The sequence below is a fragment of the Haemaphysalis longicornis genome, unplaced genomic scaffold, assembly GCF_048455015.1.
Source record: "Haemaphysalis longicornis isolate Haplotype H1 unplaced genomic scaffold, Haemaphysalis longicornis Haplotype H1 scaffold_5, whole genome shotgun sequence".
Classification (NCBI taxonomy): domain Eukaryota; kingdom Metazoa; phylum Arthropoda; class Arachnida; order Ixodida; family Ixodidae; genus Haemaphysalis; species Haemaphysalis longicornis.
The window spans coordinates 115,166,114-115,238,202 of record NW_027526385.1 but is presented as its reverse complement, the minus strand read 5'-3'; positions in this window follow the sequence as shown (position 1 = coordinate 115,238,202).

The window sequence follows — 72,089 nt, the reverse complement described above, 5'->3', positions numbered from 1 at the left end:
ATTTAGAAACAAGAAATACCGATTGAGAAGAAACCGGCTTCGATTTGTCCACAGATTCCATGATCAAAAAACGAGGGTAGTTATCTTGCTTTGGGAGCGAGATAGAAGGCAAAGAAGGAAAAGATACTTCGGTGCGGCCCCTTTTAGGGGGCCGATCACGTCTGGGGGGGGGGGGTTTGATTTATCCATATAGCATAGGAAAAAGCAGGGAGACGGGGTACTTTCTTCCTTGACCTTAGCCTGGTAGTCAAAGAGGTCCCGGAGCTTCCTGCCTGGTGAACAGACAGGGAGCCCATCCGCCGGAGCTTGACCTGGGCTCCGACGGCCACCGTTCGTGGTTTCTAACCCTCCACCTATAAACACATCGCCACGGTTGGATCCAGCTTATGTTTGGGGGCTCGGGGTCCGCGGTATCGCCAGTACCGTCACCAAGATTGCTCAAGGTGCCCCGTGCGGGGAATTATATACAAGAAAAACTTGAGCCTGGGTTGTTTTTATAAAAAACAGTAATTGTACCGACAAAATAAATTACGTCATTTAAGGCAATTTCAGGGTCTACGGTGGAAATACAGCTGTCGTAGTGTTGCGGGCCCCGTAATTTTACGATTTGTTGTGAGGTCGCAACCACTTGCAGCGTATTTTCCGCGCTTTCGCGCGTCCACATCGTCCCGCGTTGACGGCGTCGGCAAAATGCACGGGGACGTCAGCTGACGCGGAAGCTACGCCGATGTCTATGGTCGCCAGATATCAGTGTCGACGCAGCGTCAAAAGAATCCGAAAGCAGGCTACATCGTCCGGATTCTATGTCCATCTCCTGGTTTGTGGTCATTACTTTCGCGCAAAACAATCAATTTCTTTTTAACCTGCGGTAATTGGGTGCCTTGAGGAAAATTACCAGCTATTCATGTTCGAAAGTGCGCATTCCTTTGTGGCTAGCTTGGCTTTCATCGGGGAGATCGGGGGTTTGGGATAGCTTCATGTCAGTTAAATACGGGAGCTCTGGTTACATCGCTTGTAGTGTCCGTATGATGGGCTTGTCTGCCAGTTTGGTGCGCAACGAGCAAAGTTTATGAACCCCAGAAATCTAGCGGCGCATTCAGTTTCATTCGCAACTAGCGTAGCTTGAATGGGGGGGAACGATGAAGCGAGAAAGCTTTTCTTGGGTTAAATAAGGGAGCTTTGGTTACATCACTTGCAGTATTAGCATAATTGGCCTCGCATCCAAGATCGGTGCGGAAGAAACAAGCGTTGTGACTGCCGAAATTTGTCAAATACCACCAAAACGAACCTCTCGACAATATTTGTTGGCAACCTTTGTCACGGTACCAAATTCTTGGGTCCACGCAAGCCAACGGACGAAACAATCTGGCCGGCCACACATGGAGAGCTTTCAGGAGCAAGTTAAATCTGTGTCAGGTGCAGCAGCCGGGTGTCCGACTATCGGAGAGAGAAAGAAACAAAAATCACTTTATTTTGCGAGCAAGTTGAGTAGGAATGCGTGGTGGCTGCCGGCCGAATGCAGGCGGCGGCAGTGGCGGCTCGGTGAACCAGAAGTAGCTGCGCCCCCGGCTGCGAGCAGCCAAGCGCGTCCCCCCACTGCTCGACGCTGGAGATGGGGTGGAATAGGCTAAGAAGACAGGCCCACATACCATGGCTCATTGCGTCCAGGGAGCCACAGATGGGAGAGTTGGGTGCAGGGAACTCAGAAGAGTAAGTCGTGTGGAGGAGGGATCGACGGGCGAGGGAGTTGTTCTGAAGGAGTCGCTATAGGCGCTTCTGAGCGTTGGTGAGGGATGGGTGGGTAGTGGGAAAACGGCGGCGGAAGAGGCGATAATGCTCCGTGGCTTCTTCATACGAGAGCAGACAATCGCGTGCCGACCGAGCACTATGTTAGACAGCAGGAGCGATCCCAGCACGGCTGTTTAGTTCTGGTGCTTCTTTCTGGGCCGCCTCGTTGCCTCCCACCCCAGAGGGGCCGGGGTCCAGACGATGTTGAGTGGTTGAGTATGGGGATTTTGGAGAATCTTGAGTGCTGTAGCCGAAACGCTACCACAAAGAAGGTTTCAGTGGCCCTCTTTGAATAAGTGATTATATTGTGTGGTGGCAGCCAGGTGATGCCGGCCAGGGGTAGTGCCGCCTCTTCCGCCATTGCGGGGTATGATATCCGTACGGTGAGAAAAGTGACCGAGGGAGTGCCTGCCCGCTCTCCTGTTCCTCCAGCCTTTCACCATCGGTACAGGCTGGGGAAATTCGTTTGTTATCATATGTGGCCTAACAGTGTCGCCAGTGATTTGCCAGGTCAGCATTTGTATTTTCATTACGAAGGTATCAAGGTATCATTACGGTATCATTAAGGTATCATTACGAAGGTATCATTATCAAGTAAAATGTTGGTTTCACTGAATAAAAACTCATATGTGCATCAATTTTTGTTCAGGCATATGTTAGGGTAATTTATTTATTAAGTCCTCCGCGTTTTATTTTCGTAAAAGCAATATTGGTAGTTTACAATATTTTCAGAAAACCCCTCGGTACAATACCCATACAAAACACATACAAAACCCCTCGGTAACTTCAAAACAGTACGCCTGCGGAGTGTTTGAAAATAAATACTAGCAGATATTGCTGAAATTACTGTAGCTGCGATAGACATGTACTAAGTGAAAACGGACCTACCAGCAACATCTGAACAACGTCAGCAAAATATGTCTAAAAAGCATCCACAAATAAAGCAGCACCAACATCGAGAGTACGTCTGCAGCATAGTTGAATGAACGTCCGACATTTAGGTAGCACCAACGTTATCTCAACATGCAAAAATTTTCATAAAAATATTGCACGTTGTACGGATGTCTAATAGAGAGATACTGCTGGGACATAGACGTTCGGATCTTTTTGGGATATCGCAGAGATACTAGTGGTTTGCTGGGTCCATTCATTCGATTTTCGATTCCTCTAACTTTTCCTGTTTGTTCATGGGAGATGTCTGTTAACACCAACGGTAACGACAGAACCGTAGGGGGGGGGGGGTTAAAATGTTTATCGCAAATTCCTCCCGCTTCACTTTAAAAGTTGTATCATAAGCTCGCACCGTTGTTATGAGCATTAAATTCCGCGAAGCTACGCACTGGGAAACAGAGGCTGCCTGACATGCTTTGTATTGTGATTAGCTATAAGAAACCGGAAGCGGATAACGAGCACACTGTCACCACATCCCCCTTCGCTGGCTTCGCCTGCGGCAAATAAGTCAGCCAAATAAAGCTGCGGTCGGCTTTGACTCATCCACTTTGTGTCGTCGTACTGCAACCAACACATGATACATGGTGTCAGAAGTGCAGCCGCCAGTACAACAAGCCGCGAGGAATAAATGCCATAAAACCACCGGGACCACCGCAACTGCCTGGACGTCTCAGCCGACACTGCGAGCTCTTTAATCAAAGACTCGGCCTATTCCTGATGGTGACTTCGGGGGAGAAAAACAGCACAGAAGCGGTCAAGGCAGCGATCCTTCTCAGCACGGCTGGCGAATAAGCACTGGAGTACTTCTACAAATGTACCTTCATGGAAGATGAGAGAAAGCACGACTACCCAACTCTGGAGCAGAAATTCGATTAGCATTCTCTTGAGCACGTAAACGAGGCTTACGAGCTGCATGTGCTCTGCCTGTAGCTGCGAGATTACGCAGAGCCTTTCGAACAATTTTCGGGGGACTTAAGGATGCAAACCAAGCTTACGGAGAAGTTGGCTAAACTTGCAAGTGGCAGAATCATTTTGCGTCCTGCTGCACGAACGCGCAAATAAAGGATATTCACAGGGACGTGGACGATCATTTCGACGAGCTTGACGTTAGCAATATTGCGGCACCAGAAAGAACGCAAGAAAAGATTGGAAGTACATGGTAGGGCGCCAAGCGACTCTTGGTCTGAGCACTTGCGGGGAGTACGGCATTATCCCGGCAACCGTCGATGCTAGAGAACGAAGCGGAGCAAAGGCGCCCGAGACAGATTTGGCGCACCATTTTTGATGCACGGATTGAGTCAAAAGAAAACACAAGATGATTCTGTGGCCAGATGCTGTTCCAGTCATGTAAGCAGCGAGGGGAGTTCCTTGGGCTTTGAAGAAGCCAATACGTGAGGAATTCGCTCGCATGAAAAAACCGCCCATCATCGTGAACATAGAAGAAGGAACTCAATGAGTGAGTTCATAGGTCCGTGTTCGCGAAAAGGACGGGTCACTCCGAGTATGTATGGGCCCACGAGAAGTGAACAAAAATATACTGCGTAAGCGCTACCCCACGCCCATCTGCACATCGAGAGTGAGTTGGCACGGGCCAAGTCCTTTCGCGTCTAGATGCTAATTCCGGGTTTCATGAGATTTCACTTCATGAAGCTACATCGCGGATCTGCCTGTTCAGAACACCGTTCAGGCGCTATCATATTTAAGGGGTTGTTTTTAGGGTGTTGTTGTTTCTCTCCTACGGGGAAGAAAAGTGGGAAGTGCTATTCCGCTTCGGAGGCCGACAGACGGCCTCTCTCGCGGTGTATGCTTTAGGACCGTCATCTACGCTGCTGTCGGAACCACCAGCCATCTGTCAACGAGGCGACGGCCATCCGTCAAGATGTAGGCCCGACAAGTTGTTGCAACGCTAGAACAAGAAGCCGGTGGGCATGACAAGTGAACGGTTTGTCCGTGGCGCGCAACCCGGGCAGCGAGGCCTCGCTAGTGCGCAGGCCTAAGGTCTTCCCTCTTGCTGCTAGCCCTCGGCCACCATCACGTCCATGTCCACCGAGACACCTTTTCAATGACTGCCGCGACCTGATCCATTGCCAGACACTACTTTCTACTACTAGACTCCAAAGAAGTGCGTCTTCGAGTCCCCTCTTCAACACCGTCTCGTCTCGAAGTGTTTAGATCGTTTTGTGCTGAAGGGCCCACTCCGATTTGTACCTATTCAGTTATTATGCTTGGTGTGTGTGTGTGTGTATGTTTGAAAACATAGCCTTCGCTCGTGACTGTCTAGATGGTCTGGCCCAGTAACCATTAAAAAGTGGCAATCCGCCAGGATCCACATTTTATCATCGGTTGAGCCTACCGTTCTCTTCCCACTTCGACGTGCACCGAAATGTACATAGCTGGACTGGAAAGAAAAATTAAAATCGCACAGGTGTGAAGATTGACCTGGGAAGAACTTGGGAAATATTTGCGGCACTGAGAGAGCAAAGCTTAAATCTTTGCTGGCTCAGAAAAGTAAGTCCAGGCGACTTGGTGTTGATGCAGCAATACTAATACAGGACGATGTGGACGCCGAAATGATCATGCGTCAAGTCAGCAGGAGAAAGACGACAAGAAAAGGAAGGCTATCAGGAAATAGGAGATGCAAAAAAACTAGCAGGAAAAAAAAATCCGTGCACTCGAAAAATACCTTGCTGCTTTGAGTTAATTACACGTCGCCCTACACCCAATGTCATATTCGAAAAAGACGAAAAGGGGAATTTCTCTACACCGTGACAGCTTGCTTATAATATAAATTTCGCCGAAAGGTAACCTCAGAAGATCTGACCGGTGCACCAAGAGGAAGCAGTGTGCCTCGAAGCACAAATTTTCTAGGAAGCCAAAGGGTCACCTCAAAATAAGCACAGGCTGCAGCTTTAAGAGGCGAGTCGGCACCCTCTTATAAGCTCTCAAAAATGGTGGGAACATCCTTTTGACAGAAATAGAGTGCAAGACAGAGAGTTTAAAACACGTATGCCGAAGAAAAGGAGTGTTTACTTCAAGATAAATAATACACGAAGTGTGAGAGTCGTAAAGACAGCACGAGGGGTTTTGAGGCTGAAGTTGTGAGGATGTGGGTCCAGGCACACAAACGTGTTTGCGGAGCCCCACAAAGTCGGCTGTGGTGATGGCTTTAGTGGAGTGCATGCTTTTGCGAGCAATACAGAAAGGTAAATGATGGTGACCACGGCAGCATCCTTAATGCGGCTGTACGTCTAAGAGTACCATTGAAGAATTCGCGTAAGCGGAACAACTTTGGGAAAAAACTTATTGGAAACAATTAAAAGTGTAAAAAAACATGTTTTTAACTTTTGCGAGAAAGGTAATCATCTAATTAGCTTGACACAAAAACGAAACGGCTATTTTAAAAGGCGCAGGAACCGATATCCTAGTGTTTTCGGCAGCAGGGGCGTATTCTGCGAAAGGAGACAGAGGCGCCGAATTTTTCCACGAGTAACAAATGGCTTCCACGCAACACTCGTCCGTATACCTAAAACTTGAGAAACTGTCAAATTGGATGAACTGTTTTGTGAACATTTCGAATTTATTGAAGTATTTTTGCGGTGCATTTTGGAGGCTTATATTGTTGCACTCTGTTTTGAGCTATGCACCCATATCCTCTTAGAACCTGTGACGTACACAATCTAGCTTGCTGGCGAGGGCATTTAAAAAAGTTCCTGAGAGAACCGTCTTGAGACAGGGTAGTGTGATGTGGAGACGCTGCTCTATGAAATCGACAGCTGTCCATCCTCCGAAAGCAATGCGGGTAACCTACAAGGAGAAGAGGGGGAGGTGTTATAGGGCTACCCTCGCGGTCCTCCGTTGAGGTGTATGCCCGACGAGTGTCTCCAACGCTACTGTGAGAAGCCGGTATGGCCGACAAGTGAGCGGCGTGCCGTTGGCGCAGAGAGTGGGCAGCAAGGATTCAGCGTGGCACAGACCTGAGCTCTTATCTCTCGCCTCTAACCATAGACCTCCATTACATTCTTGTCCAGTGAGACACTTCTTCAACAACTGCACCGACACGCTCCGTTACCAGATACTACTTTCTAGTAGACTAAAGAGAAGTACGTCTCCGATTCGTCACTTCCATGCCATCTCGTCTCCGCGATTGTCGTCCATGAGCGTATGACTCTTCTCAATTTGTCGGCAATGATCAGCTCCCACGTGCTTATTCTGTTTGTGTTCTGAAGTGCCCAGTCCATGTTGTTCGTCTGTTGAGTAAATACATTTCATTGTGTGTGTGTGTGTGTGTGCGCGTGTGTGCGTGTGCGTGTGCGTGTGCGTGTGCGTGTGCGCGTGCGTGCGTGCGTGTATGCGTGTGCGCGTGCGTGTGTGCGTGAGTGTGTGCGTGTGTGTGTGCGTGCGTGCGTGTGCGCGTGTGTGCGTGTGTGTGTGTGCGTGTGTGCGTGTGTGCGTGCGTGCGTGTGTGCGTGCGTGTGTGCGTGTGTTTGTGTGTGTGTGTGTATGTGTGCGTGCATGCGTGTGCGTGTGCGCGTGTGTGCGTGTGCGCTTGCGTGTGTGCGTGTGTGCGTGCGTGTGTGGGTGCGTGCGTGCGTGTGCGCGTGTGTGCGTGTGTGTGTGAGTGTGCGTGCGTGTGTGCGTGTGTGCGTGCGTGCGTCTGTGTGTGTGTGCGTGTGTGTGTGTGTGTGTGTGTGTGTGCGCGGGCGCGGGGGAACATTGTCTTTACTCGTGGCTGTCTACTCATTCGCGCACAACCATCATTACAGTAGCATTCCTCATGCGCCTTATTGAAACGGCTGCCATAGATTAGACTCTGGCGATGACGAAAGAAGTGTTCGAGGTCATAAGCGTTCTGTGCTGCCTCACAGAAGTTAGGGCGCGGCGAATTGCCCTTTCGTATGGAAGAGATCGCGTTGTGCAACTCCACACTAGCCGGGCGAGAAATGTTAGGCCGCACGCCTCACGGCAATTAGGTGTCATGGACACGCACGCTGCCATTGTAGTAGCGAGGCTGCCGGTGTCGTAACGGCGCATCTTGGGTAATTTGTCATACAGTTTCCATCACGTACGTAGACCGGTTCAAGTTAACGGTTGATACAGCAAAGCATTACCGTAACAAAAACTTTGATGTTATCTGGTGCAATAGTGTCACTCCTTGAAAGGTGCCAAAATTTTGGATTCCCAGGTGTGAGTCCAACATTTCACGGTTTATCAGAAGGTTATCGGCGCCTTCGTCAACTCCTGTCACAAACATGCAACAATATATTCCGCAGCCATTCACGGTTCCCTGATTCCAGAAAGATTTACCACATTTTGTGCATATGTTATGCACGTTTCGCCGGGAACTTGCACCCGTTTGAGGAGCGCCCGTTTTGTTCTCTTCATCTTTGCTACAGAGTCATCAATGAAACTCAACATATCAACCAAAGAACAGGGCCGGGTCGTGAAAGTGTCCTAATGGTGTGTAGAACAAATTAGTGCAGTACAGCTAAATAGAATACGATGTTCGCGAGCGCAGCAGCGGCATTCTAATGGTTGGAGAGGCTTATCATTTGGTAAGCCACCAAGCTCTTGTCGATGTTTCATCAGCGGTCCCAGTGAATTTAGGGAGTTCTCGTTGTCAATTCTAGCCAGTTGTTGGCGCTTTCAGGGTAGTTAATTATGAAGTATCAGAGAAGAAGGGCTGGCAGATTTATCAACCGTCCGCTGAGAAGAAAATCTCGGAGGTCTATCAAGGCGTACAAAGCGCGTGCCCCAAATTGTTACGGGAAGGCAGATGACTGAAGAAGGTCGTGCGTTACATGAATTATCAACGCGATTCAAAGGTGGCGTTGGTCCAGCTGGAGCATTACCTCCTTTTCTTTTTCCTCCGTTCACCTCTGTAGATAATACATGCTTGTGGTGGTAATTAATGGCGAGACATTTTGGGTGAACTAAAATACCGGGGATTTTCACGCGGATAAAATTGGTATTGCATGTTTGAATGCAATATCAAATACACTACATAAAAATACCTGCATTTACGATGACCTACTAGTAACTAACACTAACCCGACATAACCTTATGAAGGAGAATTGCAAGAGACGACAGAATAGGTAAGAATGCCTCCCTGAATAGACCACCAAACGTAAACACGCTTGAGAAATTTTTCGGGGATTTTCTGAGAACTCCAAAAACCGACTAGCATAGCAACACGTAACATTTTTATCACCCACAAGACAGCTAAAGTCAAAATGTTGAAGAACTGATGATTCGTTACATAAATGGTCTTTCAATTACAGTCTTTTTGACAAAGGTATTCCCTGCCAGATTCGATGCACGGGCTCTCCTTTCTTCTACTATTGCCTCGTCGTCTTCGTGGTCGGAGAAGGCAGCGGGTCGAGAGGTCGAACATACTCCGGGCTCTGGCAAAGGTGTTAAGTAGCGGCAAGTTCAAATGAGAAGAGTCCCTGAATAGCTTTCGTGGTGACAAGACCGTCCTGCACTTTGATTTTTCACGAGCGGATACGGCCGTCCACGCTTCTGTAGACTTCTAGTATCCGAGCCCGCTTCCACATTTATCGAGGGTTTCTCTCAGCATAGACGAGCGCGGTGAATTCTGTTGCCATACTTCGAGCTGTGAAATGGCCTGATCGCAACCGAAGGAGATACTCTTTTTGCCATCTTGTGCAGGTGTTTTCCTTGAGTCACTTCCTATACTCTTGCCTTCAGAGATCGTCTGTGCGCGTTGAAGTGGTGGCGACATTCGATGCCCCAAACGGTAGAGCGGTGAACCTTCGTCCGATCAGGAGGTCGGCGTGCGTTAACGCACATGGTTCACCTATGTCCGACTCGATGAATGTAATTGGTCTAGAATTGACCACAGCTTCGACTTCGGAAAGAACTGTTGCTAGTTCTTCGAAGGTGTGAAAAGCTTTTCCCAGAATGTTTCGCAATGTGGTCTTAACAGTTCTCACGAGACGTTCACACCACCCGCCCCACCAAGGGGCGTCAGGTACGATGAACCTCCAAGCAACTTAGCCGCTGCTGATGTGTCTAGCGACGCCGTCTTGTAGGAACATCCCATGAAGTCGCTTGACGTCCGATGATGTTTTTCTGAATGTCTTAGCATTATCTGAATAAATGACTCTAGGTAGGCTCCTTAGTGACACGAAACGCCGGAAACACATCAGCAATGATTCTGATGTCATCAAACTGACTAGTTCCAGATGCACTGCTCGTGATGATGTAGCACATGTGACAAAAGATATGAAGGTCGTGAGGTTGTTTGAGGACCACATGTGGAGTGGCCCTGCGAAGTCTATCCCCACAGCTTTAAAAGGATTAGTCGATGACAAGCTGCGATCAGGAAGAGGGGCAGCGGGAGCACTGTCTGGACGTGTTCGGAACCGCTTGCACAGGTAGCAGCCATGGATGACTCGTGTGACTAGGGATGGAGCTCTATGAATCCAGTAACGTTGTTTTAGCTGAGTTAACGTGTCCCTCAAGCCACCGTGCATAACTTCAAGGTGGGATCTTACCACAATCAGTTCCGACAAACGGTGGTATGGTGATAGAATGATTGGGTGTTTCACTTCTTCTGGAACTGGTAGTCGCGACAGACGACCTCCAACTCGAAGTAGACCACCGGAATGCAGAAAAGGAAGGAGTTCAGTGAATAATGATGAGCCCTCTAGAGCGGTGTCGTTTGAAAGGCACTCGATCTCAGTTTTATATGCTTGAGATTGAACAAGCTTGACCCACTACTGTTCGGTTCGTATCATTTCTTCAGCTGTCACTGGGCCCGAGGGGATTTCGAGCCATCGCTAGTGGTCTATGAAGCGGAAGACCCTCTTCGTGACTCTAAGCAGCAAAGAAATTTTGCGGTATCGAGCAATATAAAGCAGTGGTTTCAATTCTTTATATTCGGTGACGGGTGCGATTTAGACGATTACCGCTTCCGCTTCAAAGGGTACCATTCAGCGGTACAGTCGACAGCTTGCGACGGCCACATATCTTTATCCCTTTATCCGTTAACCATGCAGGGCCATGCCACTAAGCTTCGGTGGATATTATTTTTTCAAAAGATGCAACACGAGTTAACAGGTCTGCAGGATTGTCTTTTCTAGGACAATACCTCAACTTGGTTGAGTCTGTCTTTGCGTTGATTTCTCTAACCCTGTTCGCGACTAATGGCTTCTACTTGACCGACACACTATTTATCCAAGTCAAGGTGATCGTAGAGTATGTCCTGAACCTGTGGTCCATTTTTAATCTCGCAAGAGCCTTGGCCACGTATGTAAGAAGCCTTGCTCCAACCAATGCTGCTAAAAGCTCTAGTCGAGAGAGGGTACTTTCGTGTTCGGAGCTACGCGTTATTTTGAAATAAGCAAATGTACTTTTCTTGGGTGGTTTGGCACGATGTAGACAACAGCTCCGCATGCTAACAGGCTTGCGTCGTAAAATACATGTGTCTCTGATTCTTCTGGTAAGGCGAATGTTCCACCAACACACCTAGGAACGGTGGCAATGTTGAGTTTCAGTAATTGTCGCACCCATTCGTCCCATTGACATCGCAGGTCTCGCGCAAGGAGGTTGTATAGAACTTCTGGAGTGGAGATGGTGCTCGAAAACTGACGCCGACGGCCGCCATCTTGCCGTGGGTAGAAAACTCGTTCCGCGGTAGCAGACGCATTGCATTCGTCGCATAATGTACTTGTTTTTGCGGCGGGTTACGTTATATTTTTGCTTCCGTTCTTTTTTTTTGTTTTCTTTTGTTTTGTTTTGCAAGTTGATTCTCTCATGCGGCTACCTTCAAGCGCACCGAGCTTTTCTTGCGCGCGTTCATTTCGCCGCATGTGGATTCGGTTATGCTCCCCTCTCCGTGTTTCTAGTTAAGCGCTTCGCAAGTCGCCCGTGCGTGCGCCGGGGGCGCACACATCTGGTAATTATTTACATTCTTGAGCGCAAACAACTAAAATAAACAGTAGACACAATCACATTTTTTTCTTCCCCATGTGTCGTTCTTCCGAGTTCTCTCTTGCCAAAGAGCAGAACTCGTGTTCGTTCGATCCTCGTTCGCGGATGGATGCTCCAAAAGTATAGAAAGCAGAAATGGTCTGCTCGGATTGGTTATGGAGCTATTAACCATGGTTTTAGAGAGGGCGTGGTTTGCTGAGCTTGAGCCACATCTCCTGCATTGCGACCCACTCGACAATCACATATACAAGCTTTCGAAGATGGTTGCAGAGTACTACTTGATGATTCGGCTTCACCACATCAGCAAGGAAACCAACCTGGCGAACTGCAAAGGGAAGGTGCGGACAATGCTGTCCCGACTCATCATTTTCAAAAATCAGTGAGGAATGTTCAGTACAGCAAGGTTCCGATGAACACCCAGTGGGTACACCAAGTGTGTGCTCAGTTTCATACTTGGGTTTTGTAAATTTCTGCCCTACATTTCCCCTTAGTTTTGCTGTGTTTTGTGTTTCCTAAAATTGTATTGCTTAGAGTTCCGTGTATATTTTTGAGTGCATTGTGATTTTTTAATGTTTTCATATCTTTGCGGCATTTTATAATTCCTAAACCTTGTTGTAAATACCTCCTGCACATTTCCTCTTAGTTTTGCGGTGTTTTGTGTTTATTGAAATTGTATTGCTCAGAGTTCCGTGTATATTTTTTAGTGCATTGTGATTTTTTAATTTTTTCATATCCTTGCCGCATTTCATAATTCCTAAACCTTGTTGTAAATACCTCCTGCACATTTCCTCTTAGTTTTGCGGTGTTTTGTGTTTATTGAAACAGTATTGCTCAGAGTTCCATTTATATTTGTGAGTGCATTGTGATTTTTCACTTTTAATATTCTTGCGGCATTTCATAATTCCTGAGATTTGTTGTAAATGCTTTGTTTTGTGTTTCCTTAAATTGTATTCCTTAGAGTAACAGGTATATCTTTGAGTGTCATGTGATTTTTTTGCTTTGTTCTCACGCATTAATTAATTCCTTAATTTTGTCCCATGCCTTCTGTAAAGTGCACGCGGAATAAAAAAAAACCTGCTTTAATGAGCTTCAGTGTATGCCAAATCCATTTCGCAAAATACGATTGAAAAGCTGGAAATAGACCCGCCGCGTTGGCTCAGTGGCTAATGCACTGTGCGGCTCATCCCTAGAACGCGGGTTCGATTCCCTGCCGCGGCGGCCGCTTTTCTGCTGAAGGCGAAAAGCGAAAACTACTGTGTGAACAAGATTTCGGTGCACGTTAAAGATTCCCCAGGTGGTCAACATTAATCCGGAGCCCTCCACTACGGCGCGCCTCATCTCCTGAGTTGTGTGAGCGCGTTAAACCCCACAATGAATCAATCAATCAACCAATCAATCAATCAAAAGCTCGTGCTTAATTTGGTGTTCCTCGGCAAGGGCAAAACTGGGCATGTTGTTTAAACCAGAAAACGTGCATTTGCACTACATATAAAGATTGCAATATCCTGATGGATATGAATCTTGCAGTACTGCTTAAAAACCATTCGAACCGCTACTGCGTTATTATTTATTATACATTAATGAATAAGCATTCATTAATCCTAGCAACACCGCTAAAAGAAACAAGCGTCAAATAATCGCGCTTTCGCGTGTCCCGCACTTCCAGCGTGAAATCACGGCTAATAGTAACCTTATAACGCGGAATCTCTTGCCATGGCGCGCAACATGAGGTAATTTTAATGTTAAGGGGGCGGTCTATAGCCTTAGCTATACCGAATAAACGTTTATTGAAATAAAATCAGGGGTGGTGCCTTTAGCATAGCGCTGCGCGTTTTCCCGCATCGACAGCTCTGTTGACCACCGTAATATATACACACGCGAACTCGCTGCTTGAACCATATCTTACGTCAAAACCTTACGCTTAAGGCAAAATTCAGTCTGCCCTCAAATATCGTAATCGATATACTAGCTTACCATCGTTTTCTCCCTTGTAAAGCCAAAAAAAAACGCGACCGCACTTCAGCGTCCCTGCCGGCGCAGCGCCTTTTCTACCCACGGCAATATGGCCGCCGACCGGTTCGCCCGGCTTCACCTCCCCGCGTTGCCCGCTATGGGCGGCCTCCACTCCAGAAGTTTTATACAACCTCCTTGGTCTCGCGGTAAGTTTTCGTCCCAAGCGATGCCCCGCGACCAAAGCTTCTGAAAGGGTATCCTTGCCGCTATGGTCAAAGGGCCAACAAATCCGAGTGGGTCAAAAAGACGCGAAGCCGTCTGCAGGACAAAGGGTTTTGTGTTCGTTCTTGATTTCAAGAAGTCCCTTAGGTTACTCAGAAGAAAACGGAACGTATTTTTCGCGAGATCCCAAGTGATTCCTAGCAGCTTTACCGTGGATTCTTGAAGGACCACCATTTTCTTGCTCGTCGCCCTTTGTTCTTGCTGCAGAAACTCCCTGACTTGGTCCGACTTTGTCGTCCACTTCCTCAGCGTCATTTCTTCCGCCTCCATTAATTCTTGCGCTTCAATGCAAACCTTGACGACCTCCTGTTCCGTGGCCGCACTAGTGACCTGGTCATCGACGTAGAATGATGCGCTCAGCAATTTGGCCGTTTCAGCTCTTCCTCTAGCTGTATTCTTTAAGTGGTGAGGGATTATTGAGGTAAGCAGTAATGGGTTACATGTTGCTCCGAACGGACCTCTCGTCATTCGCCATTCCTGGAGCTCATCTCCAACGTACTATACGCTACTTCTTTCTTCAAACCAGAGAAATCAAAATGCATTTCTGTCATCTTCTTTTATAGGTATCTGAAGTAAGGCTTTTTCTATGTCACCCATAATGGCGATGGGGTAAGTCTGGAACCGGAGGAGAATTGTTCCCATTTCTTGGTCCAAGTTGTCTCCTTCCTCAAGGCATTCATTGAGTGACTTACACCCTCTGGCGTGTGACGCCGCGTCGAACACAATCCTCACTTTTGTGGTAAGGGCGCGCTCTCTAATCATTTCTCTGTGAGGCATGTAGTAGAGCTTCTCTGGGTTTGACGGAGGAGTTTCTACTACTTCAGCGTGTCCTGATTTTAGGTACTCTCTGATCATCTTGTCATCCATTTTCATCAGTACATCCTTTTTGAACAGCCGGCATAAGAGTCGTCGCAGTCTTGTGGTGGCAACCTGCTTGTTGTCAGAAAGCTCGAAGCCGTCCTTCCAGGGTAGAGCAACCTCGAACCGGCTTATTAGGAAACGAATGTTCTTTTCGAAGCGCTGAATGGTTGTGTTTTGCTGGAGGCGTTCTTTGATTGATTCCGATATACCCATTCTCTCAAGCTCCCAAAATTAGCGGACAATCTCGTCTGACTCTACTGCATGTATTCTTAGCACGCAAACCATCATGCGTGAGGTTTTGCTGGTTGTTCCTAACCGGTTGTGGTGCCCTTTAAGGTCCATCCGAACTTGAAAGTAATTCCGATTAGGCTTTTGTTTTCTTCAAATCTTGAGACTTCTCTGGTTAGCACTGTCCACATCTTGTCTGAACCTATCAGCACGCTTATGCAACCTGTAGTTACAAGGGTCGGCTGCATCAGTTCATTGGAGATGTTTCTCCTGGACTTTTCATAGGTCTCTAGAAAAGATGACTCCATGCACGTCACCTCAATGTCGTGGCCGACATGGGGTATCACAAATGCTCGCAACACAACTTCCCTGTCCGTGAAGAGGCTACGTAGCCAGATTTCTACGAAGTGACGTTTTGTAGGTGGTTGGGTCCTCACGTTGGCGAACGTATCCAGCACAATTATAGCGAAACCAATGCGCCTTGGCCGAAGATGTGCACATAGTTCCTCCGTCTCTAAGGTGAGTGGCTTTCGCCGTAGAAAACTTCTCTGACATATCTGCAGGCATCGTCACTAACTGCCCAGGCCCGAAAGGTTTGAAGGAGGACAGAGCTATTGTGTTCATCGACCACTCGTTTGCCCCCTTGAAAGAACGCGCACACCATCGTACTTGCATCGGGTCTCCGGGTATTTCGTCGTGCTTGTGAACGGCTTCTGTCGGGATCACACATATTTGAAGCATGGCGACCGCCGCACCTGCCACATGACACTTGCCGACGACAATCTCTGCCTCGGTTCCCTTTCTCTGTGAAGCGGAAACATTTCATTCCCTTGACCAGAAGTTCCTTCTTTTGCTGCAAAGAAATATCTGCCCTGCAGATTATGGCCAAGTGTGGCACAGCTCTCGGAAGCACAGCACTCGGCCGTCTTGTTGGAGTGGTTGTGCAATACGGACGATGTCAATTTCTGGTCACGGAAATGGAAGCCCTTGCCTTCAATATTTATTTATTATTTTTTTATTTACAGAATACTGTCACTCCCCCAAGGAGAGTATTACAGGGGTGGGCAACATGTCATCGCTCATCAACGTCCTATATATATCTATACAAAAAAATTACACAAAGAGAGCGCGTAATGTAAACAATAGAAGCATAGCATTAGTATATTCTTACATAATACATAAAAGAACGCCAATGTACGTCAACCATCAGGAGATCTCAAGATAAGAAAAATACACGGTGTACAAACCATCAAGTTGGACTCAAAACACAGAGAAAAAAAAAGTCTAGGAAAATGCTTTCCAGGGACAAACGGAACCGGCAGGATTGCATGGAAAAAAAGAATTTAATTACTGGTAATCATATCTCATTCTAGGCTAATACACCACCTGGTATATGCTCCTGGCCCTTGGTGTTCTTCAAATTGCTCTTCTCGAGGTTTTCCAGCTCTATGCCAAGAAACGTGAACAGGCGGTCCAGGTCAGTCTCTTCTTGAGAGGCGCCTGTACGTTGGGTAGATGCTTGAGTGGCAGACATGCGGTGGTACTGGATGACAGTGTCTTGGGGTAGAGCCCAAAAAAGATGTCGCAGAGCATCGACGACAACGGTGACTTCTTTGCATCCAGAGTGTCGATGCCTCGTATATTGACTTGCACATAATCGTAGAGATTGTGAAGCCCCACTGTGTCGCTGGAGGTCCTGACGGGGTTCAGCATGCGCAGTCTGGCGAAGTACTCTTTCTCAAGACGCGTCTTGGCAACAAAGCCAACAAAGCGTTTTTTTAGTATTCCGATAGCATCCTTGTAGCAAGCTTCGGTCGTTGGTAAACCGCTGACAGCTGAGGCAGCCTGTCCTTTCAAAAAGAGTCGAAGATAATTGAATTTCTGGGAGGCAGTAAAACCGCTGTTTTTGTTGATCATCTCATCAATCTGCTCCCTGAATTTGTTCCACTAGCACAAATCCCCGTAGAAGGTAGCGATGGCCAGTTTGGGAAGGCTTGCTCCTTTTCTCTGTGGAGCGACGACTTCTGGATTCGGGTTTTCAGCGGTCAATTAAATGACTGTCGCAGACTGTGACAAGCGAGCGCTCCTGTGTTTCAGTTTGGTAAAGATGCGTGTAGCGTGGTCTTAATACTTAATCACGCTGTTGTACTCAGCCTGGAACACGTCGTCCACGATATAGCTTTCGAGCTCATCGCTGGTCTTATCAAGTTAGTCATTGTTCGTTCTAAGCCTTTCGTATAACGACGTCAGTTGGTCTACTGAAGCGCAACTGTCCACTAGAATGCCACTTGCCTCGTTCATGAGCTTGGTATTCTGCGCCTGCCTCGATGCTCGCTTGCAGTTGAGTTTCTCTATGATGCTCAGTCTCCTCGTAGCCCTCAGCAGGTCCCGGCTATAGTCCCGGGTCGTCGGCACCAAACAATGTTGAGCCACAAGTGCCGAAACGCGAAACTCAAGGCGTATAAAACGGTTTATTGGCGATGCGGCTAGCTTCCGAACCGTTCCCTGCCAGATTTGATGCACGAGCTCTCCTTCATTTTACTACTGCATCGTCGTATTCGTGGTCGGAGAAGGCAGCGGGTGGAGAGATCGAACAAACTCACTGAACATATGCCCGTCTACTGCAATGCTTAACACGTCCATGTCATTACTAAAAAATAACAAAAACTCATACGGAGCTGTTTACATGGACCTAAAAATGTGTTCAAAATATAGACAACTTTGCTGTTTTGGGAACACCGAGCGAAATGAGAACTGGCTGGAAAATGTTTTAGGAACGTATGAAAAAAACACCTTTCACGGGAACATTGAACAGTTCTGGACTCCTTTGGGAGAGAGACAAGAATACACTACATCACTTAAATTGCTGACACTGCGTACCACGTGAGTAATAGAGAATTTTTCAGAGTTTATTGTGTATACGAATAAAAACCACGAAAAGAAACAATGGAAACTTTCTTGTTTATTCAAAAAAGAAATGCGACTGAAGGAACGATTCACTAGGTGCACGTACCAAGCTGAACTGTAGGGCTTAAGATCAGTATCAAGAAATTAAAATTATTGTGAACTTACGCCGGTAAAGAAGAAATTTTGTTTATATTAAGTGATGCTTTAAGATCTCTAAAAATATCCTCCCCTTATTGAAGTTTCACCGCCGGTTCAAACCACGATAGCAAGTGTGGCGAAGAAACCGAGTAAGCTGGTAGGCATTCAGCAAGCCCTCAAAATTCGTAAACTGAAGTTTGACTTTCCAATGAAACGGCAACTATATAGGCAATACACGCTACGTTAATAATATACGCCCCATACTAAGCAGCTTCAGGTAAATGTCATGGCGTGCAGGGAGCACTTGATTAAAATCAAGAGTATTGCTTCGGGGGGTAAAACTGAACGGTAGAAAACACCTCTTACGCAGAAGATGCCAGAGTCCAACTTAGGACAAAGGGGTAAAGTAGAACCGCAAATTTCTTGTGGGGAGCTCACAACCAGCGGACCACAAGGATACCTTACTTGTTCCCTGTCATTCTTAAGCGTTTTTGAGGCACGAGGAAACAATGATCAGAAGCATTTAGGAAGCCCATTGTTAAAGTTTGAACTTGTCTATAACAAGCAGGGCATGCTTTTATGTTATGAGGTGCCTTGGTCCTGCGGTAAAGAAAATTGGGGCAATCATTGGGACGAGCACGCTGGTAAAATATTAAAAACCCGTTTTTTACCAATTGTTTTACTTTACAAACGCGCATGCAGGATACACACTCCCACACTCCCATTAAACCAAACACCCAGATCAACTCGGATTTTACATTTTTTTTTCGAACCCAAGTTCAAACGTTCCTTCTTAATCTTATGAGGAATACGAGACTTGATACATAATTATATAGATATGCATATATGCTACAAATACTGCCTTTCCGTCTAACGCATTTTGGCATCACGTAAAGCTAGTTATTCTTTTTCCTCTATGCGAGCGTACCGCACTTTGGGGCAGCTGACGCTGTTAGGATACATTCAGGACTTTTTTAAACGGGGGATTTAGTTCGTCCGGCGGTATGCATTTCTCAGTGGCCAAGCCTTCTCCGTGGCAAAGTGACAATTGTTTCTCTACAAATGATGTTCTAGTAGCATGACTGCTGACCTGAACCTCGCCTGTGAATTTTGTCCCAGAAGGGCCACAACCTCTCCTCGAAGTGTCCAATATACGGGTTGCGGTCTCCGAATACCAGCGAAACAAAACAAATCGAACACCATCCCAGCATTTAAAAACCGTTCTTGTGAATGCATGACTGATGTTGCGAATCTATACACGCCATCACGGTGCGAAAGATCACCATCTTGTGAGACAGGTTAGCCTTCCCCGCACTGGGGAAGGTGCGTTCCGGCCTTCCTACACCTCAAAAAGACAAAGAATTGAAAATTTATGCACGTCTTTTATAGGCCTACAAGCAAGTCCTAGGCATTCCGACCATCGATACGACCGAAACTTTCGAGAAACTCGTGCTTCATCATCCGCTTATAGAGGACTTACAGCTGGCTGAATACGAGCGGCGTGCCCATAGCAAGAATGGTAATCATACACTCGAATACCTGGGGATCAGCCATTCTCTAAATGGGACACATCCGGTTCACTCGCTCCATAAGTCAAAATCACTTCTGAAAACAAGCACTTGGTCCACGATCTTGAACGTAGTCTGGCAAGGGCGAAAACCCTGCACATACGCTGCGGAAAGTTTGATGGCAGGGTACACGTGTATGCGGCCGATTATCTCGGTAGCAATGCTAAGGCCTTTGCGACAGTCCATAAACAGGAGGAGTCCATCAGCTCCGGATCAGTCCTCCCGGGAAAACCGGATGTCTGCGATATGAGGCCATTGCCTCTGCAATGACTGCCTCCACAAAGATCAAGCAGGCGGTAACCGACTAAAAGTAATAAATAATATGATATGAATCGCGCAAATGGGTGCCATTCCTAGGGGGCATCGGTAATTCTGAGGAACGCACTTAAAAACATTGAGCGGTCCGGCTAGCAATATCTAATCTTAGAACGTGCACGGTCCGGCCAGCCAGAAATGAATATGAGCACGACCATGCTAAAGGATTTCCCCACCGAGCTGGTGGGTCCCACAGGGCTCATGCATTGCGCCGCTCCGGCAGGTATCAACTTGTGTTCTTCTGTGACATCACTCGTTGATACAGCAGAGGGTAGAACAGCTTCCCACCCAGCTCAACCCTCTTCAATAGTAGGCAACCTCTGGCTTGCTGTATGGTGCAAACGAGCTTGTACGCCAACTCGTTTGCTTCCAGTCACTGAAACCCGAGGCGATATTCTGAGAATCTCCAATGGGGTAAACACACGGCAGACATGGCTTATATGCTATAGGCCTGTCCATATGCCATTACGTTCGATTGAAACATTGCCAGAATACTTCAACGTAGATCGTCTTGTCCATAGAGGGTTCGAAGACTCTGATAGGAGAGGATACCGTCTACTGCTAATTATCGTGAGGCTGCGCTAAATTTGATGAACTGAGAAACAATGGCCGCCCTTCCACCCTGCGAAAGTGGATGTCCAGCAAAGCTGTTGTGGACAATTCCACATGCAAATGGGGGAGGCCATGAAATATTCCCAGTCGTCTCCTTGGGCTTGCCGCCTGGGATTGCCCTGTCTGATGGCAAAACCTAACACAAGCGCTCGCCCTCCAATAACGCCAACTGCCTTTTCGAGAGCCGTTCCAAACTCATTCACCATATACACACGGCAGATTTTTATCGTTCACAGGCCCCTTACCGTCCATCATGCTGTTTGAATGCTTGGTTTCGTGGATTTTTTAAAACACTCAGCTCTATGCTGTATGGCTGATTGCAAAGAAAACTTGCATTGGCCTATTCCAGCAGCCAATGCTAGTTATTGCCTAGCATGAAGCATGGGCTTCGCGTCTTAGGCGGAAGCTGTTGTGCCCTGCCTAGGTTTTTTGCTTAGAACAACAAGACATTATACGACCAACGAGAAGCTAGCAGCTTCGGTGTAAAACTGCGCAAACGGTTACTTGCAGGCCACGACGGCGGTGCGCGAGGCTTTACCTGCATTCGACGACGTTTTTTTACGACGGCATGTACCGGTCAGTAGAGTGGTTTATTACATATTTCGCCTACTTCCATCTACAAAAGTCTCCAGCAGACCACCCGCGTCTCGCCTTCCAGCTCTGTCTATTCCCCATGAATCGTTTTTCCGCCCCGGTCATTACTTCTTCAGGCCTTTTCTCACCTCAAGGGTAGGGAACAACTGGGCAGCCGTTGCCACGTAGAACGCTACACCATAGCCATCACGCAGGTCCTTGCCACCAGTTGTGCCTTGGCACCGTGAACGTTTTCCTTAAGGACCTTAACGTACAGGTGGGGATATATTATTGCAGACCACGCGAGCGCGTGCAAAAGCCCCCGATGTGCACTCTGGAGGACAGGCGCGTGTTGTCGAGCCCGGCGCCGCACGCATTCGCGTCCTGATTTAAACGCAGACACGCAGATTTTCTCGCTTCCTGCAGCGATGCTGAGCCGGTCACTGAACCACCGCAGAACGATGCCTTCGTAGCATTCCTTTCATTCTGATGGCACGTTTCGAGCGCAATCTGACGATTGCTCCGGCCTTAGCGCAAGTGCTCCTTGCGTGTTGATAAACGCTTGCTTGGAATGTTTTGCTTGTTTGTGTTGTGTTTTATAGGTTAAAGATGATGAGACTAGCGGCTTGCAAATGGCGTCACCGAATAAATCGCGTAGGAAGCACCATCAAAGGGTGCCACGCTAGGGCAAAACAAAATGGCAGTGATAATAATCGCGAATCTTCATCCATCTTGTTTATTTTGTAAACTATTTGGCCATTGAACCTATCTTTCAGCTCGCTTTTCGCTTCCGATAAATAGGCGATTTGCAAGTTTTATAAAAGAAATAATTTCACTTTGTTTGTCTACTTCATTACTTAAAAATGATAGAAACGTACGCAGTATATCCATATCAATAGTGTGTTTGCTCTGCGCGTCGGCATTCGTAAAAATTATATCTCGGGTTCCCCTTGAAGAACCCCCTATGATTATTCGCTAGTTTTTAAATTCATTCCTCAAAGAGACATTTGCCGGCTTACTAATAGGAAAAGAGATGCTGTTACCAAGCAATGCATGCCCTACGGGTATAAAAAACGCCGGCTTGCATTGATTGATTACGAGGTTTTAACGCGTGGTCTCTACACAGGCGCTGAGGCACGCCGTACTGGAGGGCTCCGGATTAATGTTTGACAACCTGGGGATTTTTAACATGCACCGCAATCTAGCACACACTTGAGCGTTTTCTTTTCGCCTCCTCAGAAAAGGGCTGGCTTGCAGATGACTGCCGGAGCAGAAGGAAAAGGTCATCAACAAAAGATAACATGTTGATAGTTTTGCAGTGGTGGAACACCCGTTCCTTAGAGACAAAAAACTTCGGAAGGCCCTAAGTAACGATTAATAATACGGCGAAAAGTAGCGAATAATTTACGGCGTTGTTCGATGGGAACCCAAGGTGCCATTTTTACGAATAACTGCGCGCAGAACGAACAGACAATTTACATGGGCATGCCTTGCTATCCTTTTTAAGTGAGGAAGTATACATTATAAAAGAAGATAATTTCTTTTATGGAACTTGCAAATCGCCTACTTTGTCGGCAGTGGAGAGCGGGCTGAAAGATAAATCGAGTAGCCAAATAGTTTACCAGACAAACACGGTGAACGAAGGTTCGCGATTCATATCACTGGCATTTCGTTGTCCGCAGCGCGGATTTCCTTGATTGTGCTTCGTACACGCTTCATTCGGTAAATCAAAGTAACCGAGTCGAATGATCAAGCACGAAACAAACAACCGATAAATCACAAAACAAACAAACAAAACATTTCGAGCAAGTGTTTATCAAGACGCCAGGATCCATTGCCCCAAAGCCAGCGCAATCATCAAATTATGACCCAAATGTGCAATCGGAATGACAAGAATGCTACAAAGGCGTCGCTCTGTGGTGCTTCAGTGACCATTTCAGCACCACTACAGGAAGCAATAAAATCTGTGTGCCTGCGAGTAAAACAGGACGCGCATGCACGCCGCGCAGGTCTCGACAGCAGGCGCCGGGCCTCCAGAATGCGCATCGGTGGCTTTTGCCACGCGCTCGTGTGGTCTGCAATATTAAGTCCCCACCTCTACATCATAGGGCACCTTGCCTCCTCTTGACCGACAATGGCCTGAATTTTTTTCTAAACGTATTGTCGACATTCTTCATTTTTGCTCTGCTCAACATAACTACGACCTCACATCTAAAAACAAATGGTCTTACTGTAAGGCTCGAACCCACGGTTTCCAAGTGCGTTCGGCAGGGAACCGTGATTTGGCAGCTACGTTGCCATGCGTTACCTTCCCACATGATTCCGCTCACCTATAAAGAGACGGCGAATAGCACTTCTACATTTTATTACCACTAGCACCCGTTTGGCCATTACGTAAGCTTGTTCTAACTGCCGCCGCCATACAAACATGGTGCGACAGTGGTGCCATCGCGAGTGCTGTCCTACGCTTTTGATCTCTGTAGTACACTTTACATGCTTACATTCCTACCAGAAGTCAATATATGAATGACATCATCCCAACGCTCTGTTTCTACCATGCAATTTCGTGCTACAGTGGTAATCCATGCGTCAAGCAGGCCTCTCTATCAAATAAACTCCGAGCCGCTACACTTCCGTATGTTGAGGAAAGTCACCTACATCCCCTTCGATAACTCCGCCCTCGTCCCTATCTACACAGCCTCGCATGAAAATAGTTGACATGGGCCGGCCTACGCCGTAATATACCAATGTTTCACCATGTTGTTAAGAGCTGGAGGTACAATGTCTTGCCTAAAGGGGGGTTGTGTCTCGAGAAAATGGTCGGGAGACTCAAAGGGAAGAAAGACGCAGGCTATGGCTACGCACCGCGGGGCTACCGCTCGTGAAGAACACGACGAACGTTTCTGCATAAGTATATTACAGGATTCTGAAGTCCTCACCTCTGATTCTAAACATTGCATATCTATGTAATCTTTTTGTTTCGGCCACGCGGCAATGTTTCACAGATCTGCTCTGGCGGAGCTATTCTGGGCCGTTCAGCTGACCGAAGACGTTGCTCCAGCCTACGCCGACGTCCATTTTACTGTTTTATCCCCCAATGCAATTGTATCACTGCCTGTCTCCGAAAAAAAAAATTGAATCGTAAATATTCCATGCCATGTACACGACCTACAATTACCTGTGCTCATTTGCCTTAATAGTGATTTCGTGAGTTTTTTGAGACACAATTTGGTTCTTTCATAATATTCAGGCAGAATATTACAAGAAAGCGTACAAATATTCACTTAGTCACTAATGTTTTGACATGAATGTTCCTCTTGACAAATGGTGATCCCAAAATCCTAATACCCACATTGTAAATAGCTAAGCTTCCTAGTGTAAAGTGAAAGCAGATTTTCAGGAATTAATAGAATGTTACTTCGTGCTACCGTCACAAATTTGAAGTAAATGTTGTCGGTAACGTACAATTTTATATGAAGTAACATTTGGCAAATATTTGCAAGTGCGATTTCAGTTTATTAATGAGTAAGCTATTCCTACGAAATAACGGCACTTTCTGAACTGTTTACCTCTATTGTTCTACCGAAACTGAAACTGATTTTTATTGGCAGCTGTATGCCAAAAAGGGGTACAAAAAGGGGCTAGGCTCATATATTTATGGATATATAAAACAGGAGAATTTCGAGGCAAGACATAGCCTCGAGAAATGCTGGATGTGGGCGAGTGGAGGCCAATGAAAGATGACAGTGCTATTTTAAATGCTATGTTGATGGTGGTCGTGATTATGAATAATTTTTCAGCAGTTTACCACACTTTGTTACATTGATTGTAACATTATTCAGCGTTCACATTACAAGAAAGCAATCATTTTCCATTCAAAACCAAGGTCAATTTTATATACTGGGTATGACCATATGGTTAGCGAAAGCAATAAGCCTTTTCAGTTTATCATTGCTGGTTATTGTGCATGCTGCTTTATCTGCACGAAAGTACGTAGAGGTTATGAAAATAAATACATGCAGAAGGTCTTCTGAGTTGCAGGACATGGCCCGGAATGTTTGTGTTGCATAATGTAGGCGTTAATGTTATTTTAGTTGGTCACTTCACGCTGCCTTTCCTGTATGGAAACATATAGTGTTCAGAACAAATAAATATATTCGAGAACAGCTACCAACAGCTCCGCGATAAAGAGAGAGGGAGGGTGAGTGACAAAACTTTTATTGTAGCGTTAAATTAAGGATGGCGCACTTTTCGGTGGTGCCCTCCATCTAGACCCCCAGTGTCCTCCATCTCTGCGATGCAACCGCGGAACAAAAAGCAATTTTTCAGCGGTGAGGATAAATGCACTATATATGTAATTATTTCAATTGATCAAAACATAACGCTCTCCTTCTTGGTCATTTTATTTTGGCATTTTTACAAATTATTTGAACAGTGTCATTTTAAGTGGCTGGGTATATAAAGGATGGCAGAGTAATATTTTGTTCAGAATTTATATCACACTACATGGCAACACAATCTGTAACCGTGTGAGTTTTATATGATTAGTCGTGAAACAAAGATGATGACATTTATTTATAGTTTAGCGCAATGTAGTTCAGCGAATTAGGGGATAATAATTGTACATGTTTTTGATTCTAGCACTGGGTGAAGACGAGGTACCGAATTTTTATTTGCAGTAACCTATGAAGCAAAAAAGGGTAAACGAAGAGAATATTTTGAAGAAGCGCTATTCCAGTGCTTCTGCTTTTGATTTCGTACTAAATATAACATCCGCATGCACCGATTGTTACAGCTGTTGAAAAACCAACGCCGCGTCAGAGCCAATCTATTTCCAAACAAAGCCGAAATGATAACGGTAACGCACGTTCGTTTCTGATAATATTTAACACGGCTGTAGAAGACACAATATAATGCTCAAATAATAGGGCACCAGCTCAGAGTTGGCACATAGGAAGGGTACCTACGGACGAATATATTCGTTGCCCAAGCCACACACGTTACCAGTAAAATGTTAAAAGCTATAAAAGAAAACGGTTCTCTTTAAGTGGCTGTTATTTGCAATAAAGCACCTGCGCAGGCTGTATCACTAGATTTTAAAATATTTGTACTGTGTTTTTTCAAGCAACTAAGTGGGATCTTTGTACGTGTAGTTATTAACGGCAAGAACGACTATTTCAGCTTTTCTTGTACTCCTAAATAAAACAGATGCCTGTGGTGTCACAATTCTAAAGCGCCCTGAGGTACGTAATAATTCTTTCGTTTCGCCAGAAATATTTCAAATCTAAATTTTGTTTCAAACCAGAAGCGTCATCTACTGGATAAAAAAATCCGATTCAACTCTTAGAGAAAGTGGTTTGGACCTTTCAAAACGACGTAAAAAATGGCTAACTTGAATTTTGGACCTATAGCTTCAATGCTAGGAATTATTCATTTTTTTTCTATCATAGCGAGAAAGGGAAGCTATGCATGGTGTGCCAATAAAACGACGGACATCAAACAAATAAACTATAAAACACTTTGAACTTACAAAATGGATGTAAAACCAAAATTTACGCTCTCCCTCAAAAAGTATTGTTTATTTAAAGGTTTCGCTAAGTTTGTACTCGTGGGTTAGCATTACATATTTGAGAAAGCACAGGCTTGAAAACTGAAATGGTGTGCAATACAAGCGAGACTTTCCTAAGGAATAATTCAGCCCTCTTTTGCGAAACTGTATACACAACCCCTTTTAGCTTAACCGTGTACGGCTACCGCAGGGTTGGACTTAAACTTAATAAACTTCCCGGCAAACCTAAACTTTCTCGCAAAGCATCTTCAATTCCCATATACCCGATGTTTTACTAAAACATAATTGTAACTGGTATTCAGAACAAATCTGTCATTAAATCATGTTCTGTTTAGTTGTGGTGAGTAGTTCACCGGAGAATGGAAGACATTTGTTTACGGGTTGAGTCATTGCTGTCATGGGCCATTATTCGGCAATAGCGAACTGTGTAGTTGTAAACAAATGTCATTGCATGCGCAGCTGCCGTAATATGGGCGTGTACTTGAAACGTATGATTGAAGCAGGTGCAAGTAACTCTTGTTTCAATAGAATCATGTCCAACCCGAAACTTTAGGAAGCTCGCACCAGCCAGTTAGACTTCAACATGACTATCACGACGATTTCAGTCCGAGATTGCAGCTAATTTGCTTCTTATTCACTGCCACAATGACCTATACTCCGTCATTATTGTATTCTGTGAGCTTCGTTTGTTCTGAGTTAGTTTTACCAGAAGTACGGCTAACGATAAAATTTCTTTAGGCAATTCTGTCCAATCCTCCTAGGTTGGTATGATTGGCTGGACAAGCGTCTACTGGGGACGCTGGGTGGTCGCATTAAGGCACGCACACACAAGCGGACGGCATTTTTTTGTTTTGTAACTGTTGGGGGGTCACCGCAATTTTGGTCATTCTCCCTAAGAGAACAACATTTGCTTGACAATGGTGTGCCGGGGACGCTGGGCGGTCGCACGAAGACGCGCCCGCACAAGCGGTCGCATTTTCTAGGTTCTTGTTTAGCTGATTCGCGTCCCCGCAATCTTGGCCAATCCGCGTAACTGGGCATGCTTGTTTTGAAGAACGTCCGCCGGGCCGCTGGCCGGTTGGCGAGAGACACGCACACAGAAGCGCTCGGGATTTCCTTGTACTTTTAACCTCCGACCCCCCACACTAACGATTTGCTCAACAGCTTCACTGTTAATATTATTGCTGGATGACTCCAACAATGGTATTACCACGGGGATTTTTTCCTACGAAGGTGTGTTAGCATTTCATAAAGAGAAGCTTCATAACAAATTCCGCGGGACCGCTGCTCGTAAGCCACACTTGCAACCTGACAAGACCACCAAGATATGACGGTCTGATTTTTCTGTGGTTGGATAAATTGTATCATTGTGATTTCTATTGCGAAATAATGTCAAAAGGCATTTCAGCGTACATAACCCATTTTACTGCACGTAGAACTAAGAGCCGGGAACATATCTTCAGGATAAACACGTTTTTTGCGGGTATATTTTGCAGACCAATGCATGACTGGAATACTTTTCCTGGGATAATTGCGCCCACTTCCACGTCAGCGTGTGCAAAAGTTATGAAAAAAATTCTCTTCATCTTACTACCGTGAATCCTGAGGAGTGTCCATAAATCCCGTCTATAACTGTATTCCTGGCACCCTCGCGTTGTTGCCAAAGGATCTGAAACCGTAACGTGAACCCCGAAGAGTGGCAAAGCATGTAGTGTTTAAGTGAATTCTTACAGCCCTGGAATTTTTTAGCACAGAGATGAAATTATTGGGGGTAGAGTTATGCATCTTTGCTGTTCGTCTCGTGCTTTTCACGCCCGAAGAGTTCTAGCGAGAGGCGTCGGAGAACTAGTTTCCAGGGGTGTTCCTTTAGTACGCGTTTCTCCCACGGAAATAAAACCATCTTGTGCATCGCGTTGGAAAACGGGTATCTCTGTGTGGTCTTTAGTATGCAGTAAATTCTAGCGCGAGGATGGAAAAAAAACTGTCCCTGTGTTTAATACCATGACCACATGATACTACGACGACGTGAGATGACTACGACATGAGACGACGACAGCCCGAGCCCCTATGGGTCTTTGCCCCTAAAATACATGCTAAAGTAATTGCATGTCGCGTTTACGACCGGTTGCACTTATTGTAACTTTGCTATCGTTCTTTCCTGCATATTGCTTTCCTGTACCCAATACAGTAATCCCGCGTTAACACGAAATCGTAAAATCGGCAGAGAGCGTCCAGATAAGCGGAATTTCGTGGGAAGCGTAATGCCGAAACTTTGTGACCAGGACACTCAAATAAGAGCTGGTGCTCATACGAACCTTCCACTCTGCGGGGGAGCTTGTGTGATGTAGAATATTTTCCTGGTAAAACAAGGTTTTTTTCTTCCCGAAGAAACAAGTCCATAATGCTCGCTTGTTCTGCGTTCGCATCTGGCCCCAGAAAATTGTTCTCAAGCTGCTCAGTGCATTGAATAATGTTGGATGCAGCATGTTTTTTGTTTCTTCGGTTGTAGGTATTTCTCGAGTCTCCTCGTCGCCCAAATGCTCAGCTGCGTCATCCACAGCTATCTCAGCCATGTAGGCATGGAACCGCACTCCGGTAAAGGGGACCTCGGCCTCGTACGGTGCATAGTCATCATTTCCATCACCAGCCTACTTACGCCCACTGCAGGGCAAAGGCCTCTTCAATTATTCTGCAATTATCCAAGTCCTGTGCTTTTTCCTCTGGAGACTGAGGGCGGTGGGTAATTGGCGTATTCATTGGAGGTTGTGGCCATTACTACACCAGGGTGGCCTGTCCTGCTCTGGTGAGGGAGTGCATTCCCGGACACGGTCGAAGGTGTCAGGCCGCGCCGAAAAGCCTCATTCTGCAATTCCATCAACGACCGGATTTTTTAAACAGTCTGGTGGGAATTGTCTGGCACCGGGATTCAAACCATGGTCCTTCTGCACGTGAGGCAGATGCTCTAGCTCTACCCCACCGCTGCATACTCAACATGAATTGGCCGTTCACGACCGCATGTGGCGCGTAGTGGCAGCTAAGTGTTCGAACCTATCAGCTGCCATTAGCGGAATTCGTCTTGATTCTTCTCTGGAAACACTACAAAATATGCGTCGTCCGTCTGAAACAACGTTTAGAGTAAATTCAGGAAAAACAAGTTGTGCCTATTGGAGCTAAATTCACGGCGAGAAGACGCCTCATCTTAACCGTTGGTTCGTGATTTAGAGATCGAGTTAACGAGGCACAGCGGTAATTTTATATTTTAAACTACTTTATCTAAACCTATCTGTAATTCCATTGTTTTGATCTCTCAGTTTCAAAGAAACGGAACCCCTTTGACACTGAATTTTTGAATTTATATCGCTCGTGACTTTCCCTGCCCCCAACATAACGCCCGTAAGAACAATGAGCCTCTTCGATTATCACTACTGGATCGTCCGCGGGCTGCCCGACACGCGATCCGACACTCCATTTCCACATGTATTTCTATGGCACTTGTGGTCCAAACGCAGTCGCCGGACTTTCTCGCACCGAACAGGACTGGTAAATAGAGCAAGGCCATTGTAGGTAACACAAAAAAAAACCCCGCCATCCTTGTTCATTTATTCTTCCTCTCTCTCTCCACATTTTTACTTCACTTCGACAAGTTTTCCTTCTTTGCTAGTAAAGATGCAACTACTTGTTCCTGTAATATACGTACAAAAAATTATAATAAAAAAAACCACTGTAGTATGTTTCTTGCAAGCGTTCAGGCTGAGGCCGGTCAATTTTGGTTCATGTAGCAGAATCCTGTGACTTCGCTTCAAAGCACGAACACACCATATTTCGCTCTAGTCTAAATACATTAGTCTATGTTTGTATCACTGGCGCGAAATATGACTAGCATTATTCACGACCAAAGACAAGTAGGATTGAAATTTACATGTCCCAAACAAGGAAAATCCCGTTAAAAAACCAGCAGCTTCACGCGCTCTCCCAGCAGATGGTCTATCAAGGAGAACGCGCGATCAATAAATTGAAACAAAGCACAACTGCACTCTTTTATAGAGTTACAGTTACGGAAAAGAAAAGTTCGGGCAGTTTGAAATTGGAGCAGAAAAGATAGCTACGAGTCCAAATAGGCTAAATATTCGTCTTTTGAGTACATTTTTCGCAAAGTAGGCACGGCACATGCGGGCGACATTTTTTTCTAAATTTGCAACAGTGTTAGAAGTAAAATTTATGTTGGGTCTTCGCCGTACTAAGGTTGTTCTCAGGAAGTAACAAGTATGTAGAATGAGCAATGTGAACTAAGTTGGTATCACAGAAATGTAATTTCATAGAATTTCTGACACGATTTAAATATTTCACAAAAAAATGTTCCAAAACTTGTCTTGAAACACTCCTGTTGATTATACTCTTTAAGCAAAAAGCAGTTGAATACGCCAAACAAGCTAAATTCTTACACATACTGCAGTATTTAACCTAATTTACAATAACTCTAACTTAAAGGGGCACTGACACAAAAATTTTGCATCTTGTTTTTTTTGTTGCGATAAGTAGCTAGTAACCTACTTATAACCTGTAGAAACCTCATTTGCTCCAGTGTGCGACGGTTGTTTAATTAGAGGCATTTTCAATGCGGCCAGTCGCAGTTTCGGTTTCAGCGAGTGCCGCGAAACGATGGATTTTGTGGATTTTGTGTGAACAAAGCTGACCACGTGACCGTCAGAGGGATATCACAGAGCAGAGCCGCCGTAGCACTGTCGAATCCGCATCGACGGCAGTTTCTGCGAATGCCCCCACGTACTGATCTCGTGAGGCGCTTAATTAAAAAGCGACCGTGGATGTGACGCAGTCGCTGCGAGTGCAAATGCTACAGCGGCTAAAGGACGACGCGCGACGCTCGAGACGGTGGGTGGCAAGACGCGCGCTGGGAGCAGTCGGCCGGTCTGCCTACAGGTCCGCCTACAGACGTGTTCGGCTTAGCACTGCGGCGGATATTCGAGTGCCGCTCTCGTAAGCGGTGCAGATGACAATTTTTAATGCAACCCGCCATCGCATCATTAACTCCTTTCTCATGTAAGCCACCATGGTCGGGACTTGGGGACAATTTCGTGCAGCGGTAACAAGCTATCACTCGAGCTACTTGCGCCGGCCTGGGCCACTTCGCGGCCGTGGCCGCCGCCTGCACAGCGACCGTGCGGCTAGCTCAGTGGGCTTTTCGTGCCTCCGCCGCGTTTTCGCATCCAATGGTAATAAACAGTAATAGAAACAGAGTGCCTGGAATCACTGTAGAACTTTGGTCGCGGCCAGCTGCCCGATGAGCTGACGAAATCACGGCGCCTCCGCCGCCAACGATCGGGTCGTTCGTTCTCGAGAGCAGAAGCTCCGCCCTCCGGCCCTCCGATTGGAGCGGCGAGCCGGGCGAGCCGGCGGAAAACGCCGGCAGTGCGGAAGCGGCAAACACAAACTCGTGACGTGTTTGGACGTTGTTTATTTACACAATATCCTCGGGATGTCGATTGCGCGTGGTCCTCTGCTGGCTGCTCGGTTGCGTTTCGCACACTTTAAAATCGATTTTAAATATGTTCTAGGCTGTATTCGCCGCTGATATTTTGCAGATGATGTATATGTGTTCCCACCAATCTATCTCCGAAGTTATCTCGCCTTCAAAATTTTGTGTCAGTGCCCCTTTAAACCTAACTAGGGCGGTTTGAGGCACTAACATAAAATCATTTTAATCGTTTGTATAGCAAACCAGTACACCCAAACAGAAGTTCGATATCCCAAAAGCCTTGCGATGTCCTAAAAATAACAAATACTTTTTCATTTCTGTTCTGTCTGGGGTACATAATTAAAATTCATGGTAAAATACGCTACAGCTGTATAGATTTGCAAAGAAGAAATTTGAAGCTGTTAGGGTGAGCACTTTGGATGATCGTTAACACCTTTAACAACTGTTGGGGCTGTAATTTGGAGAACATTCTTTCTCCCAGATAACAGTGTCATACAGCCCATCCCTTAAGACTGTTTTGCAGATGTTTATGAGCAGCATTTCTTATTCAAAACCAATTTGGTACATAAATAGGGCGATAACCAAGACCAGTATTGCTCCCAATAGAAGATCTCTGTATCTAGAATTATGGCGCATGAATTTTGTTAGGTCGAACCAGTGAAACTACATTTTAAGGATTTGTATGGCTGCCATATGTCACCAAAACCAGTTTAAGGTCTGAAATGACGAGGTAGATATCAACTAAGTTAGGCAAAACATTCTGGTAATGTACCTGCCTAAAGATTTATCTTCAAAAAATAATCCTTAGTGACTCTACGCCATGGTAGCAATGTTCTCCTGCAATGTCGTCGCTAGGTCTACCGGTTTTGCCTTCGCGCTGCTGACTCATTCAGTCAGTGGGAAAATGGGTAGGTTGGTAGGTCGGTAGGTCAGTTTTGAAGATTATCATCATCTGAGTCGAACAAGGAAAAAGGGGAAGTAATGAAGGAGAAGACGCTGCCGTTATCGGGGTGCTCTGTAATTGCTACGTTTTTATGTTCTGTTGTTTCATTATTCCTAGCTTGTTGAAATGGTCCGCCGGACTCTCCTCTTACTAAAGTCCGTCGGTGATCAGTTGGCCGAGAATTATTCTTCAGAGGTGTGAAAAAGGAATTTCCTTGCTTGAAGACATTCACCTCCTGCTCAAAAATAAAGTGTGGGCCGGCGATGTTGGCTGCTTTATGATGCCTGCTAGGGATCGTGAAACATACAGTCCCTGCTAGGCAATGTTATTTCAGGTTAAAATTTTTTTCCCTGGAAACAGAACCCAAAACGAAACAACATCAAGAACATCTCAGTGCAGGACCAACAAACGTAACGTTATAGGAGCAATCGTGTTCACGCCTAGTTTTAACTGGAACCTAGAGAGAGAAGCATTGCAATGGAACTAACCAAAACAGTTGTCGAGATTTTAAGTTGTGCCTTTCTTGCTAGATGACCAGTATCATACATTGAACGCGGGCCCCACAACGCCTCCACGCCTTTTACTTTCTTCTATAATATTCTGATGCCATCACAGGAACACTAAGAAAAATTAAGGGGGTTGCTGTGCTACTGCAGTGGCTGACGTCGAGTTCCAAGGTACACCGACTTTACTTGCGAAACACAGTAGTATCACAGAAGATGAACGCTGACGCATGCGACAATCACGAGGGCAAATCCATCCATCTCAAATTGAAGACATGGTCGGTACCATCACCATAAAGTCCTTTAAAAGCCCCTTGGTGGCCTCAGGTGTGTTTTCTAAACAAACCGACTAAACAAATTCAACAAAAGCGCTTTTTACCCATACCACAAAACGACGACGCTCTCGACCACCTATGCCGCGCAAAGCACTTATCCTCGAGGGATCTGAAGACCGGCTACTGCGAAATTGAACTGATCCAGAAAGACCGAGACAAGACTGTTTTAAACGCGGATAACCTACAAGAGTTTAAGGTGACGCTGTTTGGTCTGTCCGCGGCACCAGCAACGCTTCCAGAGTTAAGGACACTCTGTTAGCCGGTTAAAGTGTCACGTCAGCCTCCTATACCTGGAAGATGTGGCATTCGCCCGGAATTTCGACAAATACCTTGCGAGGTTATAATTCGTACTCGAGACCGTCTGTCCGTCGGGGTTAACGCTGAAGCACGAATATGGCCATTTGCTTTTTTTACGACGCGTTTTCAACGCGGACGGATTCCTGTCTGACCCTGCGTGAACATCAGGAATGACCAACTTCGGCAGAATAATACCCAAGACAGGCGTGCGAAGATTCCTGATAATTTTGGCGCATTACTGCCGCTTCATCTAACACCGCCAGAATTTCTGAAGTCCTAACGCGGCTTACCAAATACAGCGTTCTGGACTGCTGAGGGCCCCCGCAGCTGGGAGCTTTCTGGGAGATTCAGATCCCCATAGGGCGACCACACCGGCTTGCCCGTATCGACGACTGGGGCGGAACAGAAATGCACACAGCTTGAGGCTGTCGTCGTAAAAAAAGAAAATCGAACGCAAAAAAAAGACCCTCGCGTAAGCCAGCCATGGTCTCTAAAATATGACAGAAAATGTTCCGCCTGTGAAAAACAGTTCGTTTTCATGATATGGCCAGTTACTGGGTTTCTTTACGTTTGCGGCGGCCCGTTTAAAGTGGTAACTGATCAAGACGCGCTGTGTTGGCTCGCAAACTCCGAGCACCCGCCTGGCTGTTTAAGTTGACGGATGTTGCGCCTGCACGAATCCGACGTATGATAGTCGGTAAATCCGGGAGAAAATATTCGCACACCGACAGCTATCAAGTGCCCCGGTGTTCCCGTCGCCACAGAACTCCAATAAAGGCGTCGCGTTTTTAAAGACGATAGTCTTTCTCGGGCTACTTAAACCCAGAAATTTTGGTCTGTCTGTATGTCTGTGTGTCTGTATGTCTGTCCGTCTGTCTGTCTGTGACTCGATTCAGCCACCCGGCCAAAGCAAAAGAATGGCTGCGCAATAGTCTTATATAGTCATAGCTAAATCTACCCGTCTTGGTCCGGTGTAATGTTCAGACTTGTCAACATTGTTGAAGAAGAACAAGACATTACGCAAATATGAGACAACAAATCAATACAGAAGTGATATTTGCAGTGTTCCTTTACAAAAATTCAAACTTGCTTGACTTTTGCGAAATTAAATACTTAATGAACTGCAGAAAAAGAATTCACTCCGCCGTCGCCTGCTGTCGCCAGCGCCACTATAGCTTCTGGCGCCATTTTAAGAAATCAACCGGCAACAGTTACGCAAGGTTCCACTAGATAGTTTCCACGTTCTGCTTGCAACGCACGTGAAGTAGGGAAACGCGGTTCTATAAACGGTGAAGTAGGGTGCCTCGATTAACGCGCGTCTTCGCCGTACGGCAGCGTTCGCATCGAGACACCCGGTTTGGAGCAGTGGAACGCGGGAAATGTAAAATGATTTAAGCAAACCTTTGGTGTCTTTACCTTGGGAGGAACGCGACGCAATAGGAACAACATGAGGGGTGAGCGGTAAAGCGAAGGGAGGCATTTACTTGACAAAAGTCTATAAAGACTATCGTCTTTTGACGACATTTGCAACGAAAGAAGCAGATACGCGGCCAATTTTTTGGCATTCTGACCTACAGTAACGTATCCGCCCAGCGGCGTGCGGACCGCGATCTGCGTGTCATGATCGACCACCTCGAATTACACTGTCCTCGTAAAAGAAAAACTTCTCTTTCGAGAAAACAGAGTATCTCCATCGTCATGGCCGCCAACATCCATAGGAAATGTATGGAAACATGCTACGACGACCCTTCTTCTGGACGCCTGGGTGCTGCTCGTACACGTCAAAAAAAAATGAAAGCACAATACTGCGGGCTCTGTCTAACATACCAAGTTATCATTCCGACGGAAATAATGTAAATGCCACTGGCCTTTAACGCCAGTACCTAAACCCACCGGGGTTTTCTTCTCTTCCTTCCTTCTAACAAATCGTAGAATTCCAACAAATAAAACTGAAACCTCTTGGCTCATTCCCCACATGACAAGCTGGGAAGCACTGTAACTTATCTACCCACTCACGAAATCTTGCGCTACGCAGAGACGGCCGCTGTTCTAAAGCGGACAGTGCTAGAGTAGTCACATTTTTTTACCCACAAAGAAGCGCTGTGACAAGGAGTCCCTGATGGCCTACTTACGGACCACGTAATGGCATTTACAGCAAAGACTACAATGCTAGACCAACACGGATCACAGAAAAGCCGCAGAGTGCAAAACTCTGCAAAACAGAGTGCAAAACAAAAACTCATAGCCCATCCACCTATAAAAAAACAAATTCTAGAAGAGCAGCCAAGTCCAATTCCAATTATAGACTCATATTTCTAGCTTGTTTTTACGGTAACGCTTTTGATGAATTTACCGGCAAAACTTCGATCATAAGACGGCGTTTTGCTCAATGTCTTGCATTAAATTTATACGATAGTATAAGATTTCATTTTACTGCAAAGCAGTATATGTCTTTCTCCCAATGGGTTTAGCCCACGTGGATTCGGTCCACATTGGAGAGGTGCGATATTAGGTGAAAACCTTAGGCAGAATAGTAAGGCAAGAGCAGCAAAAATAAAGAAATAGTGAAGGTCTACTCAAATCAGCGTCATCACCCGATTATCTGGAAATAAAAAAGTAACATTGATAAAAATTGAGAAAAAGGGAACAAAATCTAACATGGCTCGTGCGATAAGCTAAGCCCACAGAAAACTAACAAGATGCTTGTTTGGATTGGCGACTTCCTCCGGGCCACCAAGAAAATGTAGGGTTGGTGAATCGAAGGAGGGGCGCAAACGTGTTGGCGCATTGTAGAGCATTCCACGAAATACTGCATTGTTTACTTCAGCATGAATAACAAAGAACACATTTTGATTGTATGGGCAATCGCCCTGTTTTCTTAGGTTACGAGTTTTAATAGGGCGAGACGACCTATGACGACTTGACCTACTTGACAAATTCACCTAAGAAAAGTTGGCTGTGACGGGTTCCCTTGGGACGTTATCTCCTAGACTCCACCACCTCTGTTAAGGCCTCACTTTCACTGTCGTAACCCCGCCTGTTTTATTAATATAACACTTATTTTTCCGAAGATCTTGGCACAATATTTCTCGAGATGTAGACAAAGTGACCACATGGTCCGAGTAGAACTCGCATGCAAATCACGTGACAGAAAAATTGGGAGAGGACAAGACTTTGGATCACGTAACGATGAGCCATGGCGCAAGGGATATATTTAGCAACACCAAATGAAATACCCCCATGCACATCTAAGGAATACTGCGCATGGGGTTAGGGTTGCTACTATAGTGCGAAATTCTCTATTACAAACCACAGGGACATACATGCTTGACTATATTCAATAAAGGCGCAAAAATAAAAAGTATAATAAAGGTTTGTGCGCCTGCCAGTTAACCAAATAAACCCCGAAAATTATAATAAAAGCCGCAACACAACAATTTCGATAAAACGGCGTTCGATAAACGGGCATTTTTTTGATAAAACGGTTTTTGATAATTTTTCAAAGACATCAAACTTTTTCAGCAAAGCTGTCTACCTCTACCACCAAATGATTCCATCTCCGTGGGAAAAAACTCAAAGGCGGCAAGAATACACTTATACAATGCATGCTTCGCCTCTCCCCAGGTTTCGCATTAGTCAATAGAGATGGTCCGGTATTTTTTTTTCTTCTTTCAAAAACACTGTTCGCAATCGTATTTAAACTTAGTGCGTTGGTTTCTGTAACTACTCTGTTCTAGCATCTAGCGAATTTGAATTTTTCAACCATTGACAAGTACATATTATCGGAAACATTATATTGTTTATATTCTAAATCTATCGAAACTTAAGGTTTATGTAGTGTCATCCATGTTGTATTGGATCCTGGGCCTCAGTCAGGCTATCTCTGGAGCTTTTCGGCTAGGAGTCCATCTGGGTCTTTTAGAAAATAGGTAGGTAGATCGGTTAACTGCTTTATTCAGAGGAGGGGCTGGAAGCCAGTAAACCTAACTACTCCATTCAACTGAATGAAAGGCCATATACCCGGCTAAAGAAATTACAACTACACGAAAAAGTCGACAAGGTTTCCGAAGTCTAGTTGGTCCATCTGGGTTCGTATTTAGGGATTCGCAATGAAGTGCTTACACATGCGCTACTATTTTTAAGGTACACCTGTTGAGTTAAAGAATGTATTTAAGGCACGGGCAACCTTATTTTTACGACCAGCGTCAGGCAATATACCTAATAATTTCTGGACCCACTTTATTATGAGTAGCTACTGCTATAGTTTTTGGTACATTTCCCTTTTTAGCCAGGAGTATATGGCAATCTAATAACACGCTACATACATCTTCCTTGTACTCTCCGCATGTGGAGGATGGTAAATTTTCAGTCATTTTGACAGCAGAGCTGATTAGGCCGAGCTTTCTCCGCCAGTCATGCCAAAAAACCTCGAATCCTGAGAAATAATTGTGGTTAGGGAGGTCTCAAGAATCGAACCCCGGCCCTTAACGCCGTGAAACTACCACCATAACTGTGCCGCCACAAAGACCCGAGGGGTGCGGCGGCAGCGGCGGCAGTGAACAGCACAATAAAAATTATTGCAAAAGAAAAAAACGCTGCCTGTGGATTTAATCGAACCTTTGTTAACGTTATGGATACCGATTGAGCTCCATTCGCATTCCAGCTGCACACCATTTCCTTTGTGTTTGTAGCGTGTGTGTTGACATTAGACTCGGCCGCCAGTTCTAGTGTGTGCTAACGCGGTCCACATTGGGAAAGAGGTGAAAGCATGTGGACGAAACGATCCGGGCCTTCCAGTCTTAGAGAGCTTTCCGCAGCAGGTGCTGAAATAATTGTGAGTGCAACAGCCTGGTCTCCGATGAAGGGAGCGGGCCGCCAGCTGTGTTTTTTCTCTTGCTTTGCCCCACTAGTACAAAATGCGCCATTTTTTTTTAATTATGTAGAAAACGCCGAGTAGCCTGAGATGGAATCGGAACTGTAAGGCTGGAAAATATTGGAATAGAATTTAAAAAAAAACTGTGGTGAGCTGAGACCTAAAAAAGATTCGTAAGTTGGTTTCAAGGCAATAGCTTATGATTAAAAGTATTTATAATAATAATACTATCATTATTCAAACCTTGATTTTTAAAAGGAAACAGAAGTAATTTTGAGTTTCACGCCCGCCAACCTGCTGCTTTTTTTATTTTTGGTGGTTCTTCAGAAGTGCATTTTCCTTGTGTATGAATAATTTTACCAAATGTCGGCGCTTGCTTTTGCCGCCTGCGTTTCGACAATCCTACGTAGTGAAATATTTAAAGCCGGTACATTTTTGTTCCGGGCGCAAATTATCATTTAGCGTTCTAAAAAACTGTGCCGCTCTGTCACTGTGCTGTTTTCACGCTGTCCTGTTTTGACGCTGTGCTGTTTGGCGATGTGCCCTTCTGTCGCGTGCACTTCTGACGCCGTGCTCTTCAACGCGTGCTGTTTTGTCGCGTGCCCTTTTGACGACGTGTTGTTATGTCGGTGCTGTTTTTACGCATGCCCTTTCGTCGTGGGCTGTTTTGACGCCGCCCCCACTTTAACACCTGCAGAAGCCCTTTCGAAAGTGGGTGAAAAACGAGCGAAAGACAGCCTCAGCCTGTCTTTTGCTCGTCTTTTTTAGACGCTACCGTTTCTCGTCTCCGTCAAGAAGATGCAAGGCATAATCAAGGGGCTACCAAGTGAGACGAGCGGAAACATACCAGCTCGCTCAACCCGTGATGGGCGGCGCTTGGTTCCATGCCACCCGCTTGCTCTGAGATTACGCCCCTACGCCTCACCACACAGTAGAGATGGTGAAGGGCTGCACAGGCCATTTTCACAATATGTGCACAAGTACAGGCTTTAGTTGTCTTTGTCAAACAGTAGTGTTTCCAACGAGTGGGTTGAAATGGGGAAGCGTCTGCTTCGTACTTAAATTGGGATTACCCTTGTACCTCTCTAATGCACACAGTAAGGCCTGCAGTTCACGTAACTTCTTAGGTTGCTCTGGATGGTATTGAAACGCCACGGCGTCCCGCTGCGTTCTTTTTTATGCTCGCAGCCGCCCCCTGTAATGCATATGGACTTCGGTGGCATCCATTAAGGTGGGGTTGTTCTTGAAGTCACCACCATGGTCAATGATCCTCTTTTGTAAGTCAGCGTGTGACCGGCTTTCTGAGAAGAACTTGGGCTACTACACCGGGTTTGACTGCATAATGCACTTATTTCTTTCTACCCACTTGTTTCCACCAAGTTCCAGGAGCAACACGCCCAAGAGCGTATAGAAAGAGCGGTGATCATGTCGCTTCTTGCGTTTGCGTTGATATGTCTGAGCAGAGGGCAGCGAGAGTAGTGGCGGAACTCTTCTATCTGGGCGTGGCGCCTTAGGCCAGCTATGATCCGAAAACATGCCCGTTGCTGCCTTCAAGCATGTTGTATTGCCCACTTGTTATGTAAAAGGACGCAGCTCGGTAGCAAGCTTTGATTGTCACGAATGTAAATGTAAGGTGTCCAACTGTGCGTGGGCCGGATCAAGCCTTCATGTTATTTCTCTTGTTAAATGAACGGCGATTTAAGCTTGAGCTTGGTCCGTTGGCGCTACCAAAAAAAAAATTCGCAGCAAAAAAGTACCCTGGGCAAGACACCTGGCATGACCAAGGCGCAGTATGTTTAGCAAAAGAAATACCGAACGCAGCGAAGCACGCACCTCATGAGTAGCTCACGCATTCGCACTTGCTTGCACGTGTGCTTGCGCCCTATAAAGACCTCCCGCCTTTGTCGTTGTCGTCGTCACCATGGGCCCGCTGAGCCCAAGACGAGGACGACAAATATGTCAAGCCATCACTTTACAATCCATACGTGAAGACGGCAACCGGACAAGCTGATAAAGTGCAACTGTACCGAGTCGAAGACGGGTAAGACGAGGATTTTCCCAACGTAGCAGCGCTCTGGGAAAAAAAAAGACGAAAGGAATGATGAAGATTGAAACTGAATAAAACGCTATACATAATTTATTGGCTTTCGTTTTAAATTGACGTCCAACACGGCTATGCACTGCTAGGTTCTGGCTGGTTTTTCTCTGCTGTGATCCGCTGTCAGTGTAGACACAAGATACGTAGACCCCAAGCTCTGCTGTTTCTCTATAGTCTTGGAGCACTAGGACAAGTTGCGCCAATCGTTTATGAGCACACTGTTAATCACAGAATATTTTTTTACACAATTAAGTCCATCAAGTCTTCATGAAAAAAGCACAGCTGGTAAAACGAATTAAAGGAATTATTTGAGGTGAAGACAGCATAGGTCTCTGCCTAAAAACTTATATTTTGAAGTGGTAACTGAAATAGCTTAAACGACTTCAAATATATTTAACGGATATTGCAATTATTGTGTGAACGTATTTGGACGCGGAAGCTATCATATCCTATTATATATGGGTTAAAAAGTGTGTACACGCTGTATCCTCTGCAACGCAGCTATACGATCCTGATGAAATCGCCGTTATTCTTCCGGTGGTAAGTATTTTTCTGGATTCCTGTTGCACCTGAAAATTCCGACGATAATTCAGGGCTCCCATGTAAAAATACGACTGCATAAATGCTTTACTATTGATATAATGACACACTTATGAACACACATTTATTTTTGTTGTCTACTTACGACAGGGTAGAAGACCCGTACCCTGCTGCTTGTTTTACACCGGCATTGGATGCACCAACATATATGAGGATGGGACTCATTGCATAGTAGGTTTTTTTGCTTTGGGTGACCTTTATGTGTCATATAGTGAAAGTAAGAGAGAGAAAAACCGACAAAAACTTAATTTGATAAGTGTCAAACTGCGCAGAGTCTTCGCGCTTCTGTCTATGGGTGCAGCACATCACACAGAGCCAATGAGGTGTCCTCCAGTAGGTGACACAGTTTATGTAGGCAGCGGTCTTCGTCAGAAAGGCATGCATCACATGAAGTAGTAACGTCACAACAATAATAGGGTGCAGGCGCTTGCTTTCCGATGAAATTAATCCGCATGACAATAAGATGCGTTGAAGTGTGGTAGCTGGAATCACGCAGTATATGCAAGCACGACGTAGATTTCGGGGTGCGTATATCTAGGTAATCTTAGAGGGAGAATAACAGACTTAAGTTGTGGTTGAGGTCTGCGGTATGTGGTGTCTTGTGGGCGTGTGAGTGAGATATGTGGTGGTCGTAAACCTTGTCTTAAGCATTTATGATTGTCAAGAATGTCCGAACAGGTGAAGCTAATGTCTCTGTTGGATGTTCGAAAAAATGGCAAGGCGAATGAGATTCAACATTTTGTTTACGGTGGACTGAACCTTAGCCCTGCTAAAGTGCTTTCGCGTTGGCGGGGAGTTAGGTGTGATGGCGTCCCCTTTTGATGGTAACGTTTTTTTTTCTGAGAGAGGTAGGTCTTGCCTTAAGTAGCAGCTGAACACCGTGTGAACACACGGTGCCGTAGCGGGAGTACCGTATCGCCGTTTTTTAGACACTTAGCACGCTGAGGATAGGGTACAAAGGGGGGGAGAGTGCCACGAGTGTGAGCCCCTTATGACCCTCTATGACACAGTGAGAAGCTACGTCCGAAGGTCGCCCTCATGAAGCTCCTCGGTGCTTTCCAGGACGTGCGCGGTTTATTTGAAGTCGCTCAGAGGTGAGCGTGGCGTTGCTGTAATTATCATTATGAATAATGGGTGGCGCAATTTATCACTGTTCGGGAGAAGCTTACCTAGCAAGTCGCACCATAAGGTACAACTTACCTCTTGATTCTCAGTGGTACACACCGCCACTTTTCGAAGCACATGTTGGGTGCAGTCTTGGATTAGTACCACCGTAAATGATTACGTGCCCTTTCATATGGCTGAAAACGTAGGCGGACTAGTCCCCTTAGCACGAACAGAGGCTTTGAAAAGCAAAAATTTTTCTTTGGTGGGAAACGAATATGGGTGACTTGTGTCTAACCTGTATTGGATTGGTCCACACGGGACTGTATTATTCACTTGCAAAACCTTCGGAGGCATATTTGCATTTCACCACTGCCGCGGTCGCTGCCGCTGATAGGCCCCACTGGGCGCACTGACACAGGGTTAAGTTGAAATTGCTCAGAATCACAGTTAAATTGCGGCACACAAGTATTGCTGTTTCCCCTATCACTGATAGCACGGTCAGCTTCTTAGAATAAATGTTTAGAGGACATGTCTCAAATAAAACCAACTGCAGTGAATTAATGTAACCTAAGGCTACAGATTATAATGTATTATTGTACATCATCAATGTTATCAAGGTGAAGAAGGAATAAAAATCTCGCGCAATGTTCTTCACCAAAATGTGTGCACAGCATTTTTTGTTACACGATGCTTCGCAACAGTATGTAGAAGTTTATCACATTTGTCCTCTGCAGTATTGACACATTCCTCGATTAACACAAGACTACAGCTGCATATTCAAACTTTAGAATTTAGCTAAATAAAGATATTGCAAGCCACCGATACAATACCTCCGCGCTATTGCAAACTGTGAGACTGCAGGGAATAAAGCCGAAGCCCAAAACAATTTTTCCTGCTCACAAATTTGATGAATTGCTTAAAAGAGTACTGACACGAAATTTCTCGCTTTCAGTTTTTATGCTGTAAAGAATACCTATTGGCCAAGTAATTACAAAACTCGAACCGAAAGCCGTCAGCCACCAACACAGAATTAATTATAGCACGTTTATTGCAACCAATTTCAAATTTCGTCGCCGAGCGGGAAAATGGTCGTTCGAAGGCCAGCCTGCAAGCGGGCCAGCCTTAGGTCACGGCTCACCCGTGACGTCAGGGACGTTTTTCTTTCCTCCATGCGTTCGCCGCATCGTCTGCGACGATCGCCCATGGTCCTCACTTGCCCGCGCAGTCGACATGTCGTCTGAATTGAGACTCGGATGAGTCGCTGCCAACCGACATAAGGACACAAAGCTAAAGGGCTATAATATAAAATAAAAGCCCAACCCGTACCACATACGTATCACGGGTGACGCCAATTAAAAATAAACAAACTGGACCGAGGTCAACTAGAGTTTTGAAGAGAAGAAAATACCCACCGAAGTGGAAAAGAAAAGGGAAAAAATGCTACACGGCAACACCCCAGCCAGGAGAGCGGGCCCGGTGAGACTCCCCTGATCTCCCATGGGACGGTAGCAGGAAAGGTTGGGATGAGGGATGCGGATGGTGTTAATAAGGAATGGGTTATGGGAAAGTGGGTGGGACTGGGGACAGCGAGGTGTTTGTTCTAATCCTTAGATGTCTGACTCCTAAAATAGGCCTGAAAACTCAAGATGGGCGTCAGATGGTTCCAATTGGAATTCAGCGGACCCCACTATAGGTTCCAACCATCTGAGCTCCGACATAGAAGAACAGGGAGAACCTGCGACGGAGTGACGACACCTAGTCTCCGGACCCCTTTCACAACCAGCCCCCCGGCTAACACCCACCAGGTCCCCCGAACCGACATGAGTAAATGGAGCTTTCAATAGCTTCCCGGTACCACACGAAGTACAACCGGTTATACCCAATTGCAACAGTACAAAAATAGGGCCAACCGGCGAAGAGAATTTTGTCCACACGAAGGTGGAGAGAAATTAACGGGAAAGACTTTCTTGCGACCCACCGCCAGGGGGACGAGCCCGGGGGGACCCCTCCTGTCCCCCCTAGGAAAAAGCCGGATATGGTGGGTTGCTGGGAACGGGAACTTGGACATCGGGATGGGTTATGGGAAAAAGGGTGAGAATGAGGGAAGCAATTTTGCTCCAATCCTTTTGTCTAACTCTCTTCCAAGACTGATTACTTTATTTGGCCATGCGATTAGGCCGGCTATGTCTTCGCCGTCGTCCGTTTACTTATATCACTGCGGCTCGAACCGCTGCAGACCATGATATCAACAGCTTCTCGCCACTCTTATAAACAATCTGATCGCGAAAAAGAAGGTCCACATGCGAGAAAGTAGATGTTAGTGGGCTGAAAAATTGTGCGAGGGGTTGTTATCAGCGCTGAATTTAAAAGTGGCGTTCAGATATTTGCCGCGATGGTAAGCCTAGGCTGACCGGCAGTGGAGGTTCGGCGCTCCGACCCAGCACTGCCGGCACCGCGGTGCGGCGAGCGACCGAAAGATGGCGCCACCTGCGCGCTAGAATCAAAACTGGCTGCGGCAGAAGTCTTGGTCACCGATCGCTGAAACGGAAATTATTGGCAAAATAAATCTCCATATGCGAAAAAGGGGACGAGAGTGTGGTGAAAGGTTGTGTAAGGGATGGTAATTCGCAGTCGTACAGATACCAGCGATCAAATAGTGGCCACGATACAGAGCCTAAAGTTCCCAACACCCAAGGTGACCCGAGCAACGCCCAGCCCGCTGGCTTGGGTGACAGCTCTTGCGGCTGCCGCCGCCGCGCACGAACTCAGTCCACGTTTAGCGCTGCATGTCGTCACGTGGAAAATAATGCATCTTAGCGTCGTCGTCGATTTGTTCGGACAGGCTTCTACGAGCAGTACTTCGCATACCGCGAGCTTGGCATAGCACAACTTGGGCGAGCTCGGCAACGCGCACCGCCGCGTCGCCGCGGTGCCCGTCGACATCGCGCACCGCGCGTTGCCGGCACCGCGCAGTTTTCGGCACCTGTGCAAGGGAACACCATGCGCCGGCCACGAACTGAACAGCAAAGACGTCGAACGCGCAACGTTTACAAGCATTGCTCACACAGCTACGCCCACGTCTCCTGCCCAAACGAATACAACCGACAACAGCAGGGCAGGATATCGTTTCCGGTTCCGAAAACGACTATATGACGTCACCCTGAACCGGCCAGACGCGCAGGCCGATGTTTCGTCATGCCGAAAGCGATTTCGCTAGTGCTACCGATTCGTGGAAGCTCGCGGCCTGGACAATCAAAATCGATTTTAGATGTGATTCCGGCCTCGGATTGCATGAAAAATTTCTGTGAGGCATTTGTACAAACATGGAAGCCAATTATATCATTTTTAGACGCCAAAATTTGGTGTCAGTACTCCTTTAAAGTGCGATCCAAAACACACAACAACGAATTCATACGGGCATATTTTTTTATATTTTCGAGTCCCCAGATTACGCACAGGTCAGCATGAAGGAAAAGCAATTTTTAGTTCTATATGAATTTATGGCGCTTCTGAGTTAGGAGACAGAAATATTTGTATATTTTTTGTGACGATGCTGGCTTGGAGTCTTTATGGAGGCTGCTTGTTTGCTGCAGATGACGCACAGTACAGTTCGTACGTCATCCTCCTCGTAGCGCCTTTTTGACGCCCTTGGCCCGATTACAATACTTTGTCACTCCTAATGTAAACTGTACAATTTGGCATGAGTGCTACAAATCAGATAATTGTGTTCGGAATTTCATTTTTGTGTGCTCCAAGGAGCATCTGTCGGTGTGTGAAGAACAGCGGGTAGGAACAGGGGTTGATGGATGTATCCAGGTCTGAGGAAGGATATGCAAGCTTCTGGTCAATATTAGCCACTTTCAGAGGGAGGAGGAAGCAGTTAGTGCCTATCTACATAGTGGTTGTTGCGTATTGAAGCGCGGGAAGAACATTGTTATAAAACACACTATACATTGGAAGTTAAGAAAGTTGCAGAATTACAAAGCCAAGGTAAGGAGGCTGCCTAATGTGCGAAGAGCTAGGAGTACATTGGCACTGCGCCACATTCTCAATAAGAATGCGGACCTTGAGGAGCTTAGGCCTCCCTCCACCCCTCTTCCCTGCCCAGCCAAAGAAAGGCCCGTCAGAAAGGCGGGCCCTTCAGAAATCGATTTGCGCATTGCCTAGCGGACACTGCTGCCCGCTTACATATAAAAGGGGAAACAGCACAAACTCAGACAAGACACAAGAAGAAGGAGGTGACAAACACGAGCGCTGACTTACAACTGAGGTTTATTCCTTGGCTTTTCACATATATATGCCAATAGTCAAAAGCACAAGAAAAACCAAAGATTTCACGATAGAAGGAGATACGAAGCCGCTCGTCACGCTTCACCGACGCCATGTGCCACAAACACTAGCTGTACTATTGAGGGACAGATAATTAATCTCTTTCTGCGAGAGGGACAAGGAAGGAACGCTAACACATTTTTCTTTTCTGCGCAATATTTCTGCGGCTTCAATTATTTCTCTTGTTATTTTATCTTTGTGTCGTGAAATGACCTGCGTTTTTTTGAAATATTGGGGCGCAGTCCCGGCAATCCCGACAGTGGACACCTAAGTGGCCACTAATCGCCGTATGTACGTTATAGTTATGTTCTTTTAATCTTTCATTTAGGCATCGTCCAGTTTGGCCTACGTACGTTTTCCCACAAGACAGCAGAACGGTATAGACGACGCCTTTAACACATTCAACAAACCGGTTTTCGTGCTTTACGGAGCAAGACTGCACTGTTTTTTTGGTTTTGTTTACTCTAGAACACATGAAGGAAAGCTTGTTGGGAGCGCAAAACACAACATTTACGCTAGCTCTTTTTCCTATCTTTTTCAAATTGTGCGCTATCCGGTGCATGTAAGGAATAACTGTAAGTTTGTCACGTTTGTTAGTTTCTACATCTGCTTTACTGTCTCGTCCCTCTCTTTTTAACCTCTGCATCATTGATTCTGCTATCGAGGCCAATAGCTGCTGTGGGTACCTCGCTATCAGAAGCCGATCAACCTCCTTACGAAAGCTTTATTTTTAAAACACATTGTTACGATAGACCTTTTCACGAGTTTAGAATGGGATGAGTCAGAAGGTAGAAGCGGTTTGCTGGCTCGTGGTTCGTACGCCCAGCAGTTGTGATTTGTGCGAAAAATGAAGCTTAAGATCTAAAAACCGGATAGTTCTGTCAACGGGAATTTCAAAAGTTAAAACCAAAGGTTTAAAACAATGACGGAAATGATCTAACACCTCGAACATCAGCGATTCAAGACCTGCTTCGTCGGTGTTAAAAACTACTAAAAAGTCGTCGACGTAACGAAAGATTTTGCTTACTTGTGGAATCTTCCATTGGTCATGCAAATTGCAGTCGAGGTACGCTAAAAAGAGGTCACTTAAAATTGGTGCGATGCAGGATCCGATACAGATTCCGTTAGACTGAATATTAAGCTTATCGTCCTAAGATGCGAAAGTTGAGTTTAAGTACACCGTCAACAACTGTAAAAATCCTCGCACTGACACACCTTTACTATTTTGAAACGCGACGGAACCGTACTTGTCAATGCATTCCTCAACACAAAGCAACAGTTCACGATGTGGCAAAGAGTAATATAAATCTCTTACATCGAAAGGGCATGCCATGCTATATACCTATATGCCGCGATACCGCATTGTCTGGGGTGAAAGAGCCTAGCGGTATGTCCTGCCACAGGCGGTTGCCGAGGTGAGCGTCCACCGTATCTTTGGAAGTCACCCTGTGCATTCATGTGCCTTGGTTGCGCCGGGCACCTACTGGTGACAAAGGTACAAGCAACTCCCTGGCCTGGCGCTCGGCCCCTGTGTGGTACTGCAACTCTTGGAAAGTTTACCGGGCACGCACGGGAAATTGCCCTTATGGAATGGGGCAGCTGAAAAAGTGCAGGAACTTTTTTTTTCGGTGAAGCATACTACGAGAACACGCTGCGGTGGTATTACCAACTTTGGAGGAAAAGTTGCGTAACTGTACACACTATTCTCCAACGCGCAACACTTGAACTTCCCTTCAAACATTCGTGTGCCTATTTCGCATTCTTAGCAGAAAGCCTTTGCGCAGGTGAGAGCTTGGGCGCCACTATGACTAAGAATGCTGACCTCAGTTCGGAGGTCCTCTACAGATTGACTGCCATCCAGACTAGCTGGTTTCCGGATAGAGCCATTCCGGTCTGACATTCTGCCATTCTGTGGGACATAAAATTCCTGGATTCCCTTTGCTAAAATAACTGCCAAATCTTCGCAGCAAACATTCTTACATTCCAGATGGAAGCAGATCTTGGAGCTTCCCAAAGCACATGCACGCTCCTCAAACTTCAGTGTACTTAATGCGTTCTTTGTTGGATACAATTATCGACTCAAATCAATGAAATTTGTCTGGTTTTTAATCTCTTTCGACCCTATCTTTTGTTCTCGAACTATACGTATTTTACGTAAATCCACTATAATAGCAACTTTTGTGTGGCCTATTTCCACGAAGAGAACAAAAATAATTTCCAACGGGCTAAGATTTGTCCAGTGTTTTTCTAGCACTTCTCGCACTTTTCAGTGCCGATCACAGGCGCCAAGAACATGGATGTTTCTTGCCTGTAGTTCCCGTCGCTAATAATAAGTTACTGCCAAATCTGTCCCGTGACGCACAATAAACAAATGGTAATGTCGAAAAACCTCCCCTAAACTACCACTACGCTGAGTCAGGGCTACATTACGAACATCTGAACCACAACACGGACCCAAAAGCCTACTGCTCATACCTTTTACGTGAAGGTTGCTTAAAGCAAGTTCAGTGCATATTTACTTGCAACCCACATGACCGTCATTGTGGACATTTCTAATTTTACCGACGGTATCCCATTCACCGAATGTGCCTCCACTTAGGGCTCAACATCTACAATGCCTCTTAAAATCGCTGAAGAGTGTTGATAAAGCTGGAGCACTCATATTTTGTAACCCGAATCAAAATATCCATATAAAAACTATAAATGTAATACTGGTCACAAAGATGGAAATATCGCAATGATGCAGCTGCAACTCGGCGCATAAACATAATTATTCTGAGGAGTAAGAGCCGATCGTGTACAGGTTTAATGTTTCCAGTATACCATATCAATGGCACGTTTCTATAATATCTTTCCTAAGTTTAGCCTCCTGTCCAGTCCTTGCGATTTTGGGCCTGACCAAGGATTCAAGCTCGGTTACAACCATTTAGGGTTGTGCTAGAATACTTTTTCACAAGTAGTACAGAAGAGAATAGAGGGCTTACCCTTAAATATACCACTGATCGGTATGGCAGGCCCGCGAGACACACGCCTTTGGACATGAAGCGTCTAAACGCAGATGTTTGAGGCATTTTCAAACTGCTCCACATTATTTGGAGTCGCTGCTAAAGGTTAGAGTAGTGGTTTTTGAACCCAATCAGAAGTCCGCGGCCGCCGCAATAGAGCGGTCCTTATACAGCTCACCACCGGGAACGATACGAGCACTGTTTTGATGCACTAGTATAAAACGACAGGCTGCAGGCACATTCCTGTACCAGCCGATGTAGGAAGAACATAACTTCAGCTCCTAATCGATATAAATTTTCACGGTTATTTATTTGGGTACACATTTCTTTAGGACAGCACGCAAAACTTGAACGACGTAGAGGGCAAATAAAAACACTATGATTGAGCAAATATTTGAATGTAATTTAACAAATTAATGTTAAAAACTGATAGAGCGCAACGTGTCCAGGAAGATGTAAACACGGTGCCTATAGGACTCGCGAGCTACCCAGGCAGCGTCACAGGGAAAGAGGGCTTGGGTAGTAGATGCCTTCGTGCTTTCCGAGTGTTTGCATTGCTGACGAAAGCTCATCAGGGTGGCGCGTTTGAAATTCTTACAGCTTGGGCTGCTGCCAACCGCCACTGTGAAATTCTTTTTTTCCGCACTCTGTATGGCAGAATATAGAAGTAATTTGAGGCGCCAGTTTGTGCACCGAGTTGAGGAAATGGCGGGGCCTTGATAAAGCCCGCACACTTTCAATTGCACAGATGGTTGTATAATGAAAATGCCGTATGAGCACATCGCTTTTCACTTATTCTGTTACGTTTATGGCGTATAAGTGTGACCCACCAGCGGCAACTACAAAAAAATGGCTGCGTGTGTGCTCGTTTCGCCGCAAATGTCGACAAAAGACGATCGTCTTTTGTCGACATTTGCCAAGTAAATGCCTCCCTTCGCTTTCGCCCTCACATCTCATGTTGTTCTTCCTCTTGCGTCCCGCTCCTCCCAATGTAAACGCGCCAAAGGTTTGACCAAGTCAATTCAACTTTACTGCGTTTCACTGCTGCAGACCGAGTGCCTCCATGGCAGCGCTGCCGTACTATGAAGATGCGCATGAATGAAGGCTCCCTAGTTCAGTGCTTATAGAACCACGTTGCCCTAGTCACCGTGCGTTCGAAGAATAACGTAGACCTATCTACTGGAACCATTCGTAACGGTTGCCGCTTGAATTCTTAAAAATGCCGGAGAAGGTATATTTGCGCGGGCGACAGCAGGTGACAGTGTGAATTTTTTTCGGCAGTATATGAAGTGTTTCAATTCACAAAAATGAAGCATCTATGAAGTTTCTTATGAAGGAACGCTGTAAATATCCCTTGTGTATTAGTTTTGTGTCTTATATTTTCGTAATGTCTTGTTATCGTTGACAATGTTCAAAATAATGAAGATATAAATCGGACTTAGACGTTTATATTTCGCTTTGAGTATTGCGCAGACTTCGTTTCACTTTGGCCTGGTGGCTCAATCGAGTCACAGACAAACAGGCATACTGACTAACCAAAATTTCTGGATTTAAGTAGCCCAAGAAAACCGACATACACACAGACGCAAATTTCTGGATTGAGGTAGCCCAAAAAAGACTGTCGTCTTTAAAAAGAACGAGTGAACTATGCAAGGTTTCACATTTTTTGCATTAAGGAATGTTTGCAGCATTAAATACTGCTGTGCTGGCACCGCAGGCTGTGAACTGGGCGGCTTAGCTCGTTTCCATTCATTACCAGCAGATGAAAGTACAACCGGATGTTGCAGTAGCCCGTGTTTTCGTTCTGTGCAGCTCAGCGATTGGTTATTGGCTTGCGATTGCTGTGTGCAATAAAGTATTCTCTTCACTTATTTAGCCCTTATAAGACACCTAGAGTTTTTTTCGTCTAATTATTGCAATAGTTCTCCTGAAACAAGCATGTTTTTGAAAATTCAGTCGCGCGAATGAATTGTATAGCTTTATAAGTGCTTTATAAAAAGTCAAATAGTACATATTTTTTATATATCACGGACAAACCTCGTCTACGGCCAACCATCGTTCCCGACAATCTTCACAGCCGCTTTTAAATCTCAATTCCTAACAACATTGCACTTCCTTCTTCCAAAGTAAAGTAAGCAAACATCAATTGTTCTTTTTTTTGCATGGTAAACACCCAAGTATGCAATGTCTCGGCTATGAATTGGTAATCGTATATTTATTTTGCAACAAGCTCCTCATTTTTAGTGCTATTAAGACATTCGCCCGTCCTTTGCACAATCCTTTGTGCTCATTTCTGTGCGCGTGAACCTCAAGATGGATAACATATGCAGGGTGCCATTGTTTACCCCCTCAATTCATAGCAGGGGTATGCCCTGTGCGGCAATACGCTCTTGAATCAACGAACAGCAGTAATGATGTCGCTCGCAGACGTTGTGGTCACTAACCTGTGTTGTAACAAAAATACAACTACGCCAAAATTATTGGTTTCCATGTCGGGATTCGTGTGTAGCTAAACGAACACAAGCTACTTAGTAATGGTGAGTTCGATCTTGAAGGACGGCAGTATTGTAAAGGCGAAGCCTCGAACCGTGAAAATTAACTCTCTTCACTTCCACAATAACCCACCATCAAATACTTCGAGGAAGACTTCGCCTTCTTCTGGACTGATCGTCATCATCGCTGGTTTCTGTACCGGTGTTCGGAGACTGCTGTGTCGTAGAATAAACATCCTACTTCACCAAGACCCAAGGACCTTACAATATTCAAAAATTCTCATCTAATGCTTCGGAGGGATGAAGCGTGCTTGCGGCATTTGACCAGGACATCTTTAAAACGTGGCTACCTCGACACCCTGTGGCTCCTAATGTCTGGAAAAAAGCCCGTGTAGCCACCAAAACAACGTTGGTGAACAGCCACAGGGGTAAGATGGAAACGGATATCGGGGATACATTTTTATTTTCCGTGAAGGGTCAACATCCGCTGCCACTCTACTGCTCCTTGTACCGCGCTTCTATAACTGATAAAGACTAGAATTTTGGTGGGTCAGCGATTTTCTAACGATCGACGCCCCACATGGCAAGCATTTCTTGAGGACTGCGGGGCGAGCAGACGATGTCGCAGTCTCACGCTGTTGCCCGTGCCGTGCGTGGATTTCAGACATCCAGGCGGCATCTAAAATCGGTAAGTGTCATTTATTCGGTACGTTAGCAGCGATGACAGGTTCAACGGGGCTTTAAAGAGAACGTTCCAACCCTCCGAGAGCTGTCAGATTTGCCCATCAATTCCGCCCCCAACCCGATAAGTCGGCGGGATATCTTGGCTGCGCCAACTATCAGCGTTAGGGCAAAGTTCTCATGCAACAAACGTGTGAAGTGCACCACGACAAAAGAAGTGTGTGTTGTGCGGAATGTATTCTCTACACAAATTTCCTGCGCCCCTTAAGTGCCACCGCGAATTGGTCGTCGTGCTGAATCGGAAATACTTCGAACCAAGCAAATTTGCCACAATACGTACGGTCGTACGCTGCTTCGTCTGTTATCTGGAAGTATGTTCTCTTGCTCTAATTGTCAGCAAGCCGAAAAAAATCGTCCGGGCACCTATGCTGTAGCTCGGGTATGCGAAAACATTGAGCCGAAAGCGAAATAAAAGCGCCGTCGTGGCGGAGAACGCCCGGTCGTGTAGGAAAATAGCAGTTCGCGGTTCCCCCCCGACGATTAAACACTAAAGTTCTTCTAGGCAAGTAAACGCCGACAAATCTTGATGTATCAAATAAGTTGCCCCTGTATGGCAGCAGAAAATAATGCTTGGCGGCGGCAAATATTTTACTTTTATGAGCGTGCAAGTTTACGACCTGCCTAGTTAAAAGAGTATTTCCGAGCATTGTTTAACAACCAACTCAGTATGAGGAACGGAAGAGCGTATTAAATGTCCACACGTTCACGCACCGACAGCAGCAAGCCATGCTTGGAAATTTGCACTATCACGCGCGCGATCAGAGGCATTCGCTGATTGCGCCAACCCACTTACTTCTGAGCGTATACGTCGGAGGCATATCAGCTCAGTAGTTCCTAAGCTGTTTCATCGGAACGCCGGGTTTTTGACGGATGTTGAGTGCTGCAATGTGTCGAACCAACCACGCTTCCAAGATGGCGTGCCAGCAAATAACGAGCCCAATTATATCTATAGGGCCCTGAATAAGACATTTTACTTAACTGCTCATTATTCAGTGCCATGACTTCTGATGGTTGCTTCCGATGCACCTTCCTTCACCGATACAAATATTTTAATACACTACACGCCCTATCGACATCTCTTTGAATTTTAATCTAATCTGTGACTAGCCATGATTATATTATGTTCATAAAGATGACGTATTTATTTATTCTACGCGATTTTCCTCATGGAGACCTTTAGCTTGATACCGAATAAGACCTATTGGTGTCACTTTAAATTTTCACTCAATCTATGGCTCACCACGACTATCTCATAACTATTACCAGAAAGAAGTTTTACATTTTTCCCACGTGATTCCCCTCAACAAGACACTTTAATTTGATATCCCACACATCGAGAAGGATCATTTGGATTTAATCACGTCTGACTAACCATTGCTGTCAATATTGTAAGCAGGGCGCATTATTTATACGTTCCACGTGATTCCCTTAATTGAAACCTTGAATTTGATATCCCACGTGCTTGAGCGGCCTCACCTTGAATTTTACCCTAATGTATGACTCACCATGACTATCTCATGATTAGAACCGCGAAGCCTTTTTTTATTTGTCCTACGTGATTCCCTTCATCAAGATGGTAAATTTGGTGCCCTACACTCCCGAGTGGGGTCATTTCAAATTTTAACCCTATATAAGAATCGACCTCACTATCTCATGACTATAACCAGGAAGCATTTCTGTATTAGTGTCACGTGATGCTTCTCATTGAGATCATTCATTTGATACCCAACACATCTTAGTGGCATCAAGTTGAATGTTAACCAAAAGAATGACTAACCATGGCAATCTCACGATATACCCATACAGCATTTTTTGTCCAATGTAATTTCCCTCATCGTCACCTTCAATTTGATGCCCCGCACAGCCTAGTGGCATCTTTTTGAATTTTAACCCAATTATGACCCATTATGACTACGTCACATGATAATAAACAGTCAGCATTTCTGCATTTGTCCCACGTGCCTCCCCTCATCGAGATCTTTAATTTTATACGCCGCAGGTCCTAGTGCTACTAATTTGAATTTTAACCCAATCGATGACTAGCCGTGACTAGGTCCTAATTCAACACTAATGCCTTTTGTCTCACGTGATGCCCCTCACCTAGACCCCACACGCCCTTGCGGCATCATTCTGAATTTTCACCCAATCGATGACTTATAATGACTGCCTGTACACAGAAAGCCTTTTTAAATGCGGAGCATTTCTTTAAATCACGATGTCACCCGGCGTTGGCGTGCCTCGGCGTCCGCAACAGCCGTTCTAGGTGCGCCCTCTCCCCCACTCCTCCTCTCCCGCATCACGCTACCCTCCTCGCTCTCAACAACAGGTCCGCACCCCTCCCCCTACACTATATAAAAAAATAATACTTACCGGCGCCTGGTTTCGATCCCACGACCCTGCGGGCGGAACGCAAGGTACACAGTGCTCTACCCACTGCGCCACAAAGCCGACACAGAATGGAAGGCTACGAACGCGCCTTATATCTTTGACTCATTCAAACTACGTCAAGAAGCTGCTGATACAATGCATTCACTACCACCAACTCCCCAAATACTAAACGTTAACGCAATACACCCACCCCCTATGCGACGCATTTACTTGGGTCCCCCTCGCGGGGAGATGGGCCCTTTTTAATTTGCCTCGCATAATTTTGTTATTTGGGCCCTTTAACCAGATACCTTACACGCCTTAGCGACATCAGTTTGAATTTCTACACAATTTATCTCATAATGCGGTCAGTCTTCTATCTAAACTGGCGTCGCCCAGTCAATTCAGTCGACAACTCACTTGAAACAGCGGAGGGTATGGCCGCCGCTGCTTCCCCCGAGGGCTCACCCCTTCCCTTTTGACCCTAGCAAAGCAAACCGTTAACAGAAGCAGCTGAACAGCCAGCAAGAAAGCGCCGCTGTGTGCTTTCCCACCCCCCCCCTCACACCTTCTTATAGGATCCATCAAGAGGAAAAGGTGAGCGAACCTATTTATGACCTCACCACGATTATCATTCACACGTCCAGCCGCCACATCTGACCACCCACCCCCCCTACCACCTCCCCATCTACCCACCAACCTACGATGCGGATCATAAATGCTGGCGTACCCGCAGGTAACCTGAACTGCGAGCCCAAAGCGAGACAAGAACCTTAACCGAGAACCGCAGCTGCCCCCTAGGCAACTCATATGAACTCACAACTAAGAATATTCTCAAAACTCAGATGTACTCAGAGCACAAAATGTACTCAAACTCATATTAAACTCAAAATCAAAATGCACTCAGCACTTAAAATCTACCCAAACTCAAATCGTACTCAAACTCAAAATGTACTGAAAACTCAAAATGTACTGAGTACTCAAAATGTACTCAAACTCAAAATGTACTCAAAACTCAAACTCAAAATGTACTGAGCACTCAAAAGGTTCTCAAACTCAAAATGTACTCAAAACCTAAAATGTACTCAAACTCAAAAAGTACTCAAACTCAAAATATACTCAAAACTCAAAATTTACTCAAATTTAAAATCTACTCAGTACTCAAAATGTACCCAAAATGTACTCAAAACTCAAAATGTACTCAAAAGTCAAATTTGTACTCAAACTCAAAAGCGACCCAGAACTCACTCGGTTTAAGGCGTACTCAAACTCAGTCGGGCTCACACTCACTCACGCTGAAACTCACCATGCCACAATAGGCTCGCGCTCACTCAAACTCGAACTCATGAGTGAGTTTGAGTCCAAATGAGTCTGAGTGAGCGGATTCATGAGTGATTTCGCCGACCTCTGCACACGCCCCCATTTTTCCTCTCCGACTTGACATACAGTCATTTGTGTTTGTACCTGGTAGTAGTAATCATGACTTCGTTGTAGTTGAAGAGCACCACTGGCATTTGCCGGGCACGTCTCTGCAGCATGGAAGTATGTGGGATGTTTAAGAAAAAAACGGGCCTTTATTCTACAACTCCCTTTCCCCAACACGTACAAGAGACGAGAGCGTCAGGTGTTGCTCCAACAAATAGATACGCTGAACTCAGGTGAAGCCCCGACCTGGCGCACGCAAAGGTGGTGGGTTTTCTCCATTCCTGCGCCTCGTAAGCCCTTAATGCATCCATCTCATGGCTGACACCCCATGTCACTGCCGGCACTGTGAGTTTTTTTCTTTTCTGCGTAGCACACTGAAACACTTCTACACCTACACAATAAATTATCACTTTCCAGGCTGGTTCCAAGATCTTGGTGGCAGGCCATAGTTATCGCTTTCCTTAAAGAAGACAAGGACTTTTCAAGCCACGTGTATAAAGCAGAGCCGGAGCCGCCTGCACGGCCCTAGAACTCGGCACCAGCCAGGTGTGCAGCCTGCCCTTCCCAAGCCTCATCCACCCACGCAGAGCTGGCTGGACTCCACTTGGCTGCAGATCTTCTTCTGAAGCCGGGCACCCAGGCCCGGGGGGCCATCATCCTGACTGACTCACGGTCTGCCCTCCTCCGTCTGCGTGCCGCCGACCAGCCAGCCAGCTCTAGCGGCTACGTTGAGCGGTCGCTGGCGGCCAAGCTTCATGCGGTGGAAGCGCAGGGGTGTCCACTGCGACTTCACTGGCTGCCATCGCACGTGAACATCACGGGCAACGAGGTTGCAGACGCCTCGGCCAAAGGTGCTGCTCGCCAGGCAGGGGTTCCAGCCTCCCGGGATGTGGTGTCATTTGACGCTGCAAGGACTATCCTGGCACGAGTGGTGGAGGCCATGCATCCAGATGCCCGAGTAGTCAGTGGCCAGGCCCCACGGGTCTTGCCCGGACGCATTAGCTGAGACGCCCGGTCGCTCCTTCTTCGCCTGCGGCTCAATTGCTGCAACGTGGGAGCGCGCTTGCACCACCAAGGCCGCCGAGCATCCCCCACCTGCGCTGACTGCCCAGAGCCCGAGACGCTAGAGCACTTGCTGTGCTCTTGCCCGCAGCACGACACCGCAAGGGCACAACTTCGGGCCGAACTCCAGCGACTCGGTGCCCCAAGCCACAAGCTAGAAGACTTCCTGTTCCCCACGGGACCGGACGCCATCCTTCGGGAGGTCTTCCAGCACCTAGTCAACTTCCTGGTTACAACAAGACTAGCGCTACGTTTGTAGCCATCGAGTCATGGACTAAACGAACGCGATATAGACTATCTCAAACTCTCCTACCGCTCTTCTCTCCCCCCTTCTCTCTTCCTATCATTTGAAGCCCCAATGCCCTTCCCTGGACTGGGTCGTATGAGGGTGAACTTCCCGTTGAGTTCAACAATATCCCCAGGCCTTTTCTCTTCCCTCCTTTGTTAATAAATCACCACCACCCCCACAGCCGTCTTCTTGAGCCCTAAGGTGCACGTTTAGAAACAGGGCGGTCTACCAACGATCCACATGTCCGGTTTTATTCGAATATAAAAGATGTCTTTTTTAATATTAAGTTTGGTGTTCTCTTTGATGTTCGGAAGGCCTCCGGCACGTCCTTGCGGTGCGGTGTCCTTGGTGACCTTAAATCATTCGGTGTTCCAGTAAACATTCCAACTGCCTTCACTATAGTAGTTGCTAGTACACTTTCCAACCTATATATGCTGGAAAATTGATTTCCCCAAACCGTAGGTTTCAGCTGTGCAATAATTATAGGTAAGACTAGCGGTATCATCTGGCGATGCGTTTTGGTTGATTATAATAATGACACTAATGCGCATGACACCTGTTGAGTTACTTCGTGTCATAAATGGTAGTTACCCATGGAGTTGTACGAGATTAGGTATTCCAGCGTGCTGTAAATACATGTGCTCTTACCGGAGTCCTATGTTAATAAAAAAACGCTAGGACTGGTGTTTTATTAGAACTCTTCCTAAACAAATTCTACCAAAACGGTTGGGTAAAACGACTACTTACCCATTGGAAGTGTTATATCAGGAAGTATGAAGATTACTCGCCAGTCCCAGTTTTGTGATAACTAGCATTACTACCGGGCAGCCCGGTTGGGCCACTATACAAGTGACACTAATGAGAATAACATTCGTTCAGTTATTTCTTACTTTTCATAACCAGGTAGTTCACTGTAAGTTGTGCACAATTTGAGTACACTGTGCACAATGAAGTTGTGCACAGCTGGAACGGTATAATGAGCTGGAACTCGTGTTTTTTTGCAACCCTCCCAAAACAAATTGTACCAAGATGGTGCGCTCAAACGCATACTAACGATACCCATCAGCCACAGTTTTATGATAAATACCTCGGTCTCCTACCTGAGTCGCGTGGGTGCAGAAAGTCGCATCAGACGGCGAGCGCTATGCGAATGCGGGGGAAATGAACTGATTCTAACGTCTAGAAGGGTTTAACAAAAAATCCTGCGGGCCTCTTCATACGCGTTTTACGACAGTGCTAGAATTGGTTTTTTGACACCTCTACTGGCAGCATTTGCAAGGAAAAACGAATTGCTTATACCTATGGATTGTATAATTATTGAAGAATGTGAAAAACATGCAGTTTTCCCTAAATCAAGAGTGTCCTTATTAGGTGGATGTTATGGACAAATGTTGAAGAACAGTGATTAGATACCGAAATAAGTTACCAATATGAACAAAAACCAGGTCGCTATCTCAAACGGCATGCGTATAAATAATAAATATCTTAAAAGTAATTTTACCACTTTGCACTCTCTGTGGTAGTATTTTGAAAAAAAAATAGCAATGTTGAATTCCTACACCAGGATCACAATGTCCTCATAAATTTGGAAGCCGTCAGATTCAGTAGTTTGGCTAGGCACTGGCATAAATTGTCAGCATATTTCGGCTCGTCAGGCGTCATTTAGAAAACGTGATTTTTTCCTTTCACCAGCGTTGCAGGGCGATATCATTAAGGGGGATGGTCCGTCTCAAACCCACTAAACGTCAAACCCACTAAACGTCCTCGCGGAATTTCAAAATGGCTGCCCCCGCGATGCGAGCGCGCTCCCTCGAACTGCGTTTCTTCATTTGAAACACGAGCGACTAAATCGCAAAAGCGCTTCTGAATAGGCAAACGTGCCACAGTCCTCATCGAGCTTTAGAACGGAAGCGAAAAACGTCGACAGAAGCGCGGGGCTGCTTCCACGCAGCGCCGAGAAAGACCGCCTTGTCTTGCTATTCCTAAGTTTATCGGCTTCTTTAAAATTATTAAGAACCATTATACCGTGTAAGCTACTACATCATTTTGGAAAGGTGAAATGAGGCAGTAGACGCGGTATTTGACATTCATTTAGCGACCAAATTCCAATCGGCATCTTTACTTTGGCGTGGCGTTTTGGTTTGCACACGCACAGGGCGCAACCAGTTACGTGAACCATTCCTCGTCGAGGGAGATACGGTTATCGCTTAGCTAAAAGTCTTTCTGCGGCTGACGCTGCGGTTCTGATTAGCGGGCCGTCGGGAGCATAGCGGAGCGTCAAGAACGGTCAGCTAAAACTCTTAATTGAACGGGTAATTCCACCATTGTTGTTCTGGTTCAGAAAATAGCCTGAGAAATTTAACAAACGTAGGAAATGTTTGAGCCCTGGTCATGTAAAAACATTTCTGTAAATGTTTCCTAAACCGAGAAAGAAAGCTGAAGTACTCTAGAATTTTTATAAAAACTATTCAACATTTCTGTACACAATTTTCAACATGGACAGAAAAAATTTAGTATACATGACGTCCAAAGTTTCGAGTTGATTGCACTAAAACCAGTGAGGATAGCCGCATATATATTTGGACAAACACGTCCACTATCTAAACCCAGAAAATTGGACTTATGCATTTCTATAAGTAACATTATTAGAAAAAATTCCCTCGCCCTTCCCCGAGGGGGAGAGTGTGTAAGTGCGAATGCACGGTTGTTGATTGCGCGATTACGGTGGATATCGTGATCTTAATGAGTAGTCCAGAGATTACACACACGCACACAACTGTAATGTTCGCGAAAGAGAGATCGCACACACACACATAACTACAAAGAAAGAAAGATGCAGTTATTCACAGACACCTATTTGTGTTGTCGTTGTACTTGATTGCTAGAGCGGATCTCAGCTTTGAAATTTTGTGTCAGTACTCCTTTAAGCGGGTGCATTAGCCCTTCTCACGCCCGATTCCTGGCCAATCCCCCACGTGGGTATGTGCCATGCACAGACACCTATTTGTGTTGTCGTTGTACTTGATTGCTAGAGCGGATCTCAGCTTTGAAATTTCGTGTCAGTACTCCTTTAAGCGGGTGCAATAGCACTTCTCACGCCCGATTCCTGGCCAATCCCCCACGTGGGTATGTGCCATGTCAGCGGCCACGCAGCGCGCGCCCATCTCCCCCCGTTGCCAAGGAAGACGAGGAGATTCCTGGCCAATCCCCCACGTGGGTAGGTGCCATGTCAGCGGCCAGGCAGCGCGCGCCCGTCTCCCCCCGTTGCCAAGGAAGACGAGGAGCGCGCGCACCCGCAGCTGTTGCTATGCGGACGGCGGCGGAATGCGGACGGCGGCGGACGCTTCAGGCTCGCTTAAGAAGTGCATTCGCACTTAAAAAAACTGATTACGTAAATTAATCAGTGAAACATTTAGCGGAGCATCTTTTTAAAACCCAGTTTGTTCCGCAATGCAGAATCACCCAAATAGTGTTGCTTAGGGAAAACCATGAAACTCCTATTATATATTGTTAAGGGCTACATATATCGGTAAAAAGCGCTTCTATATGTGGACGTGTGAGCGAGATAATCACAAATTACCCGCCGCGGTGGATCAGTGGCTAAGGTGTTGCGCTGCTGAGCACGAGGTCGCGGGTTCGATTCCCGGCCGCGGTGGCCGCTTTTCTGATGGAGGCGAAAAGAAAAACGCCCGTGTGTACGAGATTTCGGCGCACGTTAAAGATCCCCAGGTGGTCAAAATTAATCCGGAGCCCTCCACTACGGCGCGCCTCATCGCCTGCGTTGCGTCGGCGCGTTAAACCCCACAATCAATCAATCAATCAATCAATCAATCAATCAATCAATCGAGATAATCACAAATTTGCGAAGGCACAATTTCCCCCTTTCCCTCGATTAGCAACGGAAATTTGAAAAATACCGCCCTGGGCAGCACCCACGCCATGGCACAAATGTACTCTGAAATTTCAAGACTTTAGGTCCAGACGTTTTTGCTGGGCGTTGATGAGTCAGTGAGTCAGTCAGCCAGTAATTCAGTAATAGCATGGCTCTCAATGAAAAGGAGCGGCCGTGATGGTAGGTATAGATAACATGGCCTGACTAAGGGAGGCTTGTGGTTGCAGAAGCTCCCTACAGATGGCGAGACTATGCGAATCCGGGAAAATTGAACTGAATTCCATGGCCAGACAGGTAAATGCTACAAAATCCCGCTCGCGTTTTAGGGGACGAAGCTCCTCTTGCTCGGGCCCTGTCCCATCCCTCGTTCCTGCCGTGTATATACCACTGATGATGATTGTGGCAGGATACCAATAGGGATTGGCCAACCAAAGATTGGCCGAAGAGGTCAAAACGTTAAACGCGTTTGTTGCTACCCAACAAGTAGGAAAGGAAGAAGACTAGGTTGTCGTTCGTCGCCTGCGAGCTCAAGACACGTACCGGGGGTACGCGACACAAGACACTCTGCAGGAGGCGATGGCCAAGTTGGCTAAAATGTCACACACAGAATTTGCCAACTAACCCATGGAGATTCTCATCGTCCCAAACAAACCCTACATAATCACAACAAACATCGACGTCGTCAAAGGGCTTGTCAACACAGCAGTGGGAAGTCTCAAGCTTTGCGAGCGAGAAGTGGTGGTCTTGACGCCGCGGTGCCCGCTTTCGATCCCACGACTCTGTGGCCGCGAGGTGAGGAACGTGGCGCAACTCCCACTGCGCTACAAACCGAGACACGAGCATGGCTACGAACGCGGCTTATGTCATTCACTCATTCAGATGGTGCGCGCCTTCAAGAAGACCTATAACAACGTGTCGAGTGCCATTGACGCGGTGATGACCGGTTTTGATCCCACGATTGTCTGGCCGCGACGGGAGGTGCGTGGCGGTCTTTCCACTGCGCTAAAAACCGAGACGCGAGCATGGCTACGAACGCGCCTAATGACCTTCACTCATTCAGATGGTGCGCGCCGTCAAGAAGACCTATAACAACGTGTCGAGTCTTTATATAAATGGGGGCGAATGTTTCACGGTTTTACCGAAAAGCATTTTAGCTTCGCCCCTCTCATCATCATTCACTTCGTGGAGATGGCGGGATTTTTTATACACGTGTTAGGACAAAATGCTGAAATCGTTGCTTGACAACTAATTGGGCAGCATTCGCAAGCAAAATTTAATTGAATGTACCACCGCGCTGTTCAGTTATTGAGTAATTTGTTAAAACACGTAATTTTCTGAATATCATGACTGTCTCTATCAAGTGGGTGCTATGAAAAAACGTTTAAGGAGCCATGAACACGAATAACAAGTTTAGTTCATTCAAAACATTGCTTTGTTACAATCATACTGACACCACTTTTACCTTAAACTTCGCTCAAATAAACTATTTAATTAGGAAAAAGGGAATGGCCATGCGACCCACTAGCTCATTTCCCGCAATAGAACCTAAGATGTCATACCAGCCTGCTCTACGATTGGCGGAGGCCAGCAAAAGCAAACGCAAAATAGGCAGAGCTGATAAGCTTTCCGAGCGAGCTATTTGAGCATAAAGATTTCAGAGATTTCAAAGATTTTATTTCCTCAGAAGAACAAGGAGGCCGGCTGGGACTAAAGGCTACATATCCGGACAGAGGCTCCAGCCCCCTTTGGTACAGTACAATGAAGAGCCAGAATCAAACAAGCGGGAAATTCTAAAGTGCGTTATAAAAAATACATGCAACATGTAGAGCACAGGGCATTACAGAACAATATGGGAAAGGTACAGTTAAGTACATTAGAGTATGAAACCGTAAAGTAAAACAAAATACAAGTGGACAATCAGAGTACAAATATGATTGAGTTTTAAAGATGGACACATCTACAAAACCTGTGCATTACACAGGTCTACACTGCATCCACACTTCTAGCCACTGAAGCAGATTCTCCGATTTAAGAAGTATTCTTTCGTCTGTGTTTTAAATATGTTTGTAGTGCATTTGAAATCAGTGTGGTCTCCAACTTTGTTGAGTATGTCGGTGCGTTAAAACATAAAAGACTGCCTACCGTAGTTTCTTCGCAGTTTCGGTGTATGTATTTCGTCACACCTAAAATGGTATATACTGCCGTTGTCGTTATGTTTGCCATGAATATTTTCTTTGTGTTTAACTTGAAAAAGCTTCATATAATAAATTTGGTGAGCCTTAAGCATACTGTACTCAACAAAAAGTGGACCCGTCCTCAAGTCGGCATAGTGCCCGAGAAAGTTGCCAAATAGACGGAGAGCTCTTTTTAGTAAGACGATCAGCCGTTTGTAATTTGTTTTCTTTGTTGTGTCCCACACTGATATCCTCTAGCAAAGCCAAGGATACACAAAACTGTTATAAAGCTGTGTTTTCAAACAAAGCGGTATTAAAACTCTGAATCTGTTGAGAACGCCAATAGTTCTTGAAATGTCATTCCCTAAGTTCTCATGTGAGGATGCCAAGATAATTTTATATGAAACCTCCTAAGAACTTCGGTTCTTTGACTTGGTTGATCATAGTGCCCCGATATTCATTATGAATCCCCTTATCTATCTTCTTATTAGCTGGTATAAAAATGATATAGGTCGATGCGTTTTGATGCGTTTAGCTGTAAGTTATTTTCGTGGAACCACTTTGACAAAAGTTGTAAATAGCTATTTATTTCATAGTGGAGTCTCCTATACTGCTACCGGAGAAAAATAGGTTCGTGCCATCTGCATACATGGCTATCTCAGGTGTACCAGTATTTTCGGGATATCATTCACATATATTAAGAATAACAAGAGTCACAGCTTGTATCCTAGCGGAACACCCTGTTCTATTCCGATGAAACACCAATAAATTAAAAAATTACTTCCTATTACTTCAATTGCTCCTTAATTAGTCAGCGGCTATTCCGTGTATTCCTATTTTTTTTTATTTTTCTTAGCAATATTTCATGATACAGTCAAATGCTTTTTTTAGGTCCACGAGTAACGCAAGTGTAAATTTCTTTACCTACACATTTTCTGCTACACTGTCCTTAATATTAAGCAGAACTTCCTGAGTTGACTTGTTTTTGAAAGTCGTACTGATACGGTGAAATGACCTTGTGTGTGTTGAAGAAGTATGTTAGTTTATTATGTATTACATCTTCAAATATTTTTGAAAAGACATTCAACACAGAGATTGGCCTGTAATTGGACAACTGGTCATCACCACCACCTTTGTGTATTTGCCTAACTCGTGCTACATTTAATTTTTGAAGAAAAACTTCCTTAGGTATTGTCAAATAATTAATAAAGCTCAAACTTCACTTATTCTAGTAAGCGATGTGTTTAACAGGAAGTGCTGCAATACCATAGATGCGAGATGCGACGTTGTTTTTAAATTTAAGAATAAAAATCTGCACCTTGTTAGCGTTTGTCGGACTTCAAAAGATAGCGTGTGGAAGTTGCGACGGTCCCAGTATAGCACTACTTTTATCTTCATCCACCTCTGGAACCTAAGCCCTTGCTTTGATGAAATGCCTATTCATTTCGATTGTCATTTCCGCAGATTCTACCCGTATACCGTTCAATCAAGCAACACGCGACTCCGAGCTTTTCTTGTGGCCCGTTATCACATTAACTGTCTCCAATATCTTTTTTGAATCGTTACGTATATTCTCGAAGGGGCGTACATAGTATCTGTGCTTGGCACTTTTCAGGCCGCTCTGCAGTTTGTTTCTATATTTTTTGAATTCTAGAAGCAGGTTAGGGTCACGAGTTCGCACAAAAGAGTGATACATGAAGTTTTTTTTATTTCGCTTAAAAAGTTGTTAATCTGTCTAGGGCTTTTGCACCTTTCGTGAATTTCTTTGTTGCGCCACTGGTTGAAGCGCTATGTCGTAGCACGCCAGTGGGCACCTCAAAAATAGGCCGTAAGCTTTTTTTGAGTAGTTTTGAGCGAAAACGTCCTTCCAGTTGAAAAGACTGACAAGGTCTCTAAACTGCTCCCGTCCCAAACTGAATATTGCACAGCGAAAATTTCTTTCACAACTATTGCCGCTTACAGTAACCTCCGTGTTGGAAAAAAGAAAGACTGGTATATGATCACTAGGATCAGCGGAAAGCACGCCAGCCTGAATCTTATCGAGGTTGATTTTAAAAAGACAGATATCTAGAAGGTTAGCACAACCAGATGATACCCTATTCGGTAGTTCTACGACATTTGTGCATGCATGGCATGCCAGCACGTTTTTTAGACGAGAGGCATCTCTTGCTCTGAGGCACGTCCCTCCGCCGTCGGCGTCGGCGTCCGCACACCACCTGCGCATGCGCTACTCTCCCCCATTCTTCTCTCCGACAGCTGTGCGTAACGCTCTCACTCCGTCGCATTAGCATAACAACAACAGCTGCGCGCGCGCTTCGCTCCGCTCGCGTCTGCTCCGCGCGCCTGTTCTCCACTGTCTCCTCTCCTTCAGGCGCTGTGAATATAAAGCGGGTAGAGCGCTGCGGCGGTTCAGTCAGCGCTCGTCGCTCTCGTTCGACTCCGCGCGACTTGCTTGACAATCCATGTGCATGAAAAGTAAAATTACGCCCATCTTCCCGCGTATGAGAAAAATTCCCCCGCATTTCCCCGAGGGGGAGAATGTGAAAGTGCGAATGCACGGTTGTCGGCCCGCTTGCGGCGCTTGCGCTCGGCCCCCGCAGCCCACCGCCTCGCCGCCTTCTCTTCCATCTCTTCCATCGGGTTTGTAGTATCACGTGTACACCATGGTTATCAAGCCGCTATAACGCCGCTGAGTCGCCAACGCACGCCGCTGACGACGTAGTTTGAATGCGTTAAAGATATAAGGCGCGTTACTGACAATATCAGCGTCGCGTCCGTAGCTTATTCGGTAGAGCATCGGGCTGCGGCCCGCAAAGTCCTCGGATCGAAACCTGGCGCCGGACGCTGTTTCTTCTTTAAAGAGCGCTGCGGACGCCGCCGCCGCCGACGCCGGCGGTGGATGGTTTGGGGTCGCTTATAAAGTGCATTCGCACTTAAAACCGCATGTAAAGGAAATGCATCATACGCGTTCACAACACGTTTCACCCGATTTAGAGAATCAACCCAACGGAAACGCCAATTGAACCCCCGATGCAACGCATCACATGAGGGTTCCCTCGCTTGAAGATGGGCGTAATTTTTATTTCTACAGCCCACTTATTCGATTAACTCATGTCTATATTGGTATCCCCATGTTAATACAAGAGTTGTTATTACTGATACCGAATTGAAGGAGTTGTTCAAAAAAATACTAAAGCTTTACCTGTCACCATTTGCTGGTCTATAGACCACAAACGCTGTGGTCTTTCCAAAACGAATTGTTAAGCACTCAACATCGTTATTACTCGTACAAAAGTCGTCAATGACTGTATACGCTATGGATTATTTAAGGTTAAGTGCAACACCACCCCCCCTCCTGGCCTGCCTGAAAAGGTGTTTCGATCGGTATCCGTTAAAGAATGAAATCGCATCATTTTTAGTCAACCAAGTTTCCGAAAAACACACCAGACCAAGTTCAAGTTTAATTGTTCCAAAGAGGATACTAATGTCATCTAGCTTGCTTCTCATGCTCCTGGCATTTATATGCACCACAGCATGCTTACGACAATCGGTAAACGCTGTGTCAAAACTGTCGATGTGATAACAAGATTTACCGCTTTCCAGAAACGTCGTAATGAGAGGGAATTTGTCAAGTTGCCTCTAATACTGCAGTCGGTACTTTCCCGACCAGAGTCCAAAATGCAACCTTCCCGACATATTTTGCGTTTTGTGCTTCTTTCGCTCTGTTCTTTACTATCGTTCAATGTTCGAAGCTGTAGTCACTGGATATATGCAAAGTCACTGCATATGCATAGTCACTGCACGTACATATATGCAAAGATGAGAGCTCTTCTATGGCAGTTCGAAATTTCTCTGCTATGAGCCTACTCACACATTGACAAGAAGATGCGTTCAGCCTCCTCCGCGATGCCCCGGTGGTAAATCGGGCAGTCGCGGGAGGATAATGCCTGGCGCGTGTCAACGTCCTCGCCACTGTCGTAGTTGCGCTTTTTGCACAACCAGCAGGAGGGAGACCTGGTGCAGCCTTCGTAGTGGTAGTCGTCGCCGCAGGTGGAGCACTTAGAGTATGAAGGACTGCAGTATTTCTCCAGGTGGCCGTAGACTGAACAATTGCTGCAGCATGGGCAGAATGTGTTATAAAAAACGACACCGTGTCCACAAAATGTTCAGATGAGTTTTACTGAGCAGTGCATCGTATGCTTTTTCTTGATTTGCAGAATGACTATCTTGCCATGTTTTCCTTTCCACGGTGCCTTGAACTTTAGATCCTCCTCCTAGCAGTCAAGATGCTTTTACTTGATGTGACGTTGTGGGATGGAGTCTGTCTCGATGTCCTGTTCTATACCGACTATTTTGATTTTTGGGAGCTTTGCCATCTGGACTTTTGTCTTGAACTGTTTTTTCAAGCTGTCATGTGTCTTGATAATTTCGTAAAGTCTGTCTATTCCTGTTTTATAACTGGAAGAGATGACTACCCCTTCTCTTGACGGCCTGTTATTAACATCCTTAAGGCCTATGTCCGCGCGTCAGTGGTCTTCCCAATTTCCTCAATTACCTTCACAGAAGGAACGTTTGACTGCCCTACAAGTGCAGTTTTTGTTTTGTGCCTTGTAGCAGGTTCTCCTGGCTCAGACGTTAGAATTTGTTTCTTGGGCCATATGGGAGCTCCTGGGATAATGGCATACACCTCCCTGGTACCCTTGACCTCTCCTTGTGCAACTTTCATTTTCACTTCACTCGGTTGTATTCTGTTAGTAGAAAGTCGAAGTCTTTGCGGACTTCTTGTTCTTGGCACTTGTTTGAAATCGACATCAAAGACTTAAAGAGTCGGCAATCGCTCTTTCCCAGCTTGGCCAAAAGATAATCATCCTTGCCTGGATAACTTGTGAGAGCTTGTTGGAGGCTAGGGAAATTGTCTTCACAATCTTCAGCGCTTTTATTTCTTGTCGACTGTTGTATTGGGAAGCCACATTTCGATGCAGAGTCTTCTCTTGAATTTGCGTTTGTGAAGGGAAGTGTTCTTTCCTGTTTGTATCCCTGCTCTTGTTCCAGTTTTTCTGCTTTGTCTGTTTCGGAAAGAGGTATTTCTTTAAAATACTCAGCAGTGTCCGAGGCAGGATCTGATGGTTCTTCGCTCATTGTGCCTTGACTTTTTTTCTGTTAATGTTTTTTCCCTGCTTGATACGTGTTTTCTTTGCATTTTTTTGTGTTCGTGTCATCATTCATTAGGCTTACTCGGCCTAGAACTTATCGTTAAGAGGTTTTAAGTTTACAGCCAAAATTGGCGGTTCCGTTTTGCTGGGAACGTTTGTTTTAACGTTGATTTGGCTACTATTTTTGGTTTTGGAAATTTAAATCACGTCTTGAAATGTTTTTGGCAAAATCTCCTAAATTTGGTGCATTCGGTTTTTTTGGTGTGTAACCATTAGGCTGCTGTCATTATGAAATGAGTGCCTACATACACGGGCCCAGTTTTGTCGTGGTTCGGACGGTTTTATTCGTTCGATTTGCAATTTCAGCGAGCAGGGCCAGGACCGCAGTTGCCTAGGTGTAGGTAGAACTTTTTCAAGCTACATAAATAGGTTTTGAGGTGGCGTCACCTACATTCCGCCTATGGTTTTGAATTTCCACGGGATGACTTTGCGTTGATAGACTGGGGTACTTTAACAGGTTTCGGCCAGCGGACGAAAATTGTCGTTTTGAGCGGGAGAGTTTGCTTATCGGAGATGCCTTGGGTGACAGTGGTCCTCAGTGAACTGAAGATTTTCCTGCTCACAGGCATACAGGCTGTTCTGACTGTTTTGGTGACGGAAACATAGGTGAATGGTTCCGGGGTTGAGTTTGTATTGGTTTGGTTTGTGGGTTCGTGCGGCCTTGTAGTCAATTATATTTCACTTGAGCGGCGTCCAGGTGCTGTGGAGACAGATATGTGATCAATTGTAGGGTACACACTGGGAAAAACTACAAAAAAGCACTTTTTCGGGGTGCGTGGGTGAGCGCGCGCCAGTGGCTTCGGCTATGGTAGCCGAATGCACACAATGCTCTAGCATCCGCGACACGCTTATTCCATTTGACCTTCCTTCCTCGTTACGTGATCTGCACCGATGTGCTGGAGAGCAGTGACACCCCTCGGAAATTCACAGAATGTCTGTCACGAGGAACTCGCGAACGCCCGAGCACCCATGCGGTGTGCAGAAATGTACGCAAAGTTGCAGGAACGCGCGGCAATACGGCAATGCGACAAATGTAAAGCATATTCGTGTTACAGCAGTAAAAATGGTGCGTAAACCACAAAAGATATGAAAGTTCTCGTAAATATAGAAGTACCGATGCGCACTGCTGTTGTCACTGGGCGGACTATGCTTGTCTAAGCTGCATAGCAGGTCGACGCTTTGGAGTTCACTTATACGACGCTGGCCGATTGGCGTAAGCGACGTTGCCTTACGCGACCCTGTTTTTCAAGCATACCCCATGTTTCACGAAGCTATTATTTTCTACCGTAAGAAAAACAGGCCAGGCATAAATACGGTCAAAATATCGCAACGGCGGAGCGCTGAGTATGCTAGCGCCATCTGGAAGGTTCGAGGGCAAGTAAGGCTGCATAGCCGAATGGCGCAGTGGAAGCTCGCTGTATGCGCGCCGTCATAACTTCATTGTAGATGTCATCAAAACACGCGATTTGGCGGGAGAACTAAAATTTAACCTAAATTGAATAATTTCTCAGTGAATACGGCAAAAATTGCTGCCCCGCAAGCGCTGAGGACGCTATTGAACACGAAATCTTTTGATTAAAACAAACTTGCATTTGGTCGGCGTTTCTCTTTTAAGGAGTGTTTAGACACCCATATATGTTACTTATATTGCCACATGCACTGGCGCACTGCGAGTCGTACCAGCCCGTGCTCTCTTATTATCGAGCGGGATCGCGAGCGCTCTGAGGTGAAGGAGGTCGTGCGAGCACGAGCTGAGATGTCTAGGAGAAGAAAAGAAGAGGATGATTACGCGGGTGCAGTTGGGCAGTGCTTCGCAACGTGAACGCCACGCTGGTTCTTTTTGTCTTATTTTGGGCACAAGTTCGCCCCTAATAAACCTCCTTTGGTTAATTGCATTCGTTTTTTCCTGACAATTGTGGTAAGATGCTGGGTAGACTTCTGTCTGCATGCCCGGAGACGACAGTCCTGCCCGACGCCCGACTGCAGCAAACGAGTTGACGCCCGCACATCAGCGGAGCAGTCGCCGGCTTCAAGGTGCCACACCTGAGTTCAAGCTTCTACCGGCCGCAACATGACAGCGATGGCACATACGCTCAGCTCGGCCACCATGACCACCGGTAGCAGTGCGCAAGGTCAGTTCGTCCTTCAT